The sequence below is a fragment of the Psammomys obesus genome, unplaced genomic scaffold, assembly GCF_907164565.1.
Source record: "Psammomys obesus unplaced genomic scaffold, mPsaObe1.curated_primary_1811, whole genome shotgun sequence".
NCBI lineage: Eukaryota > Metazoa > Chordata > Mammalia > Rodentia > Muridae > Psammomys > Psammomys obesus.
This window is the reverse complement of record NW_026596117.1, coordinates 13,915,982-13,988,070: the sequence shown is the minus strand read 5'-3', so window position 1 is coordinate 13,988,070 and position 72,089 is coordinate 13,915,982. Positions and strand designations below refer to the sequence as shown.

At 42.1% G+C, this 72,089-nt stretch overlaps 2 protein-coding genes across 2 annotated transcripts in view; one reads left to right on the top strand and one right to left on the bottom strand.

The window, feature by feature from the left end:
* The window catches only part of Cnga1 (cyclic nucleotide gated channel subunit alpha 1), a 12,587-nt gene extending 6,417 nt beyond the window's left edge, over window positions 1-6,170 (bottom strand). The window contains exons 1-5 of the mRNA XM_055629405.1: window positions 6,064-6,170; window positions 5,283-5,384; window positions 3,832-3,894; window positions 106-147; window positions 1-16 (exon numbers count right to left, since the gene is read on the bottom strand). The exon at window positions 1-16 is cut by the window's left edge and continues 95 nt beyond it. Coding sequence (XP_055485380.1) covers window positions 1-16; window positions 106-147; window positions 3,832-3,894; window positions 5,283-5,384; window positions 6,064-6,170 — 330 coding nt within the window. The remainder of the gene's footprint in view (window positions 17-105; window positions 148-3,831; window positions 3,895-5,282; window positions 5,385-6,063) is intronic.
* Window positions 6,171-36,920: 30,750 nt separating this feature from the next.
* On the top strand, window positions 36,921-61,059 carry Nipal1 (NIPA like domain containing 1). The gene is made up of 6 exons (XM_055629381.1): window positions 36,921-37,059; window positions 50,271-50,537; window positions 52,332-52,388; window positions 54,081-54,171; window positions 56,839-56,999; window positions 57,652-61,059. Exons 1-6 carry the CDS (start codon window positions 37,014-37,016, stop codon window positions 58,278-58,280), a joined length of 1,251 nt encoding a protein of 416 aa, XP_055485356.1. The 5' UTR covers window positions 36,921-37,013; the 3' UTR covers window positions 58,281-61,059.
* Window positions 61,060-72,089: the final 11,030 nt, after the last annotated feature.

The following is a 72,089-nucleotide window of genomic DNA, read 5'->3' as shown; positions in this document are numbered from 1 at the left end:
TTTGTCATTCACCTTGCTGGAAAAGTTGAGTAAGTGTTGTTACCATATGCAAATGACACAGACAGGCAGAAAAACGGATAGAGGAATTGATGCAGTCAGGCTTACCTCTTCTTTTCCTTTTTCTTTTTCTTTTTTTCTTTTGGGTCTCTAAAAAGAAACAGCATCTGTCACATAATCACATTACTTCAACCCCAGCTTCTTTCTGCTTTCCTCTCCACTCAGCAAGCATTCTCAGCCTTGCTTTCAAAGTTCTGCCTCAGTGCTCAGAAACCAAAAGGGAGGGTGGCCAAAATCAAACAGGTATTCAGACAAATAACAAAACATGCTCAGGTTAACAGAAAAGAAAAGTTGAAAAGGACAGAATATATAAATTATGTAAAGAATTTCACTAACTTAAGAAACAGCAGTCTCTGAGTGTATTCCAGAATTCTAATACATAAAGGTAATGGTTTTTTACTTTAAGTTTTTAATACCATTCACGTTTTCTTAAATTAACACATCAAGAATCTCAAAAAAAAATGTCATGAATTCTCTTTCAAGGAAGTGATTTTGATGGGAGCATTGTTTTTAGTTTTTTATTTTTTCATGAGTAGTCAAAAAAAAAAAAACTCTTTGGTCATTCATTCAAGTCATGAGGTCAGACAATAATCCAGAATATGATAAACTAGCATATCTGAGGCACAGATATAAGTAGCAAAGTGACCCACAGGGAACAAGTAAGCTGCTAAGAAGGTGGATTAGCACACCATTTCGCCCCATGTCACTTACCACTGTTTCGTCAGCACCTACACTTCATGGACTATCTATGGCTCTATATGGGATTTCTTTAGGAGCAGCTGTTGGAATTGGGTTGGAAACCCCAAGTAGGCTATTTCTATACCATGAAACCATCTATATGTGGCCTTGAAACACAGTGGTGAGCCTAGGCTTCCCAATGGCGCAGCTTCAAGTACCATGCAGTCACTCACTTTCTATGAAAAAAGATATGGTTAACTTAATAATACATAAAGACTCATGGGCAATCACAAAGGCCTTAAATGGTCGGTTAAGGACCTAGATGGAAAAAGATTGAACAATCGGGCAGATGAGTTCTAGAGAAAAGGCAAACTAATAGACTTATAAGCACAACATTTGAAATCTTTGTATCCCATGTCAGAGAGTAACCAAGCAGACTGAAGGACTCAGCTAGCTGATAAACACAACCTCCATTATGGCATCCTCAGTGCTGGCAGCCTCCATGGCAACAAAAATGAAGGCTATGTTTGGGCCAACACATGGCTTTCTGCTCATAATGGCTGGTGTTGAACATCTAGCCTTCTAGTTATAAATAGAGCATTTGAATCATGTAGGTAGCATTGCTGTTATAACATGACTCCAGTGCCTATCTCTTAAGTACAGTAGTCACTTGATGGCACATTGACTTCATTGCGTCCTCACCAATGAAGAAAGTACACCAAATACTTTTATACTAACTGACTTATATTGTGGTATATGTTGCTTTTTCCACAAACTTGACCAGTATCATTGTTTAGGGTTTTTGAAAAAATGACCCACTAATAAAGCCTACTACACAGCATCACTTTGGGTCGACTTTATAGCAAAAGAAATGTAGCAAAACAATAACTGGCCCAACTTGAGAACTACCCCATGGAGAGAGCCAGCCTCTGTTATTATTAATGATACTCTGCTATGCTTGCAGACAGAAGCCTAGCATAACTCTCTTCTGAGAGGCTTCATCTAGCAGCTGATGGAAACAGATGCAGAGACCCACATCCAAACAATAGGCAGAGCACAGGGAGTTTCACCATGGCTTTCTAAGCCTGCTTTTTTATAGAACCCAAGACCACCAGCCCAGTAATGACACCACCAACAACAGACTGAGCTCTTCCCCAATCAATCACTAATTAAGAAAATGCACTAAAGGCTTGCCTATAGGCCTAGCTTATGGAGGCACTTTTTGTCTCAATTGAGACTTATTTCTTTTCTGTGACTCTAGTGTGTGCCAAGTTGATATAAAACTAGCCAGCACAGATATTGAGTTTGGAATCCAGTGGGCCTATTGTATGCTGCTCCACGCAGAACCTTCTGACATGTTACAGATATGGAGTGAGCTTCAGAAGGCACAATGGAAATGCTGCCTGGGAGTACACTTTCCTTGAAGATGAGTGACTATAATCCAGGATACTGTAAACTTAAGAAAAAGAATGGTCATTAGGTGGTGCTCTATGCCTGCACATGAATAGAATGCACAGGTCTAGGAACAAAGGTATGTAATTAGGGGTACTTTACATAGGGAAAGTATACTTCTCATTTCTGTACAGATGGGTTTTGTGGTTCTAGAGGTCACATTTCATGAAAGGGGTCTATACTTCTGCCAAAGGGCACAGTTACAGTTCCTTTAAACATTAATCTATGACTATTTCTCTGGCCACTTTGGACTTCTCATTCCAAGAAACTAATTGGCAGAGAAGAATCACCAGACTGTAAAGTTTATGATCCTGATCATCAAAAATAAGTAGTGCTGGGGTTGTGCAATGAGCAGATAGAAATTATCTGACAGGTGCATGATCCACCATGGCAGCTGCTCTCAACATGTAGTGCATGACCCCTTTGGGAGTTGAACGTTCCTTTTAAATGGGTCACATATCAGATATCATGCATATCAGATATTTACATTATGATTCATAACTAGCAAACTTACGGTTATGAGGGAGCAATGAAAATTTTATGTTTGATCATTACAACATGAAGAACTGTACTAAAGGGTCACAGCATTAGGAAGGTTGAGAACCACTACATTATGGTATCTGTTGAAATATCCTCAACGCATCTTTGATAGTGAAAATAGACAAGTCTAGCAGCCACATCTTAAGGACAGCATAATGACCAGATAAATGTCTGTATTTTCTAGACTGGAAGAAGTTCTGCACAATCATGAGACCGCTCTAGAATGGACAAAAGTAGATAAGGAGTTTCTGTGTATGCCTCAAAAGTATCTAAAGTGGCCAGGCATCTTTATACATCCCATTCACCTTCCTCTTACAAGCTTCCCTGGGACAAAAGAACATCCAGAAGCCTTAGAGGGAGCAGCAGCAGCATTTTCTCTCTAAAAGAGTGGAGCTGAGCAGGGCACAGGTGGGCTGTAAGGCTACAATTACACGTGGGTTTCCTGAGTTTCAGGCACTCATTCTCCATACACCAACACTTGCTGACAGCACGCTTTCTCCTATCCTTTGAAAGGAATGCTTCAATGAAAATCACCATTTTTAAATTTATCTCGCAGATTCCTAGGGCTGTTCTGACTGTGCGTGACTGCAAAGACCCAGTTCTGTTAGATAAGTATGACACAAATTTGAAAGCATACCCATGCTCCAAAGCTTCAATAAAACCAAATGTCTATTCTTCAAACTTCTCCATCTCCCTCTGCCCAATTCTGCCACCCCTAACTCCCTTCCAGATACCACTCCAAAGGGCACATCCAATAAATATCTGCACAGAGACCGCTATGGCAGAGGCTGCCTCCTGAAGAATGTGGCCCAAGGTCCATTTTTCAGTGTTTCATAACTTAGATTGTCTGGTCTGCCCTAAGGAAGGGCAATTGCATATATAACAAAGACATTTTTTAAAACATGTATTAAGCGAAAGAACAAAATACATGCATGTTGCTTTTAATTGGGGCAGATGCATTTTCCAGATAAAAATTAGCAAACAACAAAATAATAGAATGTCATCTTTATTAAATGAGTTCATGTGCTAAGTATTAGCTATATCTCTAATTTAGATGCTGCTAGTTTTTTACTTGTTTTAATTTTCTTCTGTAGATGTACTTACTGGTCTTTGTTGCTGCTGTTGTTAACATTGAAAAGAGCCATAGTACCTGGCAAATATTGCTCCCTGGAAGAGAAAAAATATATAGTAGGATCACAATGACTGCCATGCTCATGGTAAGCAAACTGCCTTAAAAAACAAATATCTTTATGGTTTTCTACTCACTACATAATATTATCCACATGACTATTTAAAAAATACAGAACTTCTATGAAGCACAGCTTGCCAGAAAACAGTTTATTGATGCAAAGTGGTTACTAAATGCCTATTCGTCAAGGTTCATACCAAAAATTAGCAATATCTTTGGCCTTGAATGAACCAAGATGGTTGACGCTGACTTCCACTGAAAGACCCCAGATAGCCAGTGAAGACAGAAAAAAGAAAGGAAATAGAGTTTTAAAGGACCAAGTGGAAAGCTATAGTTAACCAATAGAAAGAAATTTTAAAAAAGGGGAAATGATAATAAAAAATAAGATACAGTGCATAAGATCAGAACCCGTGATCCCTACCGTGCCTCATTCCTTAATCCTTAAGTGGCTTCGAGGATCTCTATTTGAACATGACTGCTTTATTTTTCCCCATAAATGCTAACCTTTCCTTTTCTAATCCCACACTGTATTTCCTGTGAGTAGGCTCTACCAGATATAGCAGTTTAGAGAATGATAGCCCACCCTCTCATATAGAGTTATCCCAAAGGATACATTTAAAAGAAGCAGGAAATCAAGGGAGTGTGGGCAGCCAAACACACCCAGGACCTTCTCAGAGGCTCTGATGAAAGGACAGAGAGAACTTTAGTTCTATGTCCTTGTCCAGGTTCAGATTTGGCAAGGCCAGTCTAAGACTGGAGCCAGGTCCTCGAAGGAGTCAAGGGTGTGGTTTCTGAGGACCCGACTTTTCCCCCTGGGCTGTGGTTTTGGGTCCTATGGCCGCTCTCTCTGAGGTATCCTGTGCTCTCTTTGCCACTTGTCTGCTCTCTGCTGACCTCGGCCATTTCCCTCCTAGATATAATATATACAATACTGTACTTCTTAATAAACTTGCATGGCATAGTCATTGGCTTTTGCAAGACCTCCTTATCCTAGGTACTGCTTTTGTCTTCTTTATTTTTCGTCTTTATTTCCCTCTCCAGTCATCCTACTCAACATTTTGCTGTTTGGGACTCTTGTTCTGACAGGTTCAGGTCAAGATAGGTATTGGGGCACAAGGTTTATGAGAAACAGACATTAGTCTCAAGGAGCATGATGGGGCATATTTATGACTGGGAACCTGTGGCTGTGAGTAATTAGACATCAGCAGTTTTCCAAGAAAGGAAGAAGGTAAGGAACAGAAACAGCAAGGTACGCGTTAGTTCTTGCATAGTATCTCAATGGCAAGCCCACTCTGTAGACGGAATAGAAGGATTTTCATTAAAGTGGTAGTTTAGAAGATGGATAGAAGATAGATGCCCCTCTCACCTCTGCGATGGTCCTGGCCTTCTGTGTGACTTGTTTCTAAAGAAAGAGTCCTCGTTCTCTGACCCTTCAGACGGAGAGGCATTGTCTTCATCAGAAAAGGAGCTGCCATTCAAAGGGGGACAGAAGTGAGCAGGATTCCTGTTTAACCAGCTCAGGGTATCACCACTCTCATCAAGGTGAGGCCCCCCCACTTCCCACCCCTTCTCAGACTAAGCCACGGCACATGTTTAATTAGGTGAAGTAGGAGTGCAGCGTTCTACGGAGCGTGTGCCTAGCGAAGGTAAGACATGCTGATTAGACCTCCCACATCATGCTGTTGGGTCACTTTGTACATCCTTCCCCCATTAAAAGAAAATCCTATCACTCTCACTCTCTCTATTCATTTATGGGTAGCTATTTTAAATTACACTATTAAATTATATTATTAGATTTTATAACCAACATACCTATATAGAAAATATTCAATATTTTCACATTTATGTACAGCAATATCATCTATTTAGATTTTATATTTCCCATGGATAAGGACTCTGTTTATGAGTAAAAAAGTATTTGTCATAATACTTTTACATATATAATACATAATAGGATGAAAATACATAAACGATAACAAAATATCCTTTGTGTAATGGGTAAATTATACTGTTCCAAAGTATAAGTAAGTTCACTAAATTAAATAGGTTACAATTTTATAGCTACAAATTATGAAACCAAATTAAAATCCAACCAAAAAAAATGGTGCTTGTGTTAAAAAAGTGCATGAGAATTTGCATAGATTCACCTGCACGCTCCGTTTTCCATCCGTCGGATTTCCTTTTCAATAGCTGGTACAACCACATTGGGAATATTTACAAAAGAGTGCCACGTATTGATAATGTTTGTCTTCATGGTTAGTTTAGTATCTGAGAAGAAATAAATCTTATTAATGAGAAGTTTTGTGTTTACATGTGTAATCACATTTCACCCTACAGGGACTATGCTGTGACAACAGAGCTCCACTGAGGAGGAGACAGTGTTCCAGCTGCAGTTCTTCAACTGAAATGCGCTGAAACCATACCTCTGAGGTTTTTAGCACATGCACCTATGGAATTGAGACTACCAGGTGGTTGCTACCCATCTGTCCAATCCAAGGGCTTCTCAACCCTTAAGAATGTTAATTACATCCTCCCTTCTCTGCCTCAGCAATGGGCACACATTTGAATAATTCTCTCATATGCGAAATCACTATGCATTCTATCTTCAAGGCTAGCTATAACCTTCATGGAGACCTCTGTCACAATGGCAGAGTGCTGGGCAGGTAATAGATATTCAAGAAACAGTTACTCATTAAACAAATCCTGTTTTGTTTTCTGTGGTGGGGGCGTGTCATTGTCGTTCCTTTGATGGTGAGAACAGAACCTATTTTCAACATGTTGGGCATGTTCCCTACCACTGAGTTCTAGTCCCAGCTCCAGATCTTGTTGTTATATTTAAAAAGCTGTACTCACATAATGTTCATCAGAGGTTGTACAAGTGCGGTGAATTTTCAATGATGTTTGGAATGTTGTTCGGTTGTTAAGTATGGTGGTGGCCCGTGACACGACACTCAGTCCTCTCACTGTATGGTGCACATTTGTGCTCCACAAAGACAGATTGAACTAAAAACACCTGCATTTCCCTGATCCCTGTGCAGTTCAGATTCTCCGTGTCACGGCAGATTAAACAGTCATATAAGCACCTACGATACTTGAAAGGCAGAACTGTCACTAAAAACTTTTTTTTCTGCCTTGCTATGACAGCCAGCAAGAACAGGCAAGGGGGCCACTGGGTTTTCTATTCTCTGGATCCTAAAAACAGGGCATTAGGTTAACACTGGGAAGCCAGGGCGGGGCGGGGGGTATGTGAGGGTGGCGGTTAATGCAAGAATGAGGCTCTCAGATCTGCCTCCAATATAAGTGGTCCCCTGGGCTCTGGCTTACAGTTTAGGTGACACATTCCTATATAATAGCTGCAACGACAACTTTCTCACTAACCTTTTAAGAGAGAGAGGAAGAAGCTTCTCTGTGGACCATGTCTGGGATGCTGTTTTGGAACCAAACTTGGAACTCAGTCCAGAACCTTTTACCCAAGCTTTGCAATGACCCCAAATAAAAGCTAAGAGGAGGAGAAAGGGGGCAGGGAAGGAGCAATGTGCTGTCTAGTTTTTGAAAATGAAAAAAATTCTTTTCTTGAATGCTGTAAAACACTTTTACAGAATGCTGTAAAACACTGTCAAAATGGGAGTAACGGAAGAGACAGAGAGGATATAAAAGAAAAGCAAGACGGATGATGCAAAGGTACAACGGAAAAATACTCACTCATATAGACATATAATATAGGATAAACCTACTACAATCTGTACACCTAAAGAAACTAATCTAGAGGGAGGTCTCTGGCTAAAATGCTCAATCCCCATTGCGAAAGGCAAAGAGGATGGACATCATAAGAAGAAGAAGACAGGAAACAAGTTAGGAGCCTCCCACAAGTTAGGGCCTCTGAAAGGCTCTGCCCTGCAGACTATCAAAGCAGATGTTGAGACTTATGGCCAAACTTTGGGCAGAATTCAGGGAACCTTATGAAAGAAGTGGGAAACAGTAAGATCTGGAGAGGACAGGAGGTCCACAAAGAGAGCAACAGAACCAAAAAATTTGAACACGGGTCTTTCCTGAGACCCATACTCCAACCAAGTACCATGCATGGAGATAAACTAGAACCCCTGCACAGATGTAGCCCATGGCAGTTCAGTGTCCAAATGGGTTCCATAGTAATGGGAACAGGGACTGCTTCTGACATGAACTGATTGGCCTGCTCTTTGATCACCATTCCCTGAGCGGGGAGCAGGCCACAGAAGATAACAATGCAGCCACTCCTGATGAGACCTAACAGACTAGGATCAGAAGGAAGAAAAAGAAACCCTCCCTTACCAGTGAACTTGGGGAGGGGCATGCATGGAGAAAGGGAAGAAAGGGAGGGATTGGGAGGGGAAGAGGAAGGGAACTAGAGGGGGATACAAAGTACATAAAGTATAATTAAAAATTAAAAAAGAATAAAAGAATTGGAAAGAAAAAAAAGAGCTAATGCCCTATTTAACCTCTGTAGGTGCCATGTATGTTCAAGGGATAAAGATATACATACAGGCCAACACTCATCATATGCATAACATGAATTAAAAATGAGAAGATTCTATAAAGTTACAATATTAAAAATAAAGTAAAAATAATTGCAAAAATAAACAAATAAGAGAAATCATGCCCCAGACCAAAAGGACCAGCTAGACTTCTATGGAACTTTCTGTCCAATAGTTCCATATATGAAACTTCTCCAAGACAGACCACAAAACAAATTGTAACAAGCTATATTAAGAGGTTTATTGGACTGCAGTGCACTAAAATTAGAAACCAGAAAACTTTAGACGCTATATAAATATATAGAAAACAAATAACTTACTTTTGCACAACCAATAGCTAAGATATTTAGTAGGAATTTTTCATTTTTCTTGAAACAAATAAAAGTCCAGACATAGCACATCGAATTCTGTGAGATACAGGAAGGGAAAGCTTATGCACACAGTGAACATTATAGAAACTGGAAGTCCTTCAGTGAACAAGTGCTCACTACAGTTAGAGTAGTGCTTCTCAAGATGTGGGTCATGACCCCCTTTGGTGGTAAGAACAACCTTTTGGCAGGGGTCATTTAAGATTGGAAAACACAGATATTTGCATTACTGTTCATAACAGTATTGAAATTACAGTTAATAAAGCAGCAACAAAAATAATTTTATGGCTGGGGTCATGACAACATAAGGAACTTTACTAAAATGTTGCAGCATTAGGAAGGTTGAGAACCAGTGCTCCACAGGAACTAGACAGGCAAGTACAAGACAAATCCAAAATTAATAACAGGAAAGAAATAATAAAGGCCAAAGCCAAAATAAATGAAATAGAGACTGAAAGTTACCAAAGACAACAAAAGAGCTTATTCTCTGAAAAAAAAGAAGGAAACTTGACAAGCAAAAAGGAGAACCTCTAATAAATAAAGTCAAAGATGAAAAGGAAACATTACAACTGATACCACAGAAATGCAAAAGATCTAACAGATTATCTCAGAAAATACATAGTTAAAAATTTGATAGTCTATAAGTGACAGAAAATCCATAGATACACACATTTTATCAAGATTGAGTCATGAAGAAATAGAAAACCTAACCATATTAATATCAAGTACTGATATATAATCAATAATAAAAAGAACCCATCAAAGGAAAGCCTAGACCAAATGAATTAGATCAGTCATTTAAGGAAGAAGTAATGTCAAGTCTCTTTAACTTATTCAAAAACGGAAGAGGCAGAAATTCTTTCAAACACTTTCTAGAAGGCTAGCATTACCTTGATACCCAAATCAGATAAGAATTCAACATAAAGAAAATGATGGACCAGTGCCATTGATGAACAGACACTCAGAATTCCTAAACAAAATAACAGCGTACAGGATGCAGAGCACAGCAGGAAGTTTGTTCACCATGACCAGCCAAGTGGGGATTTTCTCCAGGACTGCAGAGGTGGTTCGTATCCTCAAACCAATAACATGTATATCACAATAGTATGAATGACAAAAGCCATGTGATCATCTTAGATCACAGATGCACAGAAGCACTGGTGAACAGATGCATCATAGATGCACAGAAGACATTTTAATAAATTCAACATCATTGATAAAAATCTCTGAACAAATTAGGTATAAAGGGGATGTACATGCAGGTGACTCTGATCAAAATACATGTGTACACAGGTATAAAAATATCATAATGAAACATATACAATTAGTATACTACTAATAATTTTTAAAGCAAAAATAAGATAGCTCAACATAACAATCGTAGGCTCCATCAGTAGCTAGAATTGTGCAGAATGGAAAAGGGCCAAAAGCACATCTGATGAAGAGCGTGATGACTGAACATTTCCCCCAATATCAAAAGCAAAGTAACAGTATTCTAGCATTACTTTATATCATTTTAGAGGTTCTAGAACTTGTAATAATGGCAACAAGAAAGAAAAGACATTCTAGTTATAAAAGAAGAAATAAAACATCTATTTGCAAATGACACAGTACAAAGAAGACAAAACCAATGCCAAAGATAGAACAAATAAGTAAATAAATGTGTCAAGTTTTCAGGATTAAAAGGTCAATGTAAAAACTAAAGTTTGTACCTATATGCTAAAAAGTTTACAAACACACATTTCCTCTAATCAATGTCAAGTTGTTTTTTGTTTTGTTGAATTTTTTTAAATTTTTTCTTTTATTAATTTTATTTTTCTATATTAATCAATTATTTACTTTTTATCCCAGCTGTAGCCCCCTCCCTCATTCTCTTCCAATCTCACCCTCCCTCCCTCATCTCCTCCCTGCCCTTTTCCAAATCCACTGACAGAGGAGGTCCTCCTCCCCTTCCATCTGACCCTAGCTTATCAGGTATCTTAAGGACTGGCTGCCATGTCCTCCTCTGTGCCTTAGCAAGACTGTTCCTCCCTCGGGGGGGGGGGGGTAAAGGAGCCAGTCATTGAGTTCATGTCAGAAATACTTCCTGTTCCCCTTACTAGGGAAACCCACTTGGTTACTGAGCTACCATGGGCTACATCCGAACAGCGGTTCTGGGTTATATGCATATATGGTCCTTGGATGGCGAAACAGTCTCATAGAGGACCCCCGTGCCCTGATAAATTTTGTCCTTGTGGAGCTCCTGTCCTCTCCTGGTCATATTAACACCCCCTTTTATATTTTTATTAATTACAGTTTATTCACTTTATATCCCAGCTATAGCCCCATACCCCATCCTCTCCCAATCCCACCCTCCCTCCCTATTCTTCTCCTATGCACCTGCCCCAGTCTGATGATAGGGAGGGTCCTCTTCCCCTTCCATCTGACCCTAGTCTACCAGGTATCATCAAGACTGGCTTCATTGTCTTCCTCTGTGGACTGGTAAGGCTACTCCCCCCTCAAGTGGAGGTGATCAAAGAGCCAGCCCATGAGTTCAAGTCAGAGATGGTCCCTGTTCCCATTATTGGGGGTCCCTCTTGGATACTGAGCTGCCTTGGGCCATCTCTGTGCAGCGGTTCTAGGTTATCTCCATGCATGGTCCTTGGTTGGAGTATCAGTCTCAAAGAAGACCCCTGTGCCCAGATTTTTTCATTCTGTTGCTCTCCTTGTGGAGCTCCTGTTCCCTCCAGGTCTTTCTATCTCCCCTTCTTTCATAACATTCCCTGCACTCTGCCCAAAGTTTGCCTATGAGACTCAGCATATGTTTTGATAGCCTGCTAGTGTAGAGTCTTTCAGAGGCCTTCTGTGATAGGTTCCTATCTTGTTTCCTGTTTTCTCCCTCTTCCAATGTCCATCTCGTTTGCCTTTCTGAATGAAGAGTGAGCATCTTACCCAGGATCCACCTTCTTGATTAGCTTCCTTAGGTGTGCACATTTTAGTCTGGTTATCCTATATTGTATGTCTAACATCCACTTATAAGTGAATACATACCATGTGTATTTTTCTGCTTCTGGGATACCTCACTCAGGATGATCATGTCTAGATCCCACCATTTGCCTGAAATTTTCACGATTTCCTTGTTTTTAATTGCTGAGTAGTATTCCATTGTGTAAATGTACCACAATTTCTGTGTCAGTTCTACAACTGAGGGACATCTGGGTTGTTTCCAGATTCTGGCTATTACAAATTAGGCTGCTAGGAACATGATTGAGAAAATGTCCTTGATGTATACTAGAGAATATGTTGGATATATGCCTAGAAGTGGTATAGCTGGGTCTTGAGATAGCACTATGCCTAGTTGTCTGAGAAAGTGCCAGATTGATTTCCAAAGTGGTTGTACAAATTTACATTCCCATCAGCAATGGAGGAGGGTTTCCCTTTCTCCACATCCTATCCAGCATGTATTGTCAGTTGAGTTTTTGATCTTTGCCATTCTGATGAGTGTAAGCTGAAATCTCAGGGTCGTTTTGATTTGCATCTCCCTGATGGTTAAGGACGTTGAACATTTCTTTCTCTGCCATTCAATATTCCTCTATTGAAAGTTCTCTGTTTAGCTCTGTACCCCATTTTTTAAATTGGATTACTTGATTTGGTGCTGTTTAACTTCGGAAGTTCTTTATATAGTCTGGATATTAGCCCTTTGTCAGATATAGGGTTGGTGAAGATCCTTCCCAATCTGTAGGCTGTCATTTTGTTCTGATGACAGTGTCCTTTGCTTTGCAGAAGCTTTTCAGTTTCATGAGGTCCCATTTATTGATTTTTGATCTTAGAGCCTGTGCTGTTGGTGTTCTGTTCAGGAAATTGTCTCCGGTGCCAATGAGCCCAGGCTCTCACCCACTTTTTCTTCTAAGAGGATTAGTGTGTCTGCTTTTATGTTGATGTTTTTGATCCGCTTGGACTTTAGTTTTCTGCAGGGTGATAAGTATGGATCTGCAGGGTGATTAAGTATGGATCTATTTGCATTTTTCTATATGTAGACATCCAGTTAAACCAGCACCATTTGTTGAAGATGCTATCTTTTTTCCATTGTATGGTTTTGCCATCTTTGTCAAAAATCAGTTGTCCGTAAGTATGTGGGTTTATTTCTGGGTCTTCTATTTGATTCCATTTATCCACCAGTCTGTTTCTATGCCAGTACCATGCAGTTTTTATAACTGTTGCTCTATAGTACAGCTTGAGATCTGGGATGGAGATACCTCCAGAAGATCTTTTATTGCAGAGGACTTTTTTTTTTCTGGGTTTCTTGTTATTCCATATGAAGTTGAGAATTTTTCTTTCAAGGTCTGTAAAGAACTGTGTTGGTAATTTGATGGAAATTGCATTGAATCTGTAGATTGCTTTGGTAGGATGGCCATTTTTACTGTGTTAATCTTGCCAAGCCATGAGCATGGGAGATCTTTCCATCTTCTGATATCTTCTTCTATTTCTTTCTTCAGAGACTGAAAGGTTTTTTTTTTGTTTTGTTTTGTTTTGTTTTGTTTTGTTTTGTTTTTCATACAAGTCTTTGACTTGCTTGGTTAAAGTTACACCAAAGTACTTTATGTCCTTTGTGGCTATTGTGAAGGGTGTTGTTTCCCTAATTTCTTTCTCAGCCCTTTTGTCTTTGGTATAGAGGAGGGCTACTCTTTTTTTTTTTTGAGTTAATTTTTTATCCAGCCACTTGGCTGAAGGTGTTTATCAACTGTAGGAGTTCCCTGGTAGAATTTTTGGGGTCACTCATGTATATTATCGTATCATCTGCAAATAGTGATACTTTGACTTCTTCCTTTCTGAACTGAATCCCCTTGATCTCCTTTAATTGTCTTATCGCTCTAGCAAGGACTTCAAGTACTATATTAAAGAGATATGGAGAGAGTGGGCAGCCTTGCCTTGTCTCTGACTTCAGTGGGATTGATTTAAGTTTCTCTCCATTTAGTTTGATGTTAGCTATAGGCTTGCTGTATATTGCCTTTACTATGTTTAGGTAAGTGCCTTGTATCCTTTTGATCTCTCCAGGAATTTAAACATAAATGAATGTTGAATTTTATCAAATGCTTTTTCAGCATCTTAGGAGATTATCACATGGTCTTTTTCTTTCAGTTCGTTTATACGGTGGATTGCATTGATGGATTTTCGCATATTGAACCACCTCTGCATACCTGGGATAAGGCCTATTTGGTTATAGTGGATGATATCTTTGATGTGTTCTTGGATTTGATTTGTAAGTATTTTATTGAGTATTTTTCATCAATCTTCATAAGAGAGATTAGCCTGAAATTCTCTTTCTTTGTTGCGTCTTTGTGAGGTGTATGTATCAAGGTGACTGTGACTTCACAGAATGAGTTTGGTAATGTTCCTTCTGTTTCTATTTTGTGGAATAGTTTGAAGAAAATTGGAGTTAGCTCTTCTCTGAAGGTCTGGTAGAGTTCTGTGCTGAAACCATCTGGCCCTGTTTTTTTGTTTTGTTTTTTTTTTTTTGGTTTTTTGTTTGTTTGTTTGTTTGTTTTGGGATGGGAGACTTTTGATGACGGCTTCTATTTCCTTAGGGGATATAGGACTATTTAATTGATTTACCTGGTCTTGATTCAGCTTTGGTAAGTGGAATTGATCAAGAAAATTGTTCATTTCATTTAGATATCCAATTTTTGTGGCGTATATGCTTTTGAAGTAAGACCTAATGCTTGTTCGGATTTCCTCAGTGTCTGTTGTTAGATTCCCCCTTTTCTTTCTGATTTTGTTGATTTGGATGGTTTCTCTCTGCCTTTTAGTTAGTTTGGCTAAGGGTTTATCTATTTTGTTGATTCTCTCAAAGAACCAGGCCTTGGTTTCATTGATTCTTTGAATTGTTTTGTTTCTAATTTATTGATTTCAGCTCTGAGTTTGATTATTTCCAGCCATCTACTCCTCTTGGGTATGTCTGCTTCTTCTTTTTTTTCCTTGGGCTTTCAGGTGAGCCTTTAACTTGCTTGTGTGAGATGTTTCAAATTTCTTCTTGAAGGCACTTAGTGCTATGACCTTTCCTCTTAGCACTGCTTTCATTGTGTCCCATAAATTTGGGTATGTTGTGCCTTCATGTCCATTGAATTCTAGGAAGTCTTTGATTTCCTTCTTTATTTCTCCCCTGACCCAGCTGTCATTGAGTAGCAAGTTGTTCAGTTTCCATTTGTGTGTAGGATTTTGCTATTTCTGTTATTGTTGAGATCCAGCTTTAGTCCATGGTGGTCAGATAGGATACAAGGGATTATTTCAATCTTCTTGTATCTGTTGAGTTTTGCTTTGTGATCAAATATATGGTCTGTTTTGGAGAAGGTTCCATGAGGTGCTAAGAAGAAGGTAAATTCTTTTGTGTTTGGGTGAAAAGTTCTGCAGATGTCTGTTAGGTCCATTTGATTCATGACCTCCGTCAGAGTCATTGTTTCTTCGTTTAATTTCTGTTTTGTTGACCTGTCCTTTGTTGAGAGTGGGGTGTTGAAGTTTCCAACTATTAATGTGTGGGGATCTATGTGTGGTTTAAGTTTTAGCAATGTTTCTTTTACAAATGTGGGTGCCTTTGTATTTTGGGCATAGGTGTTCAGGATTGTGATGTCTTCCTGGTGGAATTTTTCCTTGATATGGATGAAGTGTCCTTCCCCATCTCTTTTTATTAATTTTGGTTGAAAGTCTATTTTATCAGATATTAGAATGGCTACTCCTGCTTGCTTCTTGGGTCCATTTGCTTGGAAAACTGTCTTCCAGCCCTTTACTCTCAGATAATATCTATCTTTGTGACCTGAGTGTGTTTCTTATATGCAACAGATTGATGGATCTTGTTCACATATCCATTCTGTTAGTCTGTGTCTTTTTATTGGAGAGTTGAGTCCATTGATGTTGAGGGAGATTAATGACCAGTGGCTATTAGATGCTTTGATTTTGCTGTTGATTGTGGTAGTGTGTTCGTGTGCTTGGCTACTTTTAGTTTTGCTGTAGTGAGGTTATTTCCTGTGTTTTCTTGAATGTAGTTAGCTTTCTTCCTGGGTTGTATTTTTTCTTCTAGTATCTTCTGTAATTCTGGACTTGTGGGTAGGTATTGCTTAAATTTGTTTTTGTCATTGAATATCTTGTTTTCTCTGTCTACAAAGACTGAGAGTTTTGCTGGGTATAGTAGCTTGGGCTGACATCTATGTTCTCTTAGGGCCTGCATGATATCCATCCAGGCCCTTCTGGCTTTCATAGTCTCTGTTTAGAAACCAGGTGTGATTCTGATGGGTTTGCCATTATATGTTACTTGGCCTTTTTCCCTTGTAGCTTTTAGTATTTTTTCTTTGTTCTGTAAACTTACTGTTTTGATTATTATGTGGTGGGAGGATTTTCTTTTCTGGTCAAATTTATTGGGTATTCTGTAGGCCTCTTGTATTCTTATAGGCCTCTCCTCTAAGTTGGGGAAATATTCTTCAACAATTTTGTTGAAAATATTTTCTGGGACTTGGAGGAGGGAATCTTCTTTTTCCTCTATTCCTATTAGTGTTAGGTTTTGTCTTCTCATGTTGTCTTAGATTTCTTGCATGGTCTGTGTTAGGAATTTTTAGATTTAACATTTTCTTTGATGAATACATCAATTTCTGCCATTGTATCTTCCACACCTGAGATTCTTTCTTCCATCTCTTATAGTCTATTGGTTATGCTTATCTCTGTAGTTCTTGTTTTATTCCCTAAGTTCTTTCTCTCCATGATTTCCTCCATTTGTGTTTTCTTTGATTTTTCCAATTCTGTCTTCAGATCTTGAGCTGATTTCCTTTACCTGTCTGACTGTATTTTCCTGTTTTCCCTTCAATTTATTCAGCTGTTTGTTTGAACATTCCTCTGTTTCTTTTATTTTTTCAGTGGCTTAATTATTTCCTCTCTAAAGGCTACAAACTCTTTGGCTGCATCTTCCCCTATTTCTTTACGGATAGCCATAATCTGTGTGTCTTTATCTTCCTGTATTTCTTTATGGATGGCCATAATCTGTTTGACTTTATCCTCCTCTAATTCTTTATGCATTTTATTTGTTTCCTCTATTATCCTCTTCATAAGCATAGATGTTAGGTCATCTTCTTGAATTTCATTTATGCTGGGGTGTCCAGGGCTGCTTGCCCTTGCATAACTGGGTTCTAGAAATGCCACATTGCTCTGTCTTTTGTTGGTTGAGCTTCTACGCTGGCCTGTACCCATTGGGCTCTCATAGGTGTTGGATGTTAGTTTCTGGTGCTTCTTGGAATCCTGGGGTGGGGAGAATCCCCTTGTCAGGAAGATGATTTTTCCTGAAAGACATCTCCTCAGCTTTTTGGGTATGGTCACTGAATGGCCGGTGTTTCTGAGGAATTGCCACAGCTCACCTCAGGCATATAGAACTGAGTGGTAACTGTGATCTTTGTTAGTCAGGGGGAATCTCCTTTCACCCAGAGAAGTCCTGGAGACAGCTCCCTTCTGCTGTGTTTCTTGCTCTGAATTTAGTGAGCTGCTGCTGCTGTTGTTCTTACACTGTTTTCTAGGCACAGCCCTCTTGAAGAACCTGGGAGCCCTGTGGTTTGGTTAGTTCAGTTATAGATAATTGGTTGCCCCTTGGAGCAGTATCTGGGGGCTGATCTCGGGGATCCAAGGCTTCTGTGGGTCTGAGGTTGGAGCTCTGTGACCCAGTACCCAAACAGTGATCAATGGCAGGTGAGCACAGCTCTCAAGCATGCAGCAGGAGGTTAAAGCCTGGAGTCTGCAGGGACACAGGAACTTTTCTGGAGCTGTTTTAGACCTCCCACATCTATCTACAGTTTATGGGATCATCAGAGGAAGCAGTGAAAGTAAATGGAAAATGAAGGGCACAAGTAAGATTTTTCAAGTGGGAATGGCACTCATAGCTAAAAGCATAGATGTAAGGGGGAAATGGCCCAACTGGATCCTACAAATCAATCTGATTTAATTTCCACACCCTTTAAGGTACTGAAGGACAAACCTGTGAAAGTAAATGCACTTTGATAAAATAGGGGCTCATAGCCAAGTGTGCTGGCACATGGCTTTGATCCCAGCACTGGGGAAGGCAGATTGCTATGAGTTTGAGGCCAGCTTGGTCTACACAGAAAGTTTAGGACAGCCAAGGCTACATAGAGAAACCCTGTCTTAAAGCAACCAACCAAACAAAAGATAGAGGTTCATTTTTCTTCTAATGGAAATGAGGAATCTTTGAAGATTTTAAGGAAGAAAATGACATTATCCCACATGAACTTTGGAAAGGTCAATCTGGTGGCTGCGTACAGGATAAAGTAGATTATATGCACCATTAATTGTTGCTACAGAGTCTCAACTCGATCATCAGTTCTCTTCCTGCAGGTATAAAATTGTTGCAAACCTCCTATGTTCATTCAGACTCCACTTCCATACACCATTCCCAAGAGATCATTAAACCTGAGCCACACTGGTCCCTTTACCAATGGAATATTCCAGTCATAATGACTGGCCAGAACTCCACAAAGTCTAGTACAGTGGTTTGTACAGAAACACGGTAATATCACTGACTTGGAGATGTGGAGGATGAGACATCATTAGTAAAGTGTGTTAGTTTGCTTTCTGTTCCTCTGATGAAACACCATGAATAAAAGCAGTTTGGTTGTAGGACTGGTGAAGATTTTTTTCCCAATCTGAAGACTGTCGTTTCGTTCTATTGACAGTGTCCTTTGCCTTACAGAAGCTTTTCTGTTTCAAGAGCATCCACTTATTAATTGTCTTTTATCCATTGTATGGTTTTGGCTTCTTTGTAAAAGATCAAGTGACCATAGGTCCCCACTTCCCTTACTAGAGGATCCACTTGAAGCCTAAGCTGCCCATCTGCTACATCTTTGTAGGGAGCCTAGGTCCAGTTCCTGCACAGCCTTTGGTTGATGCTTCAGTCTCAGCAAGCCCCTCTGGGCCCTGGTTAGTTGTCCCTGTTGGTCTTCTTGTGGAGCTCCTGTCACCTCCAGGTCCTTTTCTCTTTTCTCCCACTTTTCCACAAGATGCCTATGCATCACCCAATGTTTGGCTGTGAGTCTGGGCCTGTTTTGAGGTGCTGCTGGGTAGTGCCTCTCAGATGACAACTCTGTCAGGCTCCTGTCCCAGACTCACTTGCCAGCCTTTTGATCACTTGTTCCTGGAGGGACTGCCGTGCCAGGCCACAGGGCAAGAGGACACACACAATTCTGATGCATCCTGATGAGTTGGACTGATTGGGAAAGGGAGCTCTCCTTTTCTGAGGAAAAAGGAAGGTGGAGGGAGGATGAGACTGAAAGAGGAGGAGAGATGAGGCTACAAGAAGGGTGTAAAGGGTGGAATATTATTCAGCAATAAAAAACAAGGAAATCACAAAATTTGCAGGTAATGGTGGGATCTGGAAAAGATAATCCTGAGTGAGCTATCGCAGAAACAAAAAGATGCACACGGTATATACTCACTCGTATACACATATAATATAGGATAAACCTACTAAAATCTGTACACCTAAAGAAATTAATCAAGAGGGAGGACTCTTGCTAAAATGCTCAATTCCTATCCAGAAAGGCAAAGAGGATGGACATCAGAAGAAGGAGAAAAGAGGGAACAAGTCAGGATCCTGACACAGAGGCCTCTGAAAGGCTCTGCCCTGCAGACTATCAATGTAGATTCTGAGACTTATGGCCAACCTTTGGGCAGAGTGCAGGGAATCTTATGAAAGAAGTGGGAAACAGTAAGATCTGGTGAGGACAGGAACTCCACAAGGAGAGCAATGAGCCCTGCACAGATGTAGCCCATGGCAGTTCAGTGTCCAAGTGGGTTCCATAGTAATAGGAACGGGGACTGTCTCTGACATGAACTGATTGGCCTACTCTTTAATCACCTCCCCCTGACAGGGGAGCAGCCTTACCAGGCCACAGAAGAAGACAATGCAGCCACTCCTGATGAGACCTAATTGACTAGGATCAGAAAGAAAGAAAAGAAGACCTCCCCTACCAGTGGACTTGGGGAGGGGCATGGGTGCAGAGGGGGGAGGAAGGGAGGAATTGGGACAGGAGGAGGGAGGGAACCACAGGGGGGGATACAAAGTGAATAAAGTGTAATTAATAAAGAATTTTTTTAAAAAGGGTGTAAAGTGAATAAAAACATTGAAAATCTTATTTTTAAAAAAGCAGCTTGGTGAGAAAAGGGTTTATTTCATGTTATAGCTTAGAGTCCTGTTATCCCAGAAAGTCATGCTTAGAACTCCCATCAGGAACATGAAGGCAGGACCAGTCCATGGAGCAGTGCTGCTTACTGGCTCGCTCTTCATGACTTGCTCAGCCTGCTTTCTTCTAGCTCACAGGGACACCAACTCAGGGGCGACACTGCCCACAGTGAGCTGGGCCCTCCCACATCAATAAGCAATCAAGGAAATGTCCCACAGACATGACCAGGCCAATTGGATGGAAGCAATTCCTTGGTTGAGATCTCCTCTTCCCAGGTATGTCTGGATTCATGTCAAATTGAACAAAAACCAATAGCATGGGGAATGATGCAGGAACAGTGGCTTAATTTGAAGCACACAAATAATACAAGGCCAGACCACAGCAAAGGCACATCCGGGGGGCTCATTAACCTGACTCACCACCTAGCTCTTGCAGCACACACTGAGCTCCTGCTGGAATTCTTCACTGGGTTACCCAGAGGCCACGTAAACACAACCAGTGGAAGTCAGCACTCATCTCTAGAGAGCACACTTGGAAATGGATGGAGGCAACACAGAGCAGCAACAGCGTTATGCCCATACAGAAACGGCTCAGCCCAGAGATATTATAGGAGCCAAGAAGAGTTTCACCCACTCCTCCTCAGAGAACTTGAGGTAGAACTAGAGCATTCTTGGATGAAATTCTGAACACTGATCCAAACAGCATTCTAGGTACAAGCCTTAGGGAGTACAAAAGCAGGTACATGTATTAAAAAAAAAAAAATAGAACCATGTGTATTCAGAAAACGACAGCAGGTGCACACAGAGGGTGGAGAGTAGTGTATAGGAGTAAAGAGAGAGAGAGAGAGAGAGAGTCACTGATATGTTGAATACCCAATTTTCTGAAAGAAGATGAGGGTTGGGGGTTTCTAAGTGAGACACTGTCCATTTTACAATGTAATGATAACTTATGGAGAGACTAAGGCACACAAGAGCTTCACTTCCATAGGTGACAGGAGATGGCCAGAACAGGAAGCAATGGAAGGAGTGTAAGATAGCAGTAGGCGCCAGAGATGCAGTGCTAGATAGAGCAGGCAGTTCTGCGATGTCACGGCATTTGTTTCACCTGACTCGGTGGTCTTAATGAGAAAGAGGGAGGAAATGCAAGTGTTGGGAAAATCCTGGCTTGCACCTCAACCTAGACTTGGAGTAGATAAGGTAAGGACAAGGGCACAAATGAGATAAGGAGTTTGTACGATACTTAAATGGAAGATGGCAAGTTGTAGGCTTTGAGAAGAAAATGCCAGAAAATGAAAGCATCAAAGAAAAGTAGAAGTCAAGGCGACAAATCTATCAATAAGTTTGAGAGACAAGTCTAAAGAGAAAAATGGAGCTCCAAGAGGGAATCCGGGAATCAAAGATTCCTAGTGAACACATCAAGCATCTTTGAGTCAAGGGCTTGGGTGACCGTGGTGGAAGTGAAGAGAAGGTCACCAGAGTGGAGAAAGACAACCACTTATTGCACAGCTGTCAAGGCTACACGGAATGGCAGAGTCCCTCCACCGGAAGGCCATCAGTGTCCCATGTGCCTAAAAATTGGATGATCACAGAGCAGCACCAACGAGCTCAGTGGACATGCAGGACAAGGAAAAGAAGGTCAGCCCCCCATGGGAAGAGATGAGGGTGCGGTGGGGGTTTGAGATAGAGCAAACAGTCCAGGGCAGGAGAGCTCTGGCCTTTTTAAGTGGTTTTTTCAGAGTATTTGTATCAGTTCTGCAGACTTGAGACAAAACACTTGTAACTGCATCAGAGAAAATGCTGCAGGGAATCATTAGAGTTTTTACACCCTGGTGTGACAGCAATGGACAATATGAGAACCAACACAGGAGAAGGCAGTAGATGTTGCCTTTAAGGCTGAGGGGTAGAGAAAATCCGAAGTGTTTACTGAACGCCTAAGAAGCCAAACATTCTCTTGAGGTATATTGCACAATCCGGTGGTTCTCAGCCTTCCAGCTGTGACACTTTAATACAGTTCCTCATGGTGTGGTGATCCCTGAGCATAAAATTATTTTGTTCCTACTTTATAGCTCTAACTTTGCTACTGTTGTATGAATTAGAATATATATATCTAATATGCAGGATAGGTGAAATGTCACCCCAAAAGTGATTCACAGGTTGTGAATCACTGCCATAGTCCATCTGAAGGTTGAAAGCTGTGCTTATCTGTGGGCAATAAGTATAATTACTTAGAATGCGGATAGAAATTACACTTGGTGGCACAGTCCTTTAGTCCCAGCACTCAGGTGGGAGAGGCAGGCGGGTCTCTGTAAATTCAAGGCCAGCCTGGTTTACAAAGTGAGTTCCAGGATAGACAGACAGGGCTGTTACATAGAGAAACCTTGTCTTAAAAAAAAAAAAAAAGAAAAGAAAAGAAAAAAAGAAAGAAAATTGCACTGGTTTAGAAAAGTGGTAACAGCAGGTTCCCCTCTAGGGTCCACGGTTTCCACAGACCCAGGTGGCAAATCTTCCACTATCAGGCCTAAATCAGCCCCTACTTAGTGGTCCGTGAATCTAATTAGATTGCCTGTTGGTTAGCGCAAGCCGGAACTGCAGCAGTGGCGCTTTCTCCTTTTCGTCCAGTCCAGGACCGAAGTTCAGAACAGAGCTTCTGTTAAGGCAGAGCTTCCCATCTCGCTTAACTTGGGTACTCACCCAGATGCAGGCTTCCTACGGGGTTCCAGACCCTGCCAGCAGGGGCAATCCATTTAAGCCACCGTACACTTCCCCGTATTGGCCTTAACCACCTGCTGAGTCCTGGGCACCACACGCGATTCATTCGCTCATTCTAGATACTGCAAGTGCCCGCTTCCTTTATCCACACGCTCTCTGGGCCTGCACTCACCGGGCCCATGGAAACTGCCAAGTCCTACTGTAATGTCGCCTCCACTTCCACTTTCTCATTTAACCTCTTTCAGCCTGTCACACGTATTTTACGACCTCTCTTTGACAAAAGCTTTGTAAGGTGTTGACTCAAAGCCAATCTCATGTTTCCCCTGGGATAGTCTACAAAATGTTACCTAATTAATCTTTTTTTTAAGATTTATTTTTTTACCTGTGTGTGTACACACATGTGGATATGTGTGCGCGAGTGTCTATGGCTGAGGACCCCCAGACATAGGGGGGTCTTCTCTTTTGCCTTCCTCCCTAGATGCAGCCACTGCTACAAACTGGCTGTGTGTGTCCAGGTCTCTCTCTAAAGTTTTTCTCCATCTGATGGGTGGACATTTTTACAGTGAGGCTTGTGATTTGTATGTATTAATAAAGTTGAACAAGCTCTCATGCTTATGAGTCATTTACATTGCTTTTATGTTAACCACATGGCCATGCCCTTGGCCCACTGTCTTGGCTGGAGTCTCTGTCTTTGAATGCTGAGCCCATAGGTAATAAATGACTGCCGAGTGTGAGGCGGCATTATCTACACTGGTCCTGAAACTGTAGCTGAGCTTTGATTGGAACTTTCAGAAGTCACCTGCTTATGCTTTTTGTGTTCTTTGCTAACATACTAACCCTGTGAGTCACAAGAGGAAGTGTCTGTTGGCCAGTTGATTGCTTCTATAGCAATTCAACACATATAATCGTAATTATCATTAGAACTATATGTGTATATGTATATACAAATATATATTGATATATTCAGAAGTCATGTATATCTGATGTCACCCAAGTAGTAAACTTCTTCTAGATAAGTTGCAAACAAATTGGAGGACAGGCTTTGTAAAGTTGGCATAATACGTAAACTCTAACGCACAATTTCCAAGCAAAGATGGTTATACATTTTGCAGCTCACAGTTCCATCTCATGGAAGTATTATATGAAGATGGCTAAACCCTATAGAAGCTTCCTGCATACTGGTGGTTTCAGCAAGAATGGTCCCAAGCTTTACTATCGAAGGTTCTTTTGTTATATATGTATTATTTGTAGTGTTTGGATTTAAAAATAGAGTGTGCACCTTAAAATTTAATTATGTGTGTGTGTTTGTAAGTATGTATGTATGAACGTATGTATGTATACCACATGCATGTAGTGAAGGCCTGCAGAGGTGAAAAATGGGCATTGGATTCTCTGGAACTACAGTTGGAGACAGTTGTGAGCCACGTGATCTGAGTGCTGAGAACCAAACCCAGGTCCTGTGCAAGAGCAGCAAGTGTCTTAACTGATGAGCCATCGCTCCATCCCTCTAAGATATGCACCTTTAAAAAAGTAAGGATGTTCTCTTCTCCATCAGTTCAAAATGTTTCTTAAACAGTTATTGTAGGCAGGGAAAGTATCTCAGTTGATAAAGTGCTTGCCTTGCACTGTAAAGAGGTGGCTCACTTCTGTAATCCCAGCACTCGGGACCTGGAAGGAGGTGTCAGGAGTTTGAAGTCATCCGCTACATCAAGGCATTAAGTAAAATTGAGGCTGGCTTAAAAAAGATGCAGATCACAGCACCAAATCTTCTGCAGAGACATTACAGCTCTCGGTTTAGGTTTTAATGGGACTCCCAAGTGTGTGAATGAGTGGGTCTCTGACTCCTGTGCTTTCTTTTGGGGACTTTTCTTTCTGTTTGTTTGCCTTGTTCAACTTTGATGTGATGATTTTTGGCTTATCTTTCTATATTTTATTTTCTTATCTTTTGTTGTTATCTTTTAGAAGCCTGCTCTTTTCTAATGAGAGAAAGACAGGGAATTAACCTAAATGAGAAACAAGGTGAGGAAGAACAGAGGGAGGGGAAACTATAATCAGGATATATTGTATGAGGAAAAAAATCTATTTTCATTAAAAGGGTGGAATAGTTACAGACAACTGTAAGATAGAAACTCTGAAAAGCCTAGAATTAAATGGTTTGCCTTGCTTAAATTTTACATGCAAGTACATGCCAATTTTATAGTAAATGAATATATTTACTTAGGGAACAGAATTAGGTAGAAGAAGCAGAATCAAAAGCAATATTATAGCAATAGTATTTATTAAAGTTATGTACATGCAGACAGAAAGGATAAACATTTCAATGCTAGCCAGTGTTAATGTTAAGTCATGAGTCTCCAGTGTTTCTCCTTCAGTGTTCTTTGATTGTCCATATCTTATCCTAACATATTTTCGTTGTATTAAACAAGATTTTGTTTAATGGCAAACACCTTCGCTTTTTGTTTTTTAAGCAATGTTTATGAATATGAGTGTTTTGCCGACATGTATGTCAGCGCATCAGATGCATTTTTTGCCTGTGAGGGCCAGAAGAGGGCATCGGCTTCCCTTGAACTGGAGTTGCAAACGGTTGTGAGCCACTACATAGGCGCTGGGAATCGAACCTGGTTCTTCTGAAAGAGTAATCCTCTCAGCCATCCTTCCAGCCCAGCACTTTAAAATAATGTTCTTTTCGCTAATACAAAGGAAATTTGCTGGCCAAAGACCGTGCGGTTCCACTGAGATATGAATTTGTTCTGGCAGGATGAATACCCAACAACTGACCAGGCATGTTTTCAATCTTGCACGATCTCTGTATTTAAGTTCAGGCCTGAGTTTGTTTCTCACTGTGTGGCAATACTCAAGGCGTTGTTACCGTGTAGAGCCAGAGCAGCGGGGAGGAATCCACTACCTCAAACAGCAGTCACCTGCTTATCAAGGATGCGGTTTCTAACCACAGACTTCAGAAAGCTGCTCTGAAGCCTAAGCTGAGATCTTTCTGAGCCCTGGGCTCCTCCTTTCTGTAAAACAGGGTGACACCTCCCTGTCTATTATAATGACCGTCTCTGGAAAGTTAATGAAAAGAGCATAAAACTACACTGAAGGCTTGAAAAGTTACACAAAACAGGTTGATAATATGATTATGTAGTCCATAGAGACTGAGATAGAAAGACAGGCTACCCTAAGCCTGATGAAGTGGCTCACACCTACACTCTCAGCACACAGGAGGCTGGGACAGGAGACTGGGTTACAAGCCAGCCTGGCCTAGACAGTAAAACCCTGTCTCAAAATGAGACGGCTAGAGTGACGAAAATAATCCTCTAATCTTTCCCCTGAATCATCATTCTGAGAAGTCAAAAGTGTCATGGGAACTATTAAGAAAATAATAATCATCATCCCAGGATCATAAGCAAGCTGTAATTCCCTTGAAAACTTATTACAGAGCTGACACAACACTATTGCTCTGTATGCCTCTCAAAAGCAGAGAGTTTGCCAAATCGCTAATCCAATTGTTATCACTGTAGGAAGAAACCCTCAATACTTTCTTGGGAAGAAACAGTTTCACCAAGGAAATCATTATTATAAAGATCGTTATCACAATCTTTACAGTCCACAGACAATGCTTCGAGTATCCACAAAGTAGAGATCTCAATCAAGAGTGAAATTAACAAAACCATCAAACAGTCTCTTTTCCTATGATCCCTTTAAGGCAGCATGTATAATAAAAACAAACTTATACAACCATTAAATATCAGAGAAAGTAATAATATATTTTAATGTTTAGTATATTTATTGTATAAGTACATGTTAGTCATTCTTCTGTTACTATAACAAATAAAACCTGAGTTGATCAAGTTATAGGAGGAGAAAGGTTTTACTTTGGCTCATGGCTCTAGTTCATGACCAGGTTGAGCCATTGCTTTTAGGTCTCTGTTGAGAGCAAAACCAGAGAGCTTATTTATGGCAGAGCAAAATTATTTACCTCAGGCCAAGAATCAAAGAAAAGGAAGAGGTCAGAATCCACAGTCTCCTTCATGAACACTCCACTGACCTAAAACCTCCTCACTAGGTTCCATCTCCCAATTGTCCCACTGTCTCCCAACAGTCCCACACCAGGACTCAGTCCTTTAACACACGAGCCTTTGGAAGCATTCAAGATCCAAACTATAGCACATAAATTATGGCCCTGGAGCATTGTAAGATCTTACACCACCAAAAATGTTTTCTTCAAGCTGTGCTCAGTGGCACACACCTGTCATCCCAGCACTCGGGGAGGCAGAGGCAGCTGGATCTCTGAACTCGAGACTTGGTCTACAAAGCAAGTCCAGGACAGCCAAGGCTGCACAGAGAAACTTGTCTAAAAAAAAAAAAAAAACCAAACAAAAAAAAATTTTTTTTTTCTTCAAAATCAGTATGCTTTCCCACCACAAAAAAACCTGGAGACTATCTCTCTTCACTTCCACAAACAAGAAAGAATTCAGAACCTCGACTATTTGATCCTTGGCCTCCACAGTCATGTGACCCCACTTTTATTGCTTACAAACAACATGGTCTATTGTGTTATTCTGTTATTTAGTAGCAGCCGGAAACACAGAGCCAAGCCCTGAGCACCCACTTCCTGTCACACGTATCTATGTTCACAGGCAAATGGCCCATTGTCTCAATATTCTGTAAGCTTCAGAGGAGTGGGGAGTTTACTTTCTCTTCCTTCCTTTATTACTCTTTCATTTTATGGTACTAATAAAGGTAAGTCAACACTTTAGTCAAATACTCACAGTTCAGCATACGGAGTCCCCTGGACACTAATTGCACAGACTGTCAGTCACGGTAGGTGGTTGACGTCACAGTTTGCCCTGCTTTGTAAGACTATAGCTTATCCCCAAATGATCACATTAAAAATGCTCACAATTTTGTTGGAAATAACCTGCAAACGCTATACAACCCAGTCTGTGCCTCATTAACTTTTTTCTTTCTTCTTGGCTTTCATTGACTGTTTGCTATCTCAAAACAACACTACAAAGTTTGCTGAGAAATGAAGGGGAGAGAGGAGAGAGGGAGGGGTGAGATACCGAAGGCCAGTGAGTTAGTACAAAAGGAAACACACCTCCTTTTAAGCCTGACTACCTAAACTCAATCTTCAGGACCCACGTAAAGGTGGAAAGAGAGAACAAAGTCCATACACACATTAATACCAAACCACACACACATTAATAACAACGAGCTTTTTAAAGAGAGAAAGTGAAGCCAAATCTGACAGTGTGGTATGTACATAGGACAGTACTGTTCAAGTTGCAAGAATCACAAAAATCACCCCAAATCGCAAGATCTGAAACACAATAGAGGAAATGAACTTTTTGGAAGAGGAAAAAGCGTAAACCAAAATAACAAACAAACAAAAAACAAAAACAAAAAAAAGTAACTAATGAAGAAAAGGTCAAGAGTCCCTCCCTTTCCTCCTCCACTGCTCTCTGTCTCTGTCTGTCTGTCTCTCTCTCTCACTCTCTCTAGTGTGTGACATGTGTTGTATGTGTTTGTGTACAATTTTGAATCAAGGGCTCACTATGAGGCCCAAGCTAGCTGTGAGTTTGTGGTATCTTTCTGCATCAGCCTCCTGGGTGCTGGGATTACAGGCACAAACCACTATCCTGGGCTTCCGTACCTTTAATGCCTGTTTTCAGGAACTGAGTTGTGTACTTTTAAATTTCTTATAAGGAAGCACTAACCCCTAGAACCCATGACTTTGGATTGGAGGCGGAGCCTGTGATTAGTTAAAAGGTGGACAGATCGGCTCGTTCCAATCTCTTGGGTGTCCTTGGAAAATAAAGCAAAGACAACACAGACAAAGGAGGGAGGTGCATGAGAGGAATGACCGCGTGAGGAAAGAGCCACACGATGCCTACCTGCCAATCAAAGGCAGCAGCTTTACAAAAGACTCAGACTGCAGACATCTTCATCTTGGACCTCCAGCCTCCAGAAGCATGAGATGCTGTGTTCTGTCGTGGCGGCTGCCCAGCCTATGGACCTAACTGTCTCACATCTTCCCTTGGGCCTGCGGTCACCTGAGCATTATGTACAATGCCCACAGGCGTGCAAACAGTAGCTACATTGCATTGTCTAGAACACAATGACCAAAATATCTGCCTGTTCAACACAGACACAGTGTTTGAATACTTTTGCTCTGCAGCTGGTTGGCTCTGGCTGCCTTTTGCTGTGGTCCCTCAAGTAGACTGATTCGGTCAGATGTAGGACAGTGGGCATTGATGTCTCCTCCTCTGCATCAGAGTCTGAAGAACTTACCATCAATGCATAAGTCATTGATACAGTGGTCCGCGTGTGTGAGCCCCTTTTTCACCAGACTTTAGAACAAGCATCAGTGAGCTCCCATTTTTATGTCTTTATAACAGTGGCTCTAAACCCTCCTAAATGCTGCGACCCTTTAATACAGTTCCTCATGTTGTGGTGATCCCAATTACAACATTATTTTTGCTGCAAATTCATAACTATAACTTTACACTGTTATGGATCGTAATGTAAAGATCTGATATGCAAGCTATGTGATCATCAAACCCTGTGAAAGGGTCATCTGAGCCCCCGGGGTTGTGACCTGCAAGTTGAGAACTGCTGTTCTATTACTTGTACGGAGCCCAGCCCATAATAAGCCACCAACTTTTTCTCTTGGCTTTTGTTGTTTTATTTTGCTGCACAAATACTACATGTGAGTAAGTAAAATATACATCTATATGCAGAGCTCCTTTAAAGGTTGTGTTTGGATGATTATGACCCTTCTGTGGGTGTGAATCACATGGTTATTGCTCACCGTCTTCCTAGAGTAAGATGATCCTGAGAAGACTCGGAGTGCTTTCCAAAGAGAATTTGTTAAATTTATAAGTTGATTTTAGAAGAACTGACATGTTAACATATCAGTGTTTATCATCCAACAAGAGACATATTCTTGTTTTATATTTTTTGTAATTGTCATTAAATGTACTTTATATATTAAATTTTCATTTTTATAAAATATGCTATCACATTATCTAATGAGTCTTTAAAAAGTTACGGATTTATATTTTATTTTGTGAACTATCATCTTGCTAACCTTATCACTTTTTATGGTTTTGAAATTAATCCATTTGAGAACTTAGGACCTACAATCATATTTTCCTTTGATAAGTAACTTCAAAACTTTTAATCTCACACCCAGGCATGGTGGCACTTACTTTTGACTTCATCACTCAGGAGACAGAGGCAGGCAGGTCTCAGAGTTATAGTCCAGCCTGGTTTACGCTCCACGCAGTGACATAGTAAGTCCCAGACCAACCAAGTCTACATAGTGAGACTCTGTTTCAAAAGTTAAAAAGAAAAAAAGAAATCTTAATCTTTATTCTTTTCATTGTTTTGTTGTATTGGATGGGACAATATTAAACAGTAAATATTATATCTAGAACTCTTTCAGTATCTAGATTTTTTATTACTGCCTATTAATTTCATATACATTTTCTATTGCATTGAGTTTCTTTACTCATCATTTTATCAAAGATAAATAAGGCACTTTATTAATTACTTTCTTATTGACTGCGTAGATATTGCCAAAGCTCAAGCTGACTCACACTTTAACACTTGGAAACTGTCAGGTACAGTAATGAACATTTTACTGCAAAGGATAGGATTCCCAAATTATCATCATTCAAATTCGTGGCAGGGGTTGTATGTCAATTTCCCCTTGTGCGATCTTTGTGCTCTACTAGAATTGTTTTATGATCAATATCTGTGAATGCTCCCAGAGAGAGGAAAGGAGGCATTTCGTAATGGATGCAGGTGCAGGCGGCAAAGATGCGGTAGGTTAAGCACATTTAAGTCTGACACTCCACGCTCACCTTCCTCTGCTCAGTGGCTGAGTTAGCAACGACGCTGTCGAGTGAGAAGTGGCCTCACGAATTAGCTGATAATAGACTAGGTAGCTTAGAGGATGTATAAAGAGAAACACCAAAATATAAAAAGCCAGTAACTGGGCATATGTCTTAAAGCTTTGTTTAATAACATTTAATTTTCTAATATAGAATAAATTACTAAAACCTGAAAACATGAAACCATAATAAAAAATAATAAGAATGATCGTTGGCAGTTTTTAAACAAACAAAAATAAAATTGTGGTAGTAGTTAAAAAGGGTTATTTGTTTAAGGCCTAATTGAAACACACATGCTTGTGGCAGGCAGTTAAAGACGTAAGGCTGGGAGATGGCACAGCAAGTTGAAGAGATTGTGGTACAAAAGTAAGGACCACACCCCCCTCCACAACACACACACATACACTGGCACACACATACAGGCACACACACATACACAAAGGCACACACACACACATATACAAACACACAAAGATGTTGTGGTAAGATTCTGGCCCTCACTGTAAAGAGGCGCTACCCTGCTGAGTCACTTCCTCCCCACAGACCACTGTCTTCACCTCTGACTGGAGGATCAGGTTGTCATAAAAGAACTTATATAACCACCGAACACTTGAATGCTTCCAACTGAAATTTATGTGTTCACACTTAATCTCTTGTTACCGTTCATGTGTATTTGATGCCCAATCTTCAAATATTGTAAAGAGAAATTAATATTTAATATTTCTTTAGGAAAAGTATGCGCCAGTCATGATTATTGCATTTGACTTCTAAAAGCAATTTTTAAATTCACACACACACAAAAAAAAAACCCAGTCATATTTAGAAGGCTATAAAATTAAGATTAGCAAGATTATGAGACCTTTATTTGTTGTTCTTTTTAACTGAACTTCACAAATCTGAATCAAAAATGCAGAGACTCTAGAGATTCAATTATCAGCTCTTTCTAAAGGGTCTCTATCATGGGAACTACCACAAAAGCAGGCACATTTGTAAATAAAAACACATGTCAGCGCAGACTTAAAAGTAAATGGAACCACTGGCTTCTTACCTGTGCTTGTTTAAATGAGATATCTGTCTTTCTGCAGTGCCAATCAGTGGTGCATCCAAAACACATGCAGATATATGGTTACTCTTGGCATTGTCGAAATCCAGATAAAAGTTTTCTTAAGTACTAAATATGAGGTTGTTTTTTTCCCCTCTCCTTAAGCAGCACAAATGGCTCGTTTATTAATTATTTCCTCAGAAAGAAAGTTCCGTGGCATTGGCAGGGGAGGATGTTTGTGGCTCAGTCCTGGATTTGCGGATTTGTGTGCAGATGAAAATAACAGCACCCAAGTCATCCTTATCCTTAGCTTGAACCTGAGCTCATTAATATGTATGTGGCTGATAATAAAAAAGCGCTTCTCAAAGCGATGTCTCTTAGGATGTTTGAAAGTTAAACCAAAAGAAATACTATCTAATAGATTTTATTAAGACAGCACTGCCAGTTTTCCCCAAGTTTGTCTTGAGGGTTAAATTGAGACACAGTAAAATGTGGGTATTTGTGGAAGTCCTTAAAGGCTGGGCGGGTTGTTACTATAACTTTTAACAGACAAGTGCCAAGGGAAAACTATTTTACAGTAATCACGCGTGCCCTTACAAACTTGCTTGATTCCTTTCAGAAACTGACGATACCCATTTCTGGCTTAAAATATACATTTCTAAGATTATCTTGGGACAGTCTTTTCTCATCCTACTTCACACAGGGAAGATGTAACTAATATAAATACAACACACACATGAATGCAGGGGGTGCTCTCCTCATAACTTGCCTGTCATAGGACACTTTAAAAAAAAATGGTAGGGGCAGTCTCTCCTGAGCACTGTGATGAACAGGGAGGCTAGAAATTTTGTCTGTATATATGAAACATAGGATAGGAAGTTTTCCCAATCGACTCCAGTTCACAGGGGTAAGACTACTACTATGCGCTGTTTCATTTTCCCCACCAGAGAGTGATTAGCTTGCTCCAGTCTACCTATCGCTGAGTTTCTTTTCCTGGGACCTGCAGTAACCTTGACTGACAGCAAGAACACTGCCGCATGGATTATCTACTTAACAGGTTACTTTCAACCAGGCTCTCTGTCCTGCTTTGTCAGCTTCCTCTAAGTCTTTATAATCCTATTTAAAGTGCCTGTCACTATAGACGCTCATTTGCATGAAACTGATTGTTTACATATTTTCGTGGTTGAAAAAAAAAAAAGATGTGATTTGAGAAATTCTGGCTCTTGACTCTGTGTTATTAAGTATTTGATAACCCGTCTCCCAACCCACCAAAACCTTCAGGCAGCACAGCCTGTTAACGACTTCTCTGTCTTTATGGTCACAATTAAAAGTTGTGTAATCAATTACTTAACAGCTAAAAAATTATCTTCCCTGTAAGAACCATAAACCCCCTGAGTCTAGGACCATGTCCATTACTTGTCTATTACTCCACAGGCAGTGAATGGTTCATTACAATGTGTAATTATTCATTCAAAGCACAGAAGCACCAGGCTCCCTTCTAAGCACTAGGAAGCTAAAAGCTGACAAAACTACATTTCTACCCTTATGGAGCAAACATTCTGATGATGGGGAGGAAGAACAAATACAGTAGGGAACACATAAGCCAGGCATGATCTGCAATGTGATAAAGGGGGAGAAAAATGACACGAGGGGGTGTCCAGGAGCAGCTTCTTTTAAGGGACATCTGAACCATGTCCACTTCCCAGGGAAAAGCAGGCTTCTGTTGGGTTGTCAAAGAGAAGCAGAAAAGCCAGCATCATAAGCAAGAGAAAGAGGGAATTGGGGAGCTGTGGTCTGAAAAGGAAGATATGGCTGGGACCAGTTAGGAGACTGTGGCAGCAATTCAGTAAGAGGTGACAGTCGCTCTAACAAGGATGGTGGGAGTCAGGGTGGGGAATGGGGTTAGATCTTACATAGATTTAAAGCAGAGGCAAGCAGATTTGCTGACTGATTGGATGTGCGGTATGAACGAAAGGATGGATTCAAGGATGGTGCCAGATTTGTTTGGCCTAAAGCAATTGAAGAAGAGATGATTTAGTTTGACACAATGGAAAGACCATATGTGTCTCCTAATATTCACTAGACTAAAGAAAGACTCTTCATTTTCTTATACATGCTTTAGTAACTAGGGTCAACCCAGAAGAAATAAAAACTGCAGCTCTGAATGCAACCAAGTGTTTGGAAATCAAGCCTCGTATTCCAAAATTAATTGTGTTAAGGAAGAAAGCAAAGTGAGTGTTTTTACATAAAGCCAACTAAGTGTTGGCTTTGCTACAACTAAGTGTTGTAGCAAAAGCACAACCCATCAAAATTTGTAGGATGAAGGTGTGTGTGGCATTTGAAGTTAAATATTAGCCTCAAATACTTCCATAGTTTTTAAAGACATTTTCATTTTAAATCTCTCTCTCTCTCTCTCTTTGTGTGTGTGTGTGTGTGTATGTGTGTATGTGTGTGTGTGTGTGTGTGTATGTGTGTGTGCCTATGTGTCTATGTGTGGGTTTATTCTATTTACCATGCATGTGTAAATGGTTACACCTATAGTCAAGGGCTGGGGAATGTATATATTTTATTTACTTTATTCTACCAAATACAAATGGTTGTACGCTGCCAGATGTGAGTGCTGGGAACTAAACTCAGGTTCTCTCCAAAACAGTATGTGCTTTTAACTGCTGAGCCATCTCCCATACCCTCAAATACATATACTAAGAGACAATAAGTGTTTAAAATCAATGATCTGAAATTTCACATTGAAAAGTACAAAATTATCATAAATTAAATCCAAAGTATAAAGAGGAAAGTATTCAAAATAAGAGCAGGAGACAATGATTTTTAAGTCAGCAAAGAAAATTGTTTCTTAGGAAGATTCTTAAAATAGGTAACTTCTTAAATAAACTGATTAGGGATGTTGACAGTTAATAAACTAAGAGCTGAACACTAGTGCTATAAATTAATATGTCTACAAATTGCCCTCCCTCCTATCAGCTACTGTTCCCTCTGCATTGTCACCAGAGAACTGCAAATTCCCCCTTAATGTGGCAACTTGGAGGTTAAAGGTTCACACAGGAGGCACTCTCCAGACCTGCCGAAGCTCCAAGACAGTGTGGCTTTGCTTCCTCCAGCTCTGAGGCATCTGCAGTCTTTAGTTTTCACAATCATTGCTGGGTCTAGTGGCCTTGCACGGAGACCAGTAGTGTGAGTCTACCACTAGTGGGCCTTGTTTACTGTCACATTCTAAGTATTGCATCACAAGGGGACTTCCCAAGGTCAAGAGTGGGCTCACTGGAGATTTTTAAATGCTGTCCTTCCTAGAATTAAATAACAGATTGTTGAATGGGGATAACACCAGCTCCCAGCTGATGCACTAATGACATTCTGTGTGATATCCACATATCTGCTCATCTAGAAATAATTGGTGAAGGAAAATTCATGATCAATTTCTGCCTAGGCTACCCTGGGCTTGAGACAGCAGTGATCTTAAGCAAGTTTGAATTTTTTTTCCCAGAAAGTTTTCTCACATTTTCAGAACTGAGATAAATAAGGATGATAACAAAGTACTGCCTGCCAAAAACAGACCTTCATCTCAAAGTGCAGGAGAGAGGACTCAGAAGGTCACAGCACTTGCTGCCCATGCATGAGAACTAGAACACGGCTTACACCGATAACCCCAGCATTCCAGAGGACAAAGGTAGAAGGGTTCTGGGGCTTGCTAGCTCCAGGGGCAGTGACATGCCCCATCTTGAGGGAATCAAGTAAAGAGCAATGGAGCAAAATACTCAACGCCCTCTTCTGGCTTCCACAGACGAACAGCCATGTGCACCCACGCACACACATACGTGTTAATTCCTGAGCAAACAAATTGAACCAATGCATCTCAAAGGAACATTTTCAAGGGTTTTTTTTTTCTCCAAGTGAAGATATAAAGCATAAGGTGGAGAATAACAACATCCACCATCTTGAAAGATTTTTAATATGAATTAAACAAATTTTTTATAAAGTGCTTAGGACAGTTTTGCCTCAGAGTAACTGATGTTTGTTAAATAGTATTAAGTACCTGAGATCAAATTTATTATCATAGCCAATCTGTGAGGAAGACAAAACTTCTAACCTGATATCCAAAGAAAGCATTTAAATAGACGTCTAATTCACAAGCCTCCCTATCCAAAACTGACTTAAGTCAACCTTGCCCCTTTCGCCTGTTCCTGTCCCCACCCCATTCTTTTTCCACAAGTCATGCCCATGTAAAAACTACGCACCTTGGACTATTGACTAATTTGGATTTAAACCTTGTCTCATAAGCCCAAAAACAAGAAAAGCAAGATGGATCTCTGCAGTGAAACTCTTAAGCAATAAAGTTATTAGCTGTTCATGAATACCTAGAGTAAAGGGAGGAGAGCAGGGGGGAGCGCGGTGTTGAAGTCAGAGCGCAAAAGCAGCCCACTCTCTGCTCTTCCTGCTAAGGGTTTTGGCAGGAAGTGTGCTCATTTCTCAAGGTATACCCTCGTGGCTGAGTTCCTTCACCTCATCCTCTCCTTCAGATCCCTCCCCAGCAAACTGGAGTTAATAAACTGTGCTGTGTGATGTAATCAGTCCGTACATCATGTATATCATGTAGTATACAGCTAGAACACCAAGAACCTAGTGTAGGAACAGCTCTTCTCAGTTTGGACATCGCTATTCCCTTAAAAGCTTACTTCCTGTATTTATGTGACTGGGCGTGGGGGTAAGGGCGTTGGGTGGGTGGAGAGGCAGATGCCTGCTGGTTGAAAACAGGTAGGCATAGGTACTGTAAGACAAGGAGGACAGTGGGGGGTACCTAAGAGCGCTGAAGCACCAAGCCTGTTCGAAAATTTCCAGAATAAACTTTAGCATGGACTCAGCGCAGGACTCTCAGCAGAAGGCGCCTTGTGCCACCAGAGCCGGTGACGGAAAAGTCCCACAGCAGCCAGGGCCCCCAGATGCCAGCCGGCACACGGTCAGCTCCGGGGCAGCCAGAAGGGGGCCTCGACACAGCTTCTCCTTCACTGAATTCCCCGAGCGGCTTCGGCAGCCTCCACGCTGTGACCTCATTGCCCCTGGACAAGTGTCTCCAGACTCCCGGTCCACCCCACAGACACACCGGCCACTGAAGGAGCTGCAGCGGCGGCGGTCAAAGGGTGGAGAAGGAGCCTCAGATCACCTTGCCTGGGGCGGGGCTACCTCCGGTGCGGCCCACCCAGTCACTCTCATTGGCTGAAGCCGCCGCGGGGGGCGGGGACAGCACACACCCTTCACCGACTCCACGGCTCTGCCGGAACGAGCGTGGGTCCCTCGGCACAGGTGTGTGAGAAACTAGCACCAACCACCAGCCAAGAAAGCTCGGTCCCCAGGCCATGGGGGCACAGCTGAGGCTGCCGCCCGGAGAGCCCTGCCGAGAAGGTGAGCGTCAGCCCCGGCTGCTGGAGAGCTGGGGACACCTGTCACTTTGGGTAGCCGGGAGCCCAGATGCGCGGTCTCTATCCCACTAGACCCAAGCGGGTGCGCGGGTTCTGAACGCGGTCCTCCAGCCGTTCAGTCGGCTGTCCCGCCAGCGGGCCAGTGAGGGCCCAGCCGGCTCCGCCGCGCTCCAGGCTCCGTGGGGAAGCCCGAGAGGGAGCCAGGCAGACGTGACGCACGCTCGGTTCCCGGGCGGATCCCCGGGCTTGACAGAGGAGGACGTTTGTTCTGACTCAGCCTCACAGGTTCAGAGTCCACGGTCCACGCCACCGGCCGGGCGGAGGGCGTGCCGGGGAACCCGCGGGCTGCGCCCTGAGCGACCTGTGCCAGGGTCCCGGTGACAGGTCCCTCGGCACGGGGAGGCCAGGGCCGGACTGGTCCCTGCCATCCACGTGGCTGCTCTGCCTTCGAAGTCTCCCACCCCGAGCTAGGAGTAGGACTTGCCTGGGCAGTTTCTTGAGTAGGGCGACTACTGAAACAGGGAACTGGGCGTACCCTTCTGTAAATTCTTGCGGGCCAGGCTTAAATGTACAGCCTCCATAAACTTGTCCCATAAACTCCGTGGGCCGGGCCCCTTGCCCTTCGGCGGGGGTTCCCCACATCCCCTGGCTTCCTGCAGCCTCAGAAGGTGCAAGTGAACTGGACTGAAGGTAGGGAATGGAGTGGGGCAGGCTTGGGAAATGCGCATTGCAAATAAAATTATCATTTTTCACGGTGTTATGGCAAAGGCCAATGACTACAAGAGGGCAAAGAGCTGTCTGACGAGAACCTCACTTTAGGGTGGTTCCCAAGCTACCGCTACAACCCTTTAATACAGTTCCTCGTGCTGTGGAGACCTCCCAACCATAGCTACTGCGTTGCTGCTTAATAACTGTAATTTTGGTAATGTTATGAGTATAATGTATCTGATATGCGACGCGTGTAAAAAAAAAAAAAGTCGTTGGATCCCAAAGGGGTCGAGACCCACAGGTTGAGAACCTGTGTTTTAGAAGTTCCTGGCAACATCCTTTAGGTCCTTTTTCTTGGCTTCTCCCGTTTATAGCTTAATGGGGGGCGATAAAAAGGAGAGAAGGGAGGAAGAGCGGGAACTCATCAAAAACCTTAGAAAGGGAAGGACATGTATAAGAGAACGCTGCAACAACCCACAAACTTGCCCCAAATTGAGACTGGTGGTCCCTAAGGAAGCGCATCTAGAGTCATGTAGTTAATCATGTTGTAGTTGGTTCCCTTTCCAAATAATTCTGAAGCCACTAAGTCAGAGCGGCATTAATGCACCCTGCCCTTGTTTGTTCAGGGATCTGTACGGAGACTGCACCCACTCATTTGACCTCTGGATATTTTTCCTGCTTTACTCATACATACGTTTAGTAACAACAAGAAATGTTGGGGCTCTGTTTCACCTCTGTGATTAATTGTGCAGGAAGTTTTTTGAGAAAGACAGGAGAGGTTACATTGTATTCTCAGTAGTGGGAGACCCGGTATTAGCCTCAGAGCGTCCCCTTGGCTCCCGTTCTTTCTATCTAAAACGGCAAGGAATCTTATGGTTGACCCTCAGAGTAGGTGCCAGAGGCGAGATACCTCAGAAATCCGCAGGGGGCAGAGCCTGACAGGGCTTAAACAGAGTCTGCTTGATTGGTTTGTTTGAGGTGGCGAACAAGAGTCCTGTGAGTCAAGCACTGGCCAAGGTCTCAGGATAGGATTGTCATTAGTCTGGCGCAAGAACTCCCAAGGAGTTCACTACCCTGATGACAGGTAGTTCCGCAGAAGCAAATGACCCGTTAGTGGGCCTGTTATAATAATGATGAATATGCCACCGCAACATATTTTGATATAAAGGATGTTTATTGTGGGATAGGGAGAAGGTGGGGAAAGGGAGGTGCCCATGACAGAGAGCAAGAGAGCCAGAAAGACAGAAGAAACAGAGAGCTTGTGTAAGAGGGAGGGAGGAGAGTAAGAGAGCAAGGGGCTGGGTCCTCTTATAAGCCACACACCTGGTGCACACCTGGCGGGGGCAGGTGATGATGTCAGAGGTCGCTAGGACCCTGACAGTCCCCTGAAGGCAAGCCAGCTGAGGGAGTCTCCTGTTACTCTAATATTCCTCCCTTTAAATAAAGAGAGAGAGAAAGAGAGAGAGAGAGAGGACTTTAGGAAGAGGTGATAAGGTGGGAATGGGGACATTATGTTCAAAAAGGCTGCTTCCTGCTGACCTGAGGGCGACGGCATCTTTGGGGACCCTAAGAGAATGGGGGATTAGCAAAGTGCTGGGAGAACTGGCTGTTTTCCTACTGTCCAGAGTCTGTGAGAACATCTGTAAGAGCACATTGTAAGAAAAGGCAGTAGATACACATCTTTGTGTCATAGCTTGGGAAGTTATGTTGGGTGAACAGCATGAACAGTCTCTGAGGTGAACTCAGGGAAGGCAGAAGCCTTCTGTAAAGTAGAAAAGGCAAAATCTCACTTGATCTTGATTTTAAGCATGATTACACATCATGAAAGAGGGGCTTCTCCCTTCTACCCACAAGAGTGGATGTATATAAATGTCTAGCACAATAAGAAATATTTTAAGTCTATATTTTAAAGGCAAACCAAAGGAATTTAAAAATCTTGAGCTTGGAACCATGATAGTAAATTATATAGTGGATTTTTTTTTTTTTTTACCAGAGTTAAATAAATAAATCAGAGCTCTGGTGATTAGTGTCAAAGCTCTGAATAGGCCTAATACCACAGTAGCATAGCAACAGGAAGAAATGTGAATCACTTTCTCATAACTATCTAGACTTTCACTTGTATTTGTTAACCTTAAAACACCCTTTTAGACCCTAAAATACTTTCTTAGGTCCTCACAGCTTAAGCTTCTGTGTCCTTGGGCCATACATAAGCTTTTCATCTTTCTTCCTACACAATTCTTGATCATGAGACACAGGTGAGGCTGTTGGGAGCATCATTGTCCTTTAGCTAAAGGAAATAGCAAAAAGTTACATCTGAGACTTTTTTCCTGAGTCTGATAACAAGGTGGACTGTATGTAGATCTAGCGGCAGCATCTCTGAGAGGACCGAGAAGTCATCTGAAGCCTTGGATTCTGCTGTCAAACTGATTAAACTTTCACTAACTAGCCTTTAAACCCGTCAGAGACCTGAGATAAGGAGCAGGGTCTTTGCAAAGGAAGCAGGTTCCATCCACTCCCACGACAGAAGGTGGCAATGTGACCGGGGACCCGAATGTGAGGTTAAAACAGACCTGCAGCATCACCCTAGGGGATGGAGCTTGCTGAGTCTGCAAGCTATCAGACCTCCATCAGGCCAAGGAGCTTGATGGCTGGAAGTGTCTATGGTGCCTGTACTGGTTGGGTTGGGCCTCCAGGGCCGGGCATGGAGGGCAAGCCCACATGGGAGCACTCTGACTTGCAGGGCCAGGCTGCTGGCGGGCAGGGCATGGCTTGGTGGGCTGCCAAGGGCTGGAGCATCCGCAGGATTAGTGTCTTTCCTGGCCACCTTTGAAACAGGTCCTTGGCAGAGTTGGTTTAGGCTGGACCCCAGTGAGATGGGGTGGAGAAGATCTCTCTGCCCAATCTTTCAAATATTGACTCCGAGTTATGAGTTTTAACCATATCCTGTTTTCGACCCTGAGAAATGGTGAACAATAACCTGTTTCTGGAGTCAGTGATGGTGTAGAACAGTATAAAACCACTTTAAAATTAATTTGAATTTATTATACCAAATCCACTGGCTGGAAAACCTAGAGATGAACCCCAAACACAGACAGCTAGCTGCAGGAGGAAGAAACAGCATTCATTATACACCCAAGTTCTAGCAAAGACATAAGTAGTTGTACATACATTTTAAATCAGAATAGACCTGTTTAACCTTGAAAGCTCACCATCATAGAATGAACATTTTGAGCCAGGGTTGAATCACATATACAGTATGTTGCAGTATGTTTGAATTTCTATAAAAATCATAACAACTTAAAAAAAAAAAGACTTGTTGTTTTCTTGGTCTAAAAAGAGATAAAATAATAGAGAGTTTATTAAAACTACGAAGCTTTATAATTATTGTTTTTTACCATAAGGTCTTTTTAAGATTGAGTCACATGGCAGGTTATAGGCCATGTGGTCAATCTGACTGTTTACATACACATTCACACACATACACATGTCCTAAACAAGAGTTGAACTTAGATTTTAAATACCATGCCCATAAGCAAATTGTAAGTCCTTAGATAAGAGTTCACAGTATAATCTTAAGATGCATATTTTTATTTTGAAAGCACAGTGTAAAGAAACCAGAGAAAAAAAGATTTGTTAAATGTTGGGAAGTAGAACTTTAGAGAGGAGAGACTTTGGGAACATAGAACAGAGTTTTAGATCTCTGGAAATCACTTGTCTGTGGTTATAAGAACTTGGAAATTTGGTGTGCACTTTTTTTTTTTTTTTTTTTTTGCTTTTGTGTGCAGCCAGGTTTTTTTGTAATAGAGAGTCCATTGAAGGGGGAAAGGGAAGAGCACCCACCTGCAGTCCTGCTACAGCAGGGGTGTGGGGCAAGTGCTAAAGGTCCAGGGTCCACGAAGAGGGGCCTTCATGAAGGAAATTAGCCTGAGCATCCTTCATGCAAAGCGCTTAGTATCCGAAGTATTTCAAATTTCAGATGTCTTGGGATTGGGGAAATATTTACAAGTACATAATGAGACATCTTGGGAATGGGATCCAGAGCTGAACAATGATTTCACACACATCTCATGTAAAAATTGTACATGTTTCTGAAGGTAATTTTATACAATATTTCAAAATAATTTTTTAGATAAAACAGAGTTTCCTGATTTGGAATTTTTTTCAGTAATGTCATGTCAGTGCTGAAAAGCTTCATGTTTTGTAGCATTTGGGACTTTGGATGATGGATGTCCAACCTGAAGTGCCTCTGTATGAAAGAGGCCTGGAAGCTCACCCCGAGAGAACACAGGGAAAGGGAGGTGGTCACCAGAAGCCCAAACCCAAGGTCACGCCATCTTCAGACTTGAGTCTCCAGAGCTGTACGAAATAAGTGCTGCTTAGATATCGCCACAGGTGCTGTGCCTCGGGCCCAGGGCAAGCAGCTCCAGATTCCCCCAGCACAGTCCCTACCTGCTGCAGAGCATGACTTACATACTCTGCCCTCTACCTTGAACTTTCCAGGACAGGGACTTCCCCCCTCAGTTTCTCTGTCTCTCTGTCTCTCTCTGGGGCACCCCTCATTCTCTCTCTCCCCTGCCCCTTTCCACAATAAACTTTCTTCCTTATACCAAATACGTTGCAGCAGATTCTTAATCAATACTATACCAGTAGGCCCTGGGGCTAACACAATACCCCAACCATCATCCCATGGCCTCTCATGTCTCAAAATCCGTGAGATAAACACAGTTTTTATTACTAAGACACTTTGATTTTCTGTGTAAATTATAACTGTTTATTAAATGCTCTGAAAGAGATTTTCTTCATATCTTAACAAGAGAACTAAAAGACAAGGGTGTTTTTTTTTTTCCTAAGTCCGAAAGATTTAAGTGACAAAATTAAGCATTGCTTAAAAAACAAAAACTCTCCACTCAAAGTTGTTCAGGAAACACTGTGATGTACTCTGTTAAGCCTAATATTTAGTGCGGACTATAAATGATTGATTTTAAATTCCTTAATATGCATGCAAGTTCACTGGAATGTTTCTTAAGTTCCCTTCTTACATTTTCATTTGAAATTATTTGGTTATTCATTTTAAGTTTTTTTTTTTTTTTTTTTTTGAGGTGGAGTCTCACTACATAGTTTTGGCTGGCTTGGATCTCACTGTGGACCAGGCCAGCCTTAAACTTAAAGACATTCACCTGCCTCTGCCCCCAGCACTGGTTTCAAGGTGAGCACCATCTCACCTGGCTTTGGTTTTGTTTGTTTGTTTGTTTGTTTGTTTGTTTGTTTGTTTTAACCCCAAGAGGATTTAATCCTTAGCAATCCTTAGCAAGTAAACTTTCTTTTAGATGGTAAAGTGTGAAAACCACAGGAACTTACAGAAACCTCACGGCCAGCTGTTCTTTGACACTCCCTGCCACTACCCTCCCCACCCAAACCCACCCCACTCCAACCCAGGCCCTTTGAAGAAGACCATGTGTAAAGATGGGTTTTAAGACAGCAGTAGTAGTGCTTGCCTTTATTCCTAGTACTTGGGAGGCAGAGCCAGGAAGAACTCTGAGTTTGAGGCCAGCATGGTTTACAGAATGAGTTCCAAGACAGCCAGGGCTACAAAGAGAAACCCTGTAACCAAAAATAATAACAAAAACAATAACAAAAAAAATGAAAGATAACAGGTTTTAAACCAGCATCGTCTTCTCATGTCCATTTTGAAGCATTTTGTCGGTGCTGCAGTGGCTGCCTTGTTGTGAGGTTTTCCATTGTAGTTTATTTGTTTCTCAAGTGCTGGGTACCAAACCTAAGACCTCCCCATGCCAGGCAAGAATGTGCCTCTGAGCTACACCTTCAGTCCTCTGTTTGGTTAATTGAAATAATGGGCATCTTACCCAGCCACATGAGAGTCTGTGTATAGATCTGTCCACCATGAAGTGGTCTCCAAAATCATGCTGTTATTTTTCAGTTTGTTCCATATTTGTCCTCATTTATTTCTAACCCTTATTCTGTTCCAAATTAGTCTACATGATATACCCTTCCTGTTCTGCTCCCTCTGCTTATTCTGGTTTGCTGTGCTTTCATTAAACTTGTCTGCTCTGCAGGAGCCTGTTTGCTGTCGTGTTGACCTGCACCTCACCAGTTCACAGAGGAACTGACTGCATGTGAACAGAGAGACAGTGAGCATGGCACCTTGGGCGGTATGGGTCCAAAAGCTGTTTTGTTAAGCAAATACATAACCATATGGACATGCAGATGTTATAAAAACATAAGCCGTGAGAAGAAATATGATTGATTGGGAGCCTTCAAGAGGATCATTTACGGAGAGGCACCTGGCCATTTCTTTTGATGGGGACTGCAGAGAGGGGCTGTCTAAGGAACTGTGTTGGGGATGTGTGCATTGTGTCAGGGCTCTGACACTGAGCTATACCCTCAACCCAGAAAGAGGCATTTCAGTGCCAAGAAGCAGCTGGCTAGTGTGGCAGCACTCTGTAAGGAGATAAATAATAGCCACTATAAAAGCTGCAAGGTTCCTCTTTCTCCACATCCTCTCCAGCATGTGTTGGTCACTTGAGTTTTTGATCTTAGCCATTCTGATAAGTATAAGGTGAAATCTCAGGGTCGTTTTGATTGGCATTTCCCTAATGACTAAGGATGTTGAATATTTCTTTAAGTGTTTCTCTGCCATTCGATGTTACTCTATTGAGAATTCTCTGTTTAGCTCTGTACCCCATTTGTTAACTGGGTTACTTGATTGTTGCTGTTAGGCTTTGTGAGTTCTTTATATATTCTGGATATTAGTCCTCTGTCAGATATAGGGTTGGTGAAGATCCTTTCCCAATCTGTAGGCTGTCATTTTATTCTGATGACAGTGTCGTTTGCTTTACAGAATCTTTTCGGTTACATTTATTGATTTTTTATCTTAGAGCCTGTGCTGTTGGTGTTCTGTTCAGGAAATTGTCTCCTGTGCCAATGGGGAGCAGCCTTACCAGTCCACAGAGGAAGAAGCCAGTCCTGATGACACCTGATAGACTAGGGTTAGATAGAAGGGGAGGAGGACCTCCCCTATCATTAGGGTGGAGGAGGGGCATAGGAGAAGAAGAGGGAGGTAGGGTGGGTTTGGGAGGGGAGGGGAGAGGGGGTTACAGCTGGGATACAAAGTGAATAAACTGTAATTAATAAAAATAAAATAAAATAAATTTTTAAAAGCTGCAAGATGAGGAGGAACTACTCTAAGAACAGACAGCTGGGCCAGTAAGGTTCAAGAGACAGAGGAAGTGGGACCCCAGGTCTGCTGACTGTGTATGGGGCAGGTGGACTTATTTTCTCTGACTATAAAGGAAAGCCAGTGTAGAGCTTTGGAAAGAACAATGGTGTGCTGGAACCTTCTTTCTAACAGCTCATTTCACCCAGTCTCGCGCCAAGTGCCCTGTGACTATGTCCTGTTCCATCTCCCTCCTGTCCCCCACCCAGCTGACTATCACACATACTTCTGCCACGAATTTTTGCTGTTACATGTAGCCGAGATGTCTACCTAATCCTGTTTTCAAAATATACATATGTCTGCAGCCTTTACTGCTTTTCCTAGCATTTAAACGTATCACACAGTTTATTTCTCGATCCCTCCCCGATTAGAGTACAGGAGGGTGGGAATTTCGTCACATTCACTGTAGTACCCTCAGCACTAAGAAGATTCATGACAACTAAAAGACAATGACTATTTGGGTGAATGGGTGAAATATGGCATGCTGTGAGGGAGAGGAAGAGTAATACAATACAAGGTCAAAGGTGAGCACGTTTCAGAGCGTAGTGAGTTTCAAAGTTCCGGGTGGACAGGAACTGAGGCTTTATTTTAACCGGCATGGGAACTATAATAGAATCAGTGAGACCAAGCAAGGAAGTGTAACCTGACTGACAGTGGCTCATCTGGAGAATGAACTGTGGTGGACAGAAAGATTTCATTCAGATTTCCTATGTCAATGGAATGGGCAGCTGCGCTCTCTATTCCTGCCTACATGCCTGCGGGTCAGCTGAGGGCGGACTGGACGGGGTTCCTGCTTCAGGCTGCGTCTCTGCCGGGGACTCGTTCCTGCCTATATACTCGGGTGTTCTCTGTGTTTTCTTCGTGAGCGGGACTCTTGCTGAAAGTCCAGCAGCAGCTTTGAGAATTACAGATGTGCAAGAGAGTAAACTCAGGCTAGGGATGTTAGAATACTTACCAAGTACACACACAGCCCTGGGCTTGATCCCAAGTACCACATAAAGGTGTGATGGTGCATGCCTGTAATTCCAGCATTTGGAAGGTAGATATAAGAGAATCCAAAGTTCAAGGTCATGCTTTTACATAACAAGTTCAAAGCCAACCTGGAATGTATGAGACTTCTGATGGAGGAAGAGATAGAAATAATGAAAGAACATTCAACCGTGGAAGCAAGTTGAAGTTTGAGTTTAGGTCACCTCTTACCTATCAGTGATAGAGATAACAAAGTGAGAGAATCTATTTGTAAAGAGAAATGATACATTTTGACTCAGAATTTTGGAGGTTTCAGTCCAGGTCTTTATCCCCTTGCTTTTGGGGTGTAGTGAAAAAGCACATAAATAGGAACACACAGCAAGACAAAATTGCTCACATCATCATGGGAGAGGGAGGAAAAAGGAAATTGGTCCATAATCCTCCCAAGGGCACACATCCAATGACCCAAAGGCACCCCACCACCCCTATCTCTTGACAACGACAACGACTGTCTCCCAATAGTGCCAGCCTGGGGATCAGGCCTTTCATGGACATTTAACATCTACACAACACTAGGGGAAGAACCATCTGTTAACAATGGGAAAGCTAAGAGTCATCAACCACAGGAGACTAGATGGTGAGATAAAGCTGTCTTCAAGCTGGGAATGCATTGCTGGGATTCTCTAATTAAAATGAAGAGTTACCCAACCATAGACTTCCTGGAAATCAAATAATCTGCCATAAACTGTGCAATTAAATGATTCTCCATAGGCAAATGTAGCTTTGAGAGATGAAAGCTTTTCACGTTTGTGTAAACATTAAGACTCTACTGGCCTTATTTATATGTTATGTTTATAGTTTTCTGAAATAAGAAGACGATGTGGCTTATTTAGTGCCATTTGCAGTTACACAACTTGGCGCTACAGCAAGGAAATCACTTTTCTAAGGAGAGAAATGTTAAAGAGAGCCCAGGGTTGGTGTCACTTGTAAGGAGTAATGCTTTATTTCTTAAATTGTGCGCCCTTTATTTTCAAATAACATTTATCTTGGTTTTTTTTTGTTTTGTTTTGTTTTGTTTTGTTTTGTTTTTGCTTAATAATGAAAAAAAAAGCAATAACATCAAAGAAGCAGTCTCTCTGCTGGTACAAATATACAATGGTAGTCACTGTCAAAGTGACTGACACTGTCTATTACAGTTTTAAAATGACTATTATCATTTAAATGACTAGACTTTCAATGCTGAGTACTGTCTAGGTTCAGCTCCTTGAATAATTAGGTTGCTTTCTGGGATCCTGAGATGCCCCACTCTCTGTTAGAGATAGCTTCAGATCCTCTAAAACCCTCCAGGGTCTCTGCTGACGTGCTCTGCCCCACTGTCTATGCCCTGCCCCCCCCCACACACACACACATACACCCTCATTCTCCCTCCTTCATAGCTTCTGTGGGTTTTCCTCCCTGAATACACTCCCAAGGCATAAAACGATTTAAGTTCTAAGGTCAGTAACCCAGCAAGATTTCTATCATATCTCCTGCCATAAAACTCCCCGCATTCATGCCTGCCACAGGGAGAGCTTGGAAAATGCAACCAAGATTATTTGCGTTCCCTTGGCACCGCTGTCCCCACTCCTCCTAAAGTGTAGGAAATGTTCTTTTGCTCCATCAGCTGCTTAGAAGGCATATTGTTTTCCTGGAATGAGGTCCACCCACCCTGATTTCAGAGACAAAATTCTGGAATGGCTGTGTTAACCACGTACTGAAAGACAGGAATGCATTCATTGGGAAGTTAAGTTCAGTGTTTTCTCAGGAAGGAATGTAATCAGAATTGTAACTAGCAAAAAATGCTCCCAGGCTCCCTCTCCATTTGTTTGTTGTTTGTTGGCTGTTTTGTTCTTTTGCTGTCTCTTGCTGTGATCCAGGCTGGCCTCAGAATTGTGAGCTTAGCTCCCAAGTGCCTGGTTACACAGCCGGCTCATTTCTTGGGTTTAGATGAGATGCTCACTGGGAGTAAGAATACTATAACTACCTAGCTACATTTGCGGGTGAACATTTGAACATTTGTGGGTGTTCTTTTTAAAATAATATTCTAGAGCATTTCTCGATTTTATTTACTTATCTATTTATTTATTCTTTTGGAAATCCCTTAAGAAATGTAATTTTCCTTGTAATATTTAAAAGTTCTGACTCAGAGTCTCCATCTCTCAGGTAAAGCCAATTCATCTTTAAATCACATGCATAAATAATGGTCAGGAAATTTTTAAGGTCAATTACTCAACAATTTCAAAACCTGAACTTTAAGGCTATTTCATAACTGCATGTTGTGAAATTATGACAGCTTCAGAGTGCAACGGGAAGAAGTGAAGAGCACCTTCTGGGAAGTCTTTTTTTGCTAAGTGTTTAGGAAGCTGTCATTAATGTGTTAGTGTACTTTCTTAAGATGGGGGTGGGTGTTAAATCAGAGTGCTTTTGTTTGTTTTGTTTTTACTTTTTTTTGGTTTTGAGAATTTCACATATGAGTACCCTGTCGACAGTAGCCTCTCCTCCCTCCAATGTTTCCCGTGTCCCCCACCATTCCTTCCTAGCTGTATGACCTTACTCTTTAACTATCACTGTTTAAATACTATTGTACATATAAATGTATAAGAAAAACGTGCTGAGTTCATTTAGTGCTGTTTATCTGGATATGCATCCAGGGTTGTTCACTTGGGACTGCATTGCCTTCTGAGAGGCTCTTCACCAGGGCGAATTCTATGACTTACCTTTGTCCTATTTTTTTGTTTGTTTGTTTAGGATAAATGATATTGGGACACGTTGCCTTTTTAAAAAGGAAATAAAATGAGAAAGTAAGAGATTTGGTCACAATGTCACCTTGTTGGTTAACTGTTCAAGAGACAGACTATTAGAGTTTCCCATATTGTGTAAAATATTTCCATTTCATAGTTTAGGGTTTGGCCTAAAAATTCCAGTGCACAGAGTGTCTTTTCTAGTGGTTTTGCATTCATACTTGAATTTTATTCTTTATAAAACTTCCTGATGTTTAATTCAGTTTTCTCAAAATTTCTGTTTGTTCAGGAGCAAGTCAATTAGTTAAAGGGAATGATTTTCTTTGGGTAACGTGGGATGCAAAATTAAAGTTTAATGCAATTTTTGGAATGTACAGTTCATACCCAACAAATGGGTCAGCTACAGTTCAGATAATAGGGTAGTTTATAGGACAGTGGCATCAACACAGCCTTCTTCACTCTCCTAGGTCACAAGCCCTTCTTTCTGAGAGACAGACTGATCCTGGGAAGGAGGGGGATATGGGGGTAGGGGACTGTGGTGAATGGTAGAGCACAAGGCATGCCTAAGCAAGCGCTCACATTTCCAACAGGCTGCTTCCTTTGTAAAAAAAAAAAAAAAATTATTTTTTATATTAATTACAGTTTATTCACTTTGTATCCCAGCTGTGGTCCCTTCCCTCATCCCCTCCCAATCCTACCCTCCCTCCCTCATCTCTTCCCATCCCCCTCCCCCAGTCCACTGATAGGGAACAGGACAGGAGTCTTCCACAGAGGACCTCTGAAAGACTCTACTCAGAAAGGTATCAAAGCAGATGCTGAGACTCATAGCCAAACTTTGGGCAGAGTGCAGGGAATCTTATGAAAGAAGGAGGAGATAGAATGACCTGGAGGGGACAGGAGCTCCACAAGGAGAACAACAGAACCAAAAAAATCTGGGCCCAGGGGTCTTTTCTGAGACTGATACTCCAACCAAGGACCATGCATGGAGATAACCTAGAACCTCTGCTCATATGTAGCCCATGGCAACTCAGTGTCCAAGTGGGTTCCCTAGTAATGGGAACAGGGACTGTCTCTGACATGAACTCAGTGGGGGGCTCTTTGATCACCTTCCCTGAAGGGGGAGCAACCTTACCAGACCACAGAGGAAGATAATGCAGCCAGTCCTGATGAGACCTGATAGGCTAGGGTCAGATGAAAGGGGAGGAGTTCCTCCCTTATCAGGCTGCTTCCTTACTGGAACCAAGACCCATTGATTTATCAGAGGATCCTGGACTTTCATGTGAAATCTCTCATCTTTGAACAATGACAACTAAACAACTTTTAAATCATTTTAAGAATGTGTGAAAGCTAAATTGAAAGTGTCTGAAGGCCCATGGACCACTTCTTAGGGGGAGTTCTTTGTTAACAATAAGAATGTGTTTCCATCCACATCCTTTCTTTTGCAGTAAGCATTTACACAGCTCGCTTGCATCCTAACGTGTCCTTCCTCTTCGTCTTTACCAGGCTATGTGTTATCTCTGGTCTGTTCGAACTCTTCCCAGGCTTCATGTGAGATCACAAACGTGTCACAGCTGCTGGCTCATCCTGTCCTCTACACAAATCGGAATTCCACTCTAACCAACTTCAGCATCTCAGCAAATGTAGAAAACAAGTACAGTCTTTATGTGGGCTTGGTATTGGCAATAAGCTCCAGCATTTTCATTGGCTCAAGTTTCATACTCAAAAAAAAGGGTCTCTTGCAACTGGCCAACAAGGGCATTACTAGAGCAGGTAAGAAACACATTTCCTCTTTGTCCTGCCCTTTGCCCAGCTGACTCATAACTCTGAATTCTGCCATAGTTCACCAGCTAGAAAGGTCTCCTTTACCATTGTTCCTCAATTTCTATCATTGAACCAGTTTCCTTCTCTACCTCTACGATAGTGCATGCATTGTTTATTTTAGTCCTCAGGTTTGCTTGCTTACTGATAGGAGACTCATAAACCGTGCACTCACAGTGCTGGGCACCCACAAGAGATTTGTTGAGTCAACGAATGGATAATGGTAGAACCACACTGCTATTTACAGTGACCTTTCAGATGCTGAGAACCCTGTCTGACTGCATTAGCTACATATTTAGATTCTTTTTCATGAAGTTAATAGCATAAAGAAATTTAAATTTTTTCTAGGTCAATATGGAAAAATAAATGGATACAAATTATGTAAACAAGTTTTTGAAGGAGTATTGGAGGATATTTGCTTCTTCAGAAAACCTACTCTATTATGGTCTTAATGAAAACAATTTGGTGCCAGAATTAAAATAAATAATAAGAGATCGCTAAAGATGTACAAGTTGAAAAGATTACATATAATAGCTAACATACAATTTTTAAAAGTAGTATTTCAGATTAATGAAGAAAAATGAATTATTCAATTAAAAGTACTGAGGCAGTTGGGAAAAAACAGAGGGGAAAACGTGAGAATTCTACTTTTTAACCATTCTGCAGAATTCTTTGATGTTGAAATGAAGCCTTCTTAAGTATAAACCTAGTCTGTGCAACAGAAGAATGAATTCTATGTAATGTAAGAGATGCTCTGAGTGAATGGATAAGACAGGTCGCACACAGACATCCTCTTTGGAAAGAACTTACTTGAAACTAAATAGTCAGATGATATTGGGGGAGCTATGAAATATACAACACAGTATGACAGAGTTCCTAATATATAAAGAACAAGACAAGAAAACACAAACCCTAAAATAAAACAGCAAAGCGCAAAAGTAAAAAGCACAGGTGAGAGATGCAAACAGCCACTGTGCTGGTACCTTTCCCGTTCAGTCATTTGTACATTTCATAAGGAGAAAATATAAAGGAAGCATAGTAAGCTAGTTTGCAAGATCATCGTTATTGCTTATAGAACCTGCTTAGTTATATAATTATCATGTAACATATTATATTAATTACAGTAGTAGGTTATTACTATAATGCAATCATCTAGGTCAAAGTCAGGAAGTTAGGTGTGTCAGAACTGAGAAAATGCCATTGTCTACAGCTGACACGTTAGAGGTGACCTCAGGTCATGGGTTACACTCATGGTGAAACGACTCCAGGCAGCTTCAGAAAAGCTCCTTGTCCTTCTCAGAACGTCAGGGTGGGGGCTAAGCAGAGTCCAGCTGTCTGATGCTTGTCATTCCTTTATTGACTCAACCAAATCTCAAAGACTCCCATATCAAGTATCTTATTCTCCCAAGGACCAGGCTCACTTTCAAGCTATGGTTTGAGTCTTAATTCCATGGCTGAAATAAAGAATTCAAAGTTTATAAGGGCCCAAGCCTGTACTGCTGACTGACATCAGCAGTGAACCTGAAGACTAAGTAAAATTTCAAACAAGTCAAAGGAACATTCCATAGAGGTCAAAGGTAACAGAAAGCCCGAGAAGACCTAGGGAAGGACCCTCAAGGAGGACAGTTGCTGAGTTGACTAGAAGTCTTGCCTTTGCCAACACATTCAACACCTTTCCCGCACTCAGCTCTTCTGCCCTCATCTCCTGAGGTGAGACTCTGACTTTCGGTTTTTGGTATTTCCCAGGACAAGGTGGATATTCTTACCTCAAGGAATGGGTGTGGTGGGCAGGACTTCTGTCAAGTAAGTATGGAGTTCATGAGTTTTCATAGTCCATTGTTCTAACCTCCTCCTGGGGAGGATGGGACTGTGTCTGCCAAGGTCTGTGGCGACTTAGCACACTCCTTCTACAGGTCTAACACCCTCTTCTGACCATCACAGGCACCGTCTACACAGACATACTCTATGAGCACATCCCTCACACACAAAAAATAAAGAAGTTAAAGAAACTATTTGAGTACCTTTCCCCTAATAAATGACAGAAGCAGAAAGGGACGATGAACAAAAGGCATTTAAGTTTGCAGAGCCCTTTTCATTTTTAAGGTGTTTTCATCCCCATTTGCTGAATAGAAGTCGACTGGACTACCTTAGGGAGGTTCCCGTTGGTATTATCTGAGTGATTCTCCTCCTCTGTCTGTTTCTTACTTGTATCCCCTCACCCTCCATTCACATTTTCAAATGGAAATACAGGGGCTTGGAGATAAGTCTCAATGATTAAGACCGCTTGATGCTTTTGCGGAGGACCTGGGTTCGCTTCCAGCACTGACATGGAGGCTCATGGCTACCTTCAGTTTCAGCCCCAGGAGAATCTGACCGTCTCTTCTAACCTCCATGGACACCAGGCACCCACAAAATGCCCAGATACACATGCATACCAACACCTGCATCCATGAAGTAAAAATAAATCTTAAAATGAAAATCTAAGGAGGAAATTGTATGGCTATATTTATAATGTTGTAGAAACCAGGCCAAAAAGCTTGTGAGAATGTGGATGAGGACATTCCTGAGGGGTGCTGTCCAGCTATTAGCATATGAATTGGGATTTACGTGGAACAACAGCTATAAAAATAGAAACTATAAACAAAATAAAGTCACCGAAGGAAACCAAATAGTCTGGAAAGGTTGCCACAGTTCTTTTTATGACAGCGGCTTCTTAATTGCTCTGAACACTGTCTTCACGGTGTTCTAATGCTGGGTACTCCTGTAGTTTCCATGTTGTACCAAAGTAGACAAAGGAAAGAAAAAGAGTATATTCTTCTCTTTTCTCTCCCCACTGTGCATTTGCTTGGTGCAGTTGGGCAGCGTGGAATACTTCAGTCTCTGGAGAATTATCCCACTGCAGTCCCTGAGAATAAGCTGGCTCCACACAAAAGCTAGCTCTTGGGGGAGCTTCCCTCACTCTGGAAGGTATTTGCAACACACTACTTGGTGCAGATCTCAAGTTTCTCAGATAAGGTCACATTCAGACATCCATCCTTAGGACTTTCAAACAGCTGCCTGGATCTTCTTGAGCTCCTGAGACAGCAGCACTTACTCGTGGGCCTGTGGTGGGGATTCCTGGCTGTCAGCCACCCAGACACAAGATGGCCACAAACCCTTCTCATTTCATAAGATGCCAGGGTTGTTGCTGTGGTCAGACTGCAAAGGGGGTCACTCTCAACTCACTCCAAAGCTACCTTTACCAGGTTACATTAGACTGACCTATGTTTTCATCATGTAAGTAGCTCAAGTCTTAGTTGAAAGCCATGTACAGTGTGCGTTCACCCATCAGTGTTGTTACACTGTTATCGCCAGACAATTACATCCCATGGTAGCGATCCTTTTCCACTGTCTTAGCGCCTTTGAGAAAGACATCTGTTGCTAGCATGAGCCATTTTCTTACCTCTTCCGAGGAAGCCATTATCCCACCTGCTCGTATTTCTGCTTGCTTTCCAGTGGCAGCTGGAGAGGCTGCAAACTTTGCAGCGTATATATTTGCACCTGCAACCTTGGTCACCCCACTGGGGGCTCTGAGTGTCCTCATAAGGTAGGTGAACAACAGAAAGCTTGGCTTCTGTGGCTTCTTCTCTATCACCAACACCCTTGAGCCACGAGACGCATTCTGCTAGGAAATCACAGCGAACAGAACAACAATGCAACCTGAGCTCTCCAAGCACAGAGAGCTCCCACATAATGCCTGGGATTCCTGAAGTCTTAGAGACAAGTTGCACGTATTATAGGTGTAAAAGATTATTTCTTGGGCTAGGAATCACTCACATGCAAAAAAGGCTTTGAGTTAGACCTCCAGCAAAGAAAATTAATCTTGCCTCTAAATAAAAATTGAGAAAGCTACCCACTCCCTAAAAATAGTAGTAGAAATAGGAACTACATGGTCATATTGTTACTGCCCCATCCCCAACCCCTCACCACCACCCCCAAAAAAGATCCTGACAAGAGAGCTTAGCTCGCAACTGACAAGGTAATTGCAAATTATGTTTGCAGTGATTCAGCAAAGCCTAGCCAGAGGGCTTTTTGTTTTGTTTTGTTTTTTGGTGTGTTTTATACCTCTCACTTGAGTAACTTGTGACCCTCCTTTGAATTTTTCTTGTTGGCATAGTGTCCAAGCTACATTTCAACTCTCACTAAAATTTTACCACTGCCTGCTGGATACCTCTGTGTGGATGTCCTAATACACACACACACACACACAGAGAGAGAGAGAGAGAGAGAGAGAGAGAGAGAGAGAGTCATTGAAGGAGGCCATGGCTGAAGTTCAAAGGCAGGAAGTGAAGCAGAAACCATGGAGAAACAGCTGCTCGCTGGCTTGCTCCCCACAACCCGCTCAGCTTGTTTTCTTATACACCTCAGGCACACCTACTTGTCCAGGGTTGCAGCATTGCTGGCGGACTGGGCCCTCCCACATCAGCCCTTAATGAAGACAATGCCCAGAGATTAATCTCAAGGAGGCAACTCCTCAGTGGAGGATCCTCTCCTCACATGACCCTCGTTTGTGTCAGGTTAAGAAAAACCAAGCAGCACACAGGGTCTGACTTTTCTGAGTTCATCTATACTATGATTGCAGTAACCATGAACTCCTTGTGTGGCTTGGCTACCATTTCGTTGCATTTGGTTTTGTTGGCTTTTTTTTTTTTTTTTTAGAGTCTATAAATTCTCAGTTTCTAGTAGAAAGCTGCAGACTAGGCCTACCAACTTCTCCTTTCTGTCTTTATGGAACTGAGAGAATTAAATGAGTGGATGTGTGCGTATAAAGCAGTCACAAGACTTGGCTATGAGTTTTCACAGGGGCTGAAGTGCCACTAGTGACCACAAGAGGGCAATTCTGAGAAGGCGCCAGGTAAAAGTCTTGGCATCAAATGGCACCACTAATTGAGAATGGCAAGGAAGAAGGCTGGTTGTTGGGCAGGGACCACAGTGAGCCTCTTGGTGTAGCATTCTGCTCTGGTACCCATGGTGGTGCCAACCGTGATTAGGTTGAAAACAAATCCTGAAAAACAAAACACTGGGAGCTTTAGATAGGCAGAAATATGCAGGCCAGGTGGACAGTAGGGAAGTTTTTCACTCTTTGACAGTCTGAACAGTTGAACAGGTATGTGTTGGTTATGAATCAGTTCTGAACAGAGTACCTGCTGTCTAGGTATATATATTGTGTGTGTCTGTGTGTAATGAAGGTCAAAGGACAGCCTCAGATGTCAATCTTCAGGCACTGCACACCTTTTTTTGTTGAGACAGGCTCTCCCACTGACCTGAAGCTTGTCAAATAAGGTAAGATCCCAGCAAGCCCTTGGAATCCTTTTGTCTCCGCTTCCCCAGCACTGGGGTTTGAAAACTATGTACAAACCTACTGGCTTTTTTTTTTTTTTTTTTTTTTTTTACAAGGATCCTAGTCTTGAAACTCAGGTATTGGTCCTTATGCAGCAGACACTTTACGGAATGACCCAGGTCCCCAGGCTAGGGTGTATATCTTTGAAACATTCATGGCCTATTATATTCTAAATGGAGTGGCTGAACTTTCCTGCTTCAAAGTGCAGGAAGCCCAACTGCTCCCAAATCTGAAACATTCTGGGCCTGCATAGGATGCCATAAGGGAAAAATTCCTTGCCTGATCTCATGTGACAGGCATCAGTCAAAACATGAGCACATCAAACATACTGTGTAAAACTGCCCTCGGGGGAGTTTGTCAAGTCTACACAAAGCACAGATGAATTTTCTTTGTAAGCTCAAGTTCCCTCCCTAAGAGTTGTCATACATGCAAATAAGCCACACACACCCAAAACACCTACAATCAAAACAGGTCAGGAGCCAAGCATTTGATAAAGGATAGATAGATAAAGGATGCTCAGTTTTGCCAGTGAGCTACAAAATATTGTTCGTTCCAGTCCACTTGACAGGACATAAGGTGACTAGAAGCTAATTAAGCTCTAAGTCATATGGAGAAATGTCCGTGGCAAAGCATGTCTACAGTATCTCCTCCCGACTATGAAAGTAGCAAAATAGAGAAGCTTAGCCATCACTGCTGAACAAGCTAGGGTCTTCCGGTGTCTCCTAGTGTATCCTAGCCAGCTCCATGGGGCACAGGACAAGACATACAGCAGTGTGACCTCTAAGCTGCAGTGGAATCAGAAGATAACTGAACTGTGCTGATTTCGTTTCTCTCTCTCTCTCTCTCTCTCTCTCTCTCTCTCTCTCTCAACAGTGCAATACTGTCTTCCTATTTTTTAAACGAGCACTTGAACATTCACGGGAAAATAGGCTGCATATTAAGCATATTGGGGTCAACTGTGATGGTTATCCATGCCCCACAAGAGGGAGAAGTCGCTTCTTTACGTGAGATGGAAATGAAATTGAGAGATCCAGGTCAGTGATTCAGCCTAAAAAAAAAAAGGAAGAAGAAGAAGAAGAAAGAAAAGCCACTGAAGTCATTTATGTATGCCTGCCTTATGTTTGGTTTGGTTTGGCTTGGCTTATTGAGACAAGACCTCACTAAGGTGATGGCCTTGAACTTACAGTCCTCTTTGTCATTCTCCCAAGTGCTGACATTACCAGCATACTCCATCATGCCCATAACCATAGGAAATTTGTGCTGACACTGAAGGTATCCTACAAGCCTGTTGTGGCTTCTAAGAGATTTACTAGTTATAACTCTTTGAAAAGAAGTAACAATTTGTGTTTGTGTTTGTGTTTGTGTGTCCTCGCTGTACAGTAACAAGGAGAGATGAGACAAGCGGAGACAAAAAAGTTATGATGAACCCAAACCCCTGCCCCTTCTTCCTCTAAGTAAATATATAAGACCCTTCACCTGCCCTGCCTAGTAGTGTTGTTGTTGAGATCCAAGCAATGTGTTTGTGAAATGTTCTATGTGATCACCGTGCAGCAGAATGGTGCTGCTTTACTCTCGATTATTCTAAACTCCTGTTCTCTTAAGTTGTTGACTAACAGGACCTCAGGAAGGCACAGTCCTCTAAGTAGCTCCTGGGTCTAATTCTTTCTCTCCCCCAACCCCCAACAGGGTTCATTTCCTTTGCTGTGATCGTCTCTGTGATCTCTTTGGTGCTGATTGTGATTGTGGCCCCGAAGAAAGGACAGAGTAATATATTGGTCTATATCGCAATCTGTTCTTTGATCGGAGCATTTTCAGTGTCTTCTGTCAAGGGCTTGGGGATTGCCATCAAAGAACTACTAGAGTGGAAGCCTGTTTACAAGGATCCCCTGTTCTTCGTCCTGTTGACTGTGCTTATACTTTCAGTAACAACACAGATTAACTATCTCAACAAAGCCCTGGACACTTTCAACACATCTCTGGTGACTCCCATTTATTACGTGTTCTTCACATCCATGGTAGTGACGTGTTCTGCCATCTTGTTCCAGGAGTGGTATGGCATGAAAGCTGAAGATATCATTGGTACCCTGAGTGGGTTCTTCACCATCATCAATGGCATCTTCCTATTACATGCTTTTAAGAACACCAACATCACCTGGAGTGAGCTCACATCTACTGCAAAGAAAGAAGTCTTTTCTCCAAACGGCAGTCAGAACAGTTATGTTTTACTAGAGAATGCAGACTGTTCAATCTCAGGGAACGATGATGACGTCACCCTGTTTAGCAGGACTGATGACCAAAGTATCCATAAACTTTGAACTTCAGTGGAGACACCTGGAGAGAAAACTATACTTATTCTTGGAAGGTCTAATATGGGAGTCAAAAAATAAATAAATGAATAGCCTTTGCTGTGACTACCAAATTGGAAAATCAAGGTTTGATCATCTTCTAGAAGGTTCGTGTCTTCCTGTTATGTTTTCACAACTATTGAAGCAGTCTCTGCCCACAAAAAAAAAGAGTCAAAGACTTGTTATTTGTCTCTAAATAAGTCTTCTGGTCAGTAGATTTGGCACTGCTTGGATGGCACTTCAGTTCTTCAGTGCCTCGTCTTAGACTCAAGGTGATTCAAGGAGCTGTTAACTGTATTCTGACTAAGCAGAGTCTCACCGTTCTCTGAGTCATTATCTCAAGCTATTAAGACTAAGAAATGGAAAGACTAGTGCGTTGACCTCTGGTCTGCAACTGCCTGCTTTGTAAACTACACTGAAGATGAGTGAAATGCTTAAGAACACAGTGGGCTAAAATGTTCATGACACAAACTTTTTTTTTTCTTTTCCTCAAACACACACACATGATTATTTCGGAGAGTCTATTAACATAGGCCTGGAAAATGTGTTTTCTGGAAGACCCAAGTGAATTTAGCTTTGCAATGACTTACAATAGTCATTTGTTCCTTTTTCTTTTTTCTTCTCTTGGCATTTTGGAGATTGGATGTTTTCTTTTAGTTTGTTTTCTTGTCTGTTTATTTTTCAGACAAGCTCTTGCAATGTGACCAAGGCTGGCCTCAAGTTCTTTACTCCTTCTCCTTCTACCTCCTGAGTGCTAGGGTCACAGGTGTGTCTTTTTGAAAAATTATTATACCCTGTATTTCTTCTTGTTGGCATAAAGGTTTTTGTAAAACAATCACAACACAGTTTGAAGTTTATAGTGTGCTTCAGTTTTTCTCAAATGTCTTATCCCTAGAAAGTGGCTCCTCCAAAACTGAGAACAGCTGACACATTCTTTGTAAAATATTAATGCTATTTTTAAACCTGTTTTTTTTTTTCACCCTCAGGAAGAAACTTACAGTTTCTACCTTTTCAGAATGTCCACAGCCTACTGTTGTTTTAAGTGAACAGATACATTTGTTTTTCCTATTGAATTCACCTTGACCACGCTTTCCAATTCAGTTCGTTGACCAGTGTGTAGGGAGAGAGAAATTCCTAAAAACGAAGTGTCGAGACTTCAGACTTGCTACAGGAAGTGTCTTGCTCGTTAAAACTTTGCCTTTGGTGTCCCCGACTCATTCTAGAGTTCTGCTCTTAGAATCTTCAGCGAGGGCTACTGATGAGGGCAGTTAACAGCACTGCATGTTGGTGGAAGCTAATAAGCCATGGGCATTCCATGAGTTGATACCTCAAGTCCAACACATGTTTACTTTCTATTACTGACTCACTTATGTCTCAGGTATATAAGCTGTGAACATACATTTGTAGAAAATTATCTTCTGAAAGGGTAGCATGTTGGAAACCTGTACAGATTCTTTTACCGATTTTCTTTTTTGCTTTGAAAACTCCACTGGGACCTCCAGGGTATCTTCTTGGTGAGGACATCAATCATTTCTCTTGACATCCTTCCTCAGGTTGTGACAGTTGTCCACTCTAATGATTTTAACCTTCAGACACTTAATAAATGTTGCTCGTTACTTGACACCGTAGCTGTCAAGTTTTGCCCTGGGTACATTGAGCACAGGTCAAAGGTTCCTGGAATACAAGGATCAATGTGTCCTGGGGTTGGAAAATGAACTTGTGTTGACATATATTCCTAGGAGGAAGACTGAGAGATTTAATCAGTTGTCATAGATGGAGAAACAATGTAATATTGACAAAGCTCTCTGGAAAGATTATTGGTGAGCATACCCACTTAAAAAATGAAAATGTTACTGTGAGTCTAATACCACAGCTGAATCTTTCTTGTGTAGGAAAATGCTGCTTAAGGAAGAGCGAACTATTGTGTTTCTTTATTCACTCTGTGTCACTCTGAATCGCTTGTCTCATATTCATGTGCGTTTGAATGTATATCCCCTGTTACCATATAGGCATGTTTATTTGGTGGATATATATATATATAACTATTGTATCCTTTAATTTATCATTTCACCATTAGGTCAGTGGTTAATGATTCTATTTTTAGTCCAAAGTAAAAGATATTCATAAAATTCTTTAGATTTAAAAATATTAGATTAAATTTAATACTTATTTCTAAAAGAAAGAAAATTCTAGCTCACATACATCTTATCCAGTAAGTAACAGGAAATTCACTAAAGTTAATTCTCTTTAGTTGGAATTCTAATCCGCACATTCTTTATGCTAGACAGAGGAGGACCACTGACCACAAGTTTTCATGAATCCTTCATCTTTCCTCAATTTTGCTCACCTTATTCATTTCAGACAATCCAAGTGAAGGGGAATTCATCACTGTCCATTCTCGTTCACAGTATAGAATCATTCCAACAAAAGTGTTTTTGTTAGAGGTGAGGAATGTAGCTTAGTGGCACATGCTCCGTCAGCGGCCACGCAAGACACTGAGTTTGATCCTCAGCATGAGGGGGGAAGTAATAAAATGAGTGGAACCAAACCAAATGTCCCTTTCACCTCCGAAAGCTTTGGGGGACAGGGAGTCATGTGAATATGTTGAATGCTCTTGATATTTTTTAATAAACTGTGTTCATGAAAGTTTATATTTTTCAAATGCTTGTAAATACTATTCATTTTAGTTTATAAATTTGTAATGTTTCTGTATATTTCCAATAAAAAATGTGGTTTTGTTGTGCCTTTCGGTGCTGAGTTTATAAGCGTTAAGGTGTGTTCCTGTTTTGTTCTGAGATTTCAAAGAAAGTTCTGAAGGGGGCAACAGTGCACAGAGTCTTCCAGGGCCTTCTCTTTAAGACCAAAATCTGTTTTGGGAAGGCTCTCCCCCAAACCATCTGTGGCAGAACAGACTTGGCACCTGAATGAAAAAGAAAAGAAAAAAAAAAGAAAAAAACCTGTCTTATCCTTCAACAGTGTCATTAAACAAAATGGAGGTTCAAGGCAGTTAGTATAATGAAATCTCCTTCAGCTCAATAGCGTAAAGAAAAAGGGCAGCTGTCCCCCAGTACCTCTGAGAGCACTGGCTCCAGGGCTCCACCTGGGGTAGCTCAAGCCGGTTCTATAAAATGGCATAGTCCTCCCGACAGCTGACCCCAAGACAATGTAACTGTTACAAACTAAACTCTTAGTTGCTTCTAATTCAAATAAAGGAATTGTCTAAGGTAGAAAACCTCTCTCTTACCTGTGTCTCATACCCTTTCTTTCCTCAGTTTTATAAACCGAAGGGTACAATGTGCTGCGCTTTCTGGCATGCCACCTTCCCAACACACCCCGTCTATGGACGTAGATATGTGAGCGAGCCAGGCAGTGGTGTCTGTGTAGGAGAACAATGTGTGTCTACACTGAGGCTATGCAGACTTCAGTCTTCCAGAGGAGGCTGTCTGTGTAGGCACAAGCCAGCAGTGCCTTGTCCACAGCTTAAAGGAAGCCATCAAGAGGTAGATCACAAGGCTGAGGTGTGCTGTGCAATCACAGGGACCTCTCTGAATCTCCAGCGTCCACGTAAAAACCGACCCAGCGGCACACCCAGCACCGAGGTAGCTAAATCAAGCCCTGGGTTCCAGTGAGAGTTCCTGATTCTAAAAATAAGGTGCAGTGTGAGAGAGGAAAAAACCTGCTATTAACCTGGAGACACACGCATGCACGCATGCACATACATGCGCCACACCCACCCACCCACACACACACACACACACACACACACACACACAAACCACACACACATATATGCACCACACACACACACCACGGTGTGTGTTGTTGGGTTATAAAGACTCTCAAAGTTTACTTTAATAAATGAATCATGTGTTTCTCCCAGTTAAAAACCATAAAGTCAGTGAGAGTGCTGACAGCTATAACCATCTTCTCTTTTGATGACTACCCATGGAATAGCTTTCTCCTTCAGTGCGAGGCTGGATCTTCATCTACACTTGGCTAGTAACAGAGAAAACCTTGACCCAGCAACACCTTAGTCTTCCTAGGTAGATGATCTCGGGCAGTTGGAGGAGTGAGGGCATTCACAGCCTCCCCAGAACTTCCAGGAGCAAAACCCTTCCCAGGATCTGTTTCATCATCCCGAGGACGTGCAACAGGCTACAGGAAGATCTCCTTCTCACCCTGATCTCTGTAGGCCCCAGCAGCTGTTTGACTGGGGAAGTTAGGCACCATTAATTGTGGAGGGAAGCGAGCATGTTCTGATTGCTGCATGCCCAGAATGTCCTGACACATTCTCTTCTCTCAGATCTTGTTAGTAACTGACTGGCAACATCTTAGCTTCATTTCTGTGATAAAAAAACAAAAAACAAAAAACAAAAAAAAAAAAAAACTGGCACAAAGCAGTCTTGGGTAGAAGAGTTTTACTTCAGCTCACAGTTTCACACTTGTAGTTCATCATGCCAGGAAAGTCAAGGCATTAGGCACTCAAAGCACCCAGTCATGCCAGATCCAAGCTCAAGAGCAGACAAGACTGCGCTCACGGTCAGATCTCGGCTACTTTTATTTTTAATCTGATACAGTCCAGGGCCCCAAACCAGGAAATGGTTCTGCTCGCTTCTAGGCTGGGTCTTTCTGCATTAATTAAGGGAATCACACACCCCTCGGAGACAAACCACCGGCAGCCTGATCCAGCCAATCCTGTGTTAAGACTCTTTCTAGGTGGTTTCATATTGGATCGACGTGACAAAGCAATCAGAGCTAGCTAGCTGTAGGCAGCTAAATCTGGCCCTAAAATTCGTAGACTGCCTTCCGGGACAGGGAGTGTCATCTACCATAGAAACCAAAACAGAACCCCAGTCCATTAGTCTATGAAGAAAGTCTAGAACACCTCCAGAGTGGACCCTGGCTCTCAAAAGGTGACCCCTCCTGTTGCTAATAGACCCCACTAAAAAGTCAAGTCCTCAGAGACCTACAGCCTAGCCCCACCAAAGCAGGTTGAAACCACAGACCTGCTGAGGAGCCTTCCAGTTCAGGCTCTGTGTCTCTCAACAAGCTCTTGCTCTTGTTTTCACCACCGTATTCCTAAAACTGTTTAAAGTGAATTGGTATGTCAATACAAGAGACTTCTCGGGCTGGAGGGATGGCTCAGCAGTTAAGAGCGCTCATCAGAAAGCCTCGGTTCAGGTCCCAGAATACACACTGGACGGCTCACCACTCCAGCCACAGGGACTCTGCCACTTTCCTCTGACCTCTGAGAGCCACCCGCACACAGACACATGCACTTACATTATAAATTCATAAATAAATAAATCTTTTTAAAAGGGAATTTTCTCATCCTTTAATCAGGAACCTGTTAACAGTAAATTATAATGAAGAAAAAAATGAAACAAATTCCTCTGGGTACAATGAAACAAGGCTTTATTTTACCATGGTTATCTAGACTGAATTAAATTCCTTCCAAGCAATCTTGCATAAACACACACACACACACACACATACACACACACACACGAGAGAGAGAGAGAGAGAGAGTAAAGCGTCCTAGTATTCGGGGAGCCTGTTTCTCAGCATGACAAGATGTAAGCACAAACACTGCAGCAATTCAGCAAGCGCTGAGTTGGACATTCAGCCAAAACAGGCCCTAGCACAGAAGTTCCCTGAGGCGGACATCGGCTCCTTGATGATGCTGCCTCACCGTGGGAATGAAACTGGCTTAGAAGCAGGCAGGACCTAGGGAGTTAGATATGATTCAAGCTATCCACAAGGGTTCCACTTACAGGGTAGCACCTGCTGATTAGAGATTAACCTCCAGCAGAAAAGGAGAAGAAAAAGCATGGAGGAACTGGTCCAACAAGACTCAGCACTACACTGCACACCCACACAGAGGACACGCGACCTACAGTCACAGAATCGGAGCGGCTCCCAGGCCACCACCTCCATCCAACACATCTGTGTGTCTACTGTCCCCAAAGGGGGGCGATTTAAATGTATCAAAAGGGATTGAGAAGCAGAAACATGAACAAAAATAATTAGAATGACTACTTCAAAAACAAATTCACTTGATTTTCATTTCTCAAATCAACTGGCAGACTCCACAAAGTAACAAGGCCTCTTTAAAAATATTGAAACTTTTGGCTTTCGTCTGAGGTTTCATAAAACTCTGCATGCACTATGACATCCATATGAGAATTCTGCTGGCTTCTCCATTGTGGCAATGTTTTTTCAGAGACTACAAAATCCCGCCTTGGTTTTTGGACTCATGGTTGTCTTCACTGTATTTTCTCTCCACTTCTGAACTTGAACCCCATAGCTTCTCCGGCTTCTGCTGCCTGTTTTAGCCATTGTCTGTCAGGGAAATAGCAGGATGTGGAGCTCAGACATGTGCTGACTTAGCTAGGCACAGCCCAGTAAAGTCTGTTACTCTCCAGGAACTGAAGGTATATCTTTCTCCTTTCATTCTGCCTTTTAATAAACTTCACAAGAGCCCTCAACACAGAGTAAGTATATGTCCACAGTGCTTTAGCCACTAAAATGACTCATGGTCTGGTAGCACATCACCTGAAGAGATAAGGGACTTGTTTCTATTCTATTGCTTTGTTTTGTTTTACATGTTTTGGTACCACCACACAGACCAATGAACAGAACATCTGAGGAGACAAAGCCCAATGTCATAGTAAACACACAGGAAGTTTTATCTAATATTTTCCAAAGTTGATCTAGTTCAATTGCTTGTTGTGGGATGTTTGTAGCCCCATTCTCCTCCAGTTCAGATACCGGAGCCCTCACTTGCCAGTTAGATATTTTCTGGAGGCAGAAGATTTGGAAAGAAATAAGGTGAACTGAGTTCCTGAGGGAAGAACCCTTACAATGGCATTAGTGGTCTTGTAAAGAGACCCTAGGGATCTTGCTCTTTCTTTCTCTACCATGTAGGACATCCCAAGGAGTTGGGCATCTTCCAGGAAGAGAGCCTCACAGACTCCACACTGCTGGAACCCTGAGTCTTAATTTTCCACCTCTACAAAGTCTACTTCCTCTTGCCCAGGACAGTCATCCTTACTGAATTCTGGCAACTCTGGGAGATCGGAGCCACTGTCTCCATTTTACAGAGTTGGAGGTTCACTTGGCTCAAGCCCCAGGAGGCTAATACATAGCAACCCTGGTGTCCTAGTCCCTTGTGGCTGGGATAAAGACCTGACAAGGCCAGCTTACTGAAGAAGTGCTTGCTTGGGCCTACAGTTGGGTGATAAAATGGTGGCAGAAGCATGTGGTGACTGGCCAGCGTCTCTCCAAGTCAGTCAGCAGAGTGGTAGATGCTGGTACTCTACTCTTTCTTGTCTTGATTCTGTCTAGGTGCCTCCTACATTCAGGGTGGTCTTTCCTCACCCGCTAAGCATCTCTGGAGATGCCACCCTCCCAGAAAGACATGCCCACAGGATTGTTTCCTGCATGATTCTAAAACCCATCAAGTTGACAGTCAAGATTAACTACCCCAACTGGACTGGAAAGCTAGCAGTCCTTGGCATTAATGTATTAATCTTAGCAGTATAACCAATATAATGAAGGATTTGATGAAAAATTCTAGCAAACGTGTGCCAAACAGTAACTACCACAAAAAGTCAACGGAGATGTGTCAATTAAGAGTTGAACCAACTCTGGGTAATTAAACATGAGACAAGTGACTTAAAGAACCAGAGGCTCATTTATCTCCTGTAACAAGCCTGCAGCTCAGCATGTCTTGGAAAAACTCAAGTTCTTCCCACGCTGGTGGTTTGAGTGAGAATGGCCTCCAGAGGTTCATAGGTTTAAATGCTTGGTCACAGGATGTGGCACTATTCGAAAGGATTGGGAGGTGTAGCCTTTTTGGAGGAAGTGTGGTGGTTGAGGTGGGCTATGAGGTTTTCAAAAGCCAAAGCCAGGCCCAGTGTCTCTCATTTCCCGCTGCCTGCAGATACAGACGTAGAACTCTCTTCTGCCTGCATGTCACCATACCCACTGACGTGAAAATAATGGACTAAGCCTTTGAAACTGCGAGCAAATCCCAATTAAACGTTTTAACTTATAGGAGTTACCATGGCTATGGGGCCTTTTCACAGCAATAGAACACTAGGCACATACCAGGTGTGGTGTTGTCTGGTATACAACAAAAGTACAGGATGCCAAGATAAATACTTCAGGGTCAGTATGTCATCCACCACATTTATGGTAATAAGGAAGCTGACTCCAGTTTTTTGATTTTGGGGGGGATTTCACACCATGCCCCTGATTACACTTATTTTCCCAGTCCTTGGTTTGCCCTCCAACCCTTGGGACCTACCTCCACCTAAAAATTTTTTTTTAATTGAAATAAAAAATAAATTAAATCCACTTTGTGTTCTACTCGCTGGAATATAGCCAAACTCTCAATGGCCTGCCCATGCTTCTATCTTGACGCAAGAGAATCCAGAAAATGGGTTGTTGTAGCCTTCCGTAATGGACAGTAAGGGCTGCCAGTGAGTCTTGAAAGTGAAATCCATTATCTGCTAGGGAACTATTTCCACATACAGTGACTCCCGTATGTTCTGTGAGGTTGGATGGAGAAGGAGCTGCACAGGCGGGCATATGTCACAGCCGGAGGTCCTGTCTTCCTCAATTGTTTCTCCACCTTATCTGTGGAGACAAGAAGTCTCATTGCGCCTGGTGCTATTTGGCTAGCCCCACTGGCCAACAAGTCCCCAGTTTGAGGCAGGGGCTGGAATGTGGGTTCTCTGTTTGAGTGTTCTGAGCTGTTTTCAGTCCCCCAGTGGTATGCACAGAACCCAGGCCTCCCTGTCCGTGCCCAGTCCGGGCTCCCTGAGCAACAGGTCTGAGAACCATAACTATCCACCATTCAAGGGCAAGGTGACCTACAGTCTCCAGAAAACCCTGGCTTAAAGGAGCTGTGGTGAGGTTTTGCCCTCCAGAAAGAACTTTTGTGGCCTGGCCAGGTCAGAAGAGACCAGCCTACACCAGTCACCAACTACTCAAGGGCAATCGGGGTGATAAGAACGTTGTTGTGTGCCCACAGGGGCCAGGGGACACTGGTCCCATATAAACTCCCCTTCCCTTCCAACATTGCAAGGTCACCTACGCGGCCAGGGCTGATAGCCACACTCTGCGCTTTGTAGGTTGGGTCAGTCTGGGCAGCTAGCATTCATTCCAACCAGTTTGTATCTACAGCAAATCAGCTGTTGAATGCTCTCGTATCATCTAGGATAATGCCACGCCTGTCCCTTCTACACATACATTATGTGTTGGGCAGGGACAGAGGGCAGAGGAGGAAAATCTGAAACACCGCCCACTTCACCTAAGGAAAACATTCCTGTTGCTGCACTTAAGTTACAGGTTAAAATATGTTGTTTCCCAGCCCTAGCAGCTAGTAGGAGAACCTGACAGAATTCAGAGGAGCTATCCACAGAATAAAGAGGCCATGGGTTGACTGCATATTTAAGAAAAGAGAGGAAGTTCCATCCCCACTGAGCATGTAGCAGTATTCCGTTTCCTCTAGAAAGTGCTAATCTACACATAAAATACACATTCATAATTCCATGGGTATATTCAACTGTCTTTTGTCGATTAATCTGATCTCAGTTCCTAAAATAGTGCATTTCTCTCCAGAAAATTGTATACAAAAGGAATTTTTCTGGGAAAAGCAAGGTACATTCCCCAAGAAGGACTGTCGACTGATGTTATCAGATGGACCCAGATAGTATAGTCACCCACAATTGTGCACAAAAATAATGAGTTAGCCTAGAATCCCCAAAGGATGTTTGCCATCCTAGTTCCCCTTTCTGGAGGATGAAGATTTGAATGATCCTATTATTCTTGTTTATTTGGATTATCCTGTAAATGTTTCTTTCCTTAACTTTCTTCAGGCTCTGTGGTGCAGGTGAATTAAAAAAAAAAAAAAAACTTGCCCTTGCCCCTTCCTAGTGTTATAGTTTCAAGGGCAGAGAGTGACTTACAGACAAAAGACACACACACATGCACACACACACACACACACACACACACACACAAATGAGCTCACTTATTCGTAAAAGTTGGGATTTGTTTATAGACTGTGCAGTGAAAGAAGGGAATGACTCTCTGTGGTAGAGCTATGATTTAAAACAGTGTATGGAAAGTCAAGGGAAGGTTGAGATTGACCGTGTCAAGTCTATGCTGACAATCATCTCCTATCTATTGCTCTGGCTCTCTGTTTCTTCTGACAGCTCTCAAATCCCATTTTCAAGATGACTGGATTTGTGACTCCATTGGAGATCTTAAGGGAATGTGTGGCCAAGGTTAAACCAGAGCCCTCCAGACCACTGGTTATGCGACTGTGTTCCAGGTGGACAGGTGAATCTGATCTACTCAGAGGAGCCCAGGACTGATGAAGATACAGCTGTAAGCCCGGCACTTGGGAGGCAGAGGCAGGAGGATCTCTACGTTCAAGGCCAGCCTCATCTACAGAGCGAGTGAGTTCCATGGCAGCCAGGGCTACACAGTGACACTGTCTCAAAAAACAAAATGAAAAGATGTTCTCTTCTCCAAGTTGGTGCTAACTATTGACATAAGATAGGAGACTGCAAAGTCCTTCTGGGAGGAGAAAGGGAGGTTCTCCCAAGCTGAACGTCACAGGCAGAGTAATATCTTTTCAACCTCAGACCCGTTGACTTTCTGAGCTGTATAGTTCCTTGTTATAAGTGAAGGAGCTGAGCATTACCAGGCACATGTTTAAACACATCACTGCTTTCTTCATACTGCCTGCTATACTGACCTCCTTCTTAGGGATGATAACCAAGAATGCCTGTCCGAATTACACTTTTGTTTTCTACTGTAAGGTGTGAGTTCTTGTCCTGAAAGTAGCATAATGGGATGTAGCGATGGCTCCATGACTAAGGAGGGCACCTGCTGTTCTTACAAGGAACCAAGTTCGGATCCCAGCACCCACACAGCAGCTCACAACCTGTATCTACAGTTCCAGGGGACCCTACACCCTCTTCTGGCCCCCGCGAGCTTTGCACATCTTGGTGCACAGCCACACATACAGGCAACACATTCACACACATAAAATAAAAATAAATAAATTACCCTGTTTAAAAAAAAAAAAGAAAGAAAGAAAGAAAGTAGCATAAAATCACACTGGCTGCCAGAGACATGATTTCCCTGCTCTTTCTGTTGCCGTTAGCCAGGTGTGGGGGCTTGGACTTGAAGTGAAACTGATAAATCTGTTTAGATAGAGAGCTTTGTTGGCTGCATCCAGCCCTTCTCTCTGCTGCCACGCACGCGAGTGCCTCTCATCAACATCTAGGATCCCACCATATGGGGAACAGGAGGTGCCTAGGTGATGTTATGTTCCCTGTTTAAATTACTGTGCTTAAGAGATCTACAGAACAATAATGCCTCTAACCTCTAAGCCCCAGTTGCCCAAAGACAAGTCACTTCCTGGAATGCTGGGGGCTGTTGTTCACGTGAAATAACAAGCCACATGTTTTTGTTTCTATAAACAAGTTTGGTTGCCCCAACTTGATCACACACAGGCAGCAGATAGGCAGGAAATACATCAGGATTTATGTTTTGCCCTGATTGGATGAAGGATGGAACCTTGTGGGTTTTGCCTTTATAAGCCTCTGATAATTATAATTTACAATACTCTAGGAACCCTGGGTATGGACACTGTCTGTCCAGTGTCCGTCATCCTGGCCAGTATTTTAAAAAGCTTGTTTCAAATTTGGCCTCCCCCAAAAGTGGTAGTGGTCTTATTCCCGCCTGGCAAGGTGAACACCTACACCAGAAGAAAAGACCTGACAGTGTGTGGTTGAAAGGGTCTGGCTGATTTTGCATATTAATAAGTTAACTCCACAGTAGCCAGAATGAGACCCCTGCATGCAGCTGATGAGTGGTGTGTGGCCTGGCAGGCACTCTTCTAGCTTCCCAAATCCTGTTCTGCTCAGAGCTTCCTTATGCTTTTCTTTTTCTTTTTTTTTTTTTTTTTTTTTTGGTCTTTGTTTTTGTTATTTTTGTTTGTTTGGGGTTTCTTCTTTATGCTATAGATCCTTCAGAAGTCTGATCAAGACTTCATCCTCCTTCTGTAAATAATTTTTTTCAACATTATCTAGAAAGGGAACCAAATACAGGAATAAAGTTATCAAAATATCTTAAAGCTAATGTGTGTTTTGTGATGTGTCTGGTTGTACTGCATTAAATACAACCTAGTGGCAGTTCTGACAACATGGTGGCTGGGATAGTAGTTTGACTGTCACAGAACCTGGTTATTACAGTACTAAGATGTTTTTTTCATCGGTAAAGTTGTGAGAGATTCCAGAGTTTACGTAGACTTTTTTCAGGATCCTTCTGCTGCTAAGTCGATGCTTCTCAGCCTTCAGTAGCAATTGCCCACTCTGAAAGGGGACATTCTCCCCACCCCCCTCTCTGTGTGCACTTGAAGTTGCATGTTCATGTGAGTGTGTAGACCTGAGAACAATGGTGGATGTCTTTATCCGGCGCCATCCACCTTGGCTTTTGAGATGGAGTTTCTCAGAAGTAGGCTAGGTTGGAGGCCGGAGAGTCCCAGGACCCACCTGATTCTATTCCCTCAACCCTGAGATTACAAGTGTGAGCTGCTGCACTCAGCTTTTCTACAGGAGTTCTGGGATTGAGCCACGGTCCTCTTATTTGCATGACAAAGACTAAGCCTTCTTCAGCCCCTCCACAGTTATCTTGCAGCACTTCTAGCTGCCACTCCTGAGGAAGGATAGCTGCAGATGTCTATTGGTTGAGGTTGTTACTCTTCCAGCAAACTGTGCATCCCGAAGTATCAAAACTGCTGAGATGGAATGCAGAGTGACAAGAACCCTCGGTTCTGGGGAAACAAGACTCGGGATAAAATCAGTTCTCCAAGAGGAAATGGAAAATCTGCCCCTTGCCCGAATACACGCACACACACACACACACACACACACACACACACACACACACACGCTTATCATCATCGCCTTCAGAAACCCTGAAAAGACTGTCAGCACACCTCAAGGTTGCTAGTATTGGAAAGATGTTTCCATGGAAACTCAACTCAAGGCAGACACAAGAAAAGAATGCAAGAACAATACAAGCAGAGGATGAGGATCTGTTATTAAAGGAAAAAAGAATTATGATGCTCCAGGACTGGGCTCCTAAAATCACACCCACATTGCCCAGGATGAAATTTAAATCAAATTAGAGAAATTAATCTAAATGACACAAAGTGTGGATAGAGGTGTTGCTGGGGAGCCAGGGGCATCCGGACTACACCCCTGCAAGCCCTTGGAGTGAGCAGGTGATGTGCTGGGTGGTGTCTTTTGGCCCAGGTGTAGCCTGACTCTCTCGTGAGCCCTTTTCCCTAAACCCAGCTAATCCCCCTCCACCCTAGATATCTGATCAAATTCCTTACCACCACACTGAAAGTCAAAATTTTTATCCTAATCCTTATCTAGCCAAAAGGTTAATCTCTGGTTAAACCAGTCTAGCAAGGTTCCCTTTTCCCTTGATCTCTCCTTTCAGAAACCGTGGTGCCGCTGACCCCTCTCTCTGCTTTCTGTCCCCACCTGAAGATGTCTTCATCTTTCTCCCCACCGGCATAACCTTACCCCCCATTGCAATCGTCTTAAATAAACTCTTCCACACCATTTCAACAAGTGCCAAGACAGTCTTTCTTACTCTAGGCATGGGGAGATGGCCCCGGCCCATGCAGAGAGGGTGAGCGCTGAAGAGAGTGGCTTTCCAGAGAGCAATAACTAGCTTCCT

Excerpts from the sequence above, each read along its gene's own strand:
- Nipal1 (XM_055629381.1), top strand. The coding sequence starts at position 37,014 with ATGGGGGCACAGCTGAGGCTGCCGCCCGGAGAGCCCTGCCGAGAAG. Across the intron at positions 52,389-54,080 it reads GTGGGCAGGACTTCTGTCAA|TGGCAGCTGGAGAGGCTGCA; the intron begins GTAAGTATGGAG and ends CTTGCTTTCCAG. Across the intron at positions 57,000-57,651 it reads AATGAAATTGAGAGATCCAG|GGTTCATTTCCTTTGCTGTG; the intron begins GTCAGTGATTCA and ends AACCCCCAACAG.